At 35.6% G+C, this 72,089-nt stretch overlaps 3 protein-coding genes across 3 annotated transcripts; 2 read left to right on the top strand and 1 right to left on the bottom strand.

The window, feature by feature from the left end:
• The first annotated feature begins 30,097 nt into the window (after positions 1–30,097).
• On the top strand, positions 30,098–30,439 carry LOC133779911 (uncharacterized). The gene has a single exon (XM_062219808.1). The coding sequence runs from the start codon at positions 30,098–30,100 to the stop codon at positions 30,437–30,439; it is 342 nt and encodes a 113-aa protein (XP_062075792.1).
• An 11,826-nt stretch (positions 30,440–42,265) lies between these two features.
• LOC133779910 (secreted RxLR effector protein 161-like) lies at positions 42,266–42,919 on the bottom strand. Its single transcript, XM_062219807.1, has one exon. The coding sequence runs from the start codon at positions 42,917–42,919 to the stop codon at positions 42,266–42,268; it is 654 nt and encodes a 217-aa protein (XP_062075791.1).
• Positions 42,920–54,641: 11,722 nt separating this feature from the next.
• On the top strand, positions 54,642–55,925 carry LOC133778098 (ethylene-responsive transcription factor 1A). The gene has a single exon (XM_062217924.1). It carries the CDS (start codon positions 54,735–54,737, stop codon positions 55,653–55,655), a length of 921 nt encoding a protein of 306 aa, XP_062073908.1. The 5' UTR covers positions 54,642–54,734; the 3' UTR covers positions 55,656–55,925.
• Positions 55,926–72,089: the final 16,164 nt, after the last annotated feature.

Raw genomic sequence — 72,089 nt, 5'->3', positions numbered from 1 at the left:
GGAATAGAAGGAGACAAAGAAAGACCAAGGATTGCATATTGGTTAAGGCATATCACACCATATATTCATATGCATGAGGAATAATGGATCCCAAAGTACAATTAGTTTATTAAATTTAAAGGCAAAATTGAGTACATGATTGATACTACAAGTTGTGGGAAATCATCACTATCCAAAAACCCAAATCCAATAAAGATACAACTCAAACCAACCAAATAAAAAGTAGACATATTACAAATACAAAGAGGAGAGCTTTTATGTGTATATATAATATATAGTGGCTTTACAACTAGATTTAATGGGGTTGAGCCATTAGTCCTATCAAGGACAAGGAATAAAGTTAATCTAATCCATCATATTATTATTATTATTATTTAAAATGATAATAAAAAGGGTTGTGAGTGACTCATCTTCCTTGAAAGGGCACTAAAGTGTTGAGTCTTGAGTGCAAGTTGGGGGAGAGAAAGAGAGCGAGAGGAGATGGTGGTGTGTGTGTGTGTGGGGACATAGGAGCATATAGGTTAATGGAGTAATTGACTTTAAGAAAGACTTATCCAAAATGAAAACAAAGAAAGGAAGGATCAAGTTTTTGTCTAGGACCAATGAATCCCCTATTTATTTTCCTCCTTCCATCCTACTAATCGGTCATTTTCATCGTTTGATCATTTCTTCGCCAATTCATCGTCCATTATATATGTATATATATATATCTTCATTTTAATAGTTTTTAATTATTTTTAATGAAATATTCTTTTATATAATAGGATGTTCTAATATTTAACAGTAGATTATAAACATGATTTAAACTTAAATTAAAATAAATAAATTAATTAATTAAAATAAGATATTTTACAATGACAATTATTTAAAAATAATAAAACTATATGTATTATAACTTAAATAAAATTTAATTAAACTTAAACTTCACATGTTAGAATAATATCATATTAAATATATAACATAATATAATCTACTATTAACTAAAAATATTTTTTTTTTTTAAAATAGCAACAAACTTAAATTTAAAATTCATGTATAATATTAATATGATTAGAGCTATTTTTCTTCATCAAATTCACCAAAAGACATTGCGAGTTACATTAAAAACTAAAAATCGTTGAAGTATGTATACTACTCTACACTATGACTTTTTCTATTATTATTTTATTTTATTATTAATTTCTTTTTAAATATTATTGTAATTTATATATATGTCATGTAGTCATGTAAATATATATCTATGTCAATATTGTGTTTAAATATCATTTAGATATTATTGATATAAATATTATATATACTATAGAACTGTAATTCATTCTATTATATATCTCTTCTATATAACGAGTGTGTAGATAACAAATTTTTTTGGTTTTGACGGTTTTTATTTTTTTCTGTTCACTTTAACAGAATATTCTTATATTTAACGGTAGATTGTAAACATGACTTAAATTTAAATCAAATTAAATAAATTAATAATTAAACAAATTAAAATAGGACATTTTTGATATATTTTACAATGAAAATTATTTTAAAATAATAAAACCATATATTTTATAACTTAAATAAAATTTAATTAAACTTAAACTTAATATTATATTAAATATATAATATATAATCTTTTGTTATCACTGTCAAATTCAAAAACTAGAACAAACATAAACCTTAAGAAAAAATTAATTAAAATATGATATTTTACAGATAGTTTATGATTATTTAAATAATTAAATCATATTTATTTAAAAATAATAAAGACATAATATCAATTTTTTATCTTATAAATTTGTGTGATAGTTTATTTTTTATCAAGTAATTGGAACTCTTTTTCTTCATCGAATTCACTAAAAGACATTGTGAGATACATTTGAAACTAAAAATAATTTATGCAAGTATACTACTGTCTACACTATGACTTTTTCTATTCTTATTTTATTTCTATTATTAATTTCTTTTTAAATATTATTGTATTTTATATATATTATGTAGCTATATAAATATATATATGTCAACATTGTGTTTAGATAACATATATATAGAGATTATTGATATAAATATTTATATATATTATAGAATTATATAATTCATTCTATTATATATATATATAAAAAATAGTGAACCAAAGCAAATATGCATTGCAAATTATTTCTACCTAGTATTTAAATAAATATGTAAGGAAATAAATTTATGTAAATTGCTTATTTGTCAATTTTTCATTGCTTGTACATAGGAAAGACATGTAGCTTAGAGAAAGAATATTATAATTCAATTACAAATTAGAATATATAACATCAATTTAAACATTATTAATATGTAAGGTGATGTTTGGTTGGAGATAATGAAAATGGATTAATAAAAATGAGAATATGAATGAAATTGAATAAAAGTTAATATTAATAAAAAAAATTGATAGAAAATTATTAATTTTTTTTCAATCTTGCATTAGAATGATTTTTCTTCCCATTTTCAAATGAAATATCTATTCCATTAAAATTGTAGAAAAACTATTCAATTGGAATAACATTCTATTATTCTAAAATAGAACAAAACAAAAAAATTGAATAAAAATTGATTCATTTCCATTCCATTCCATTTAATTATCTTCAATCAATTATTGCCTTAAGTGAAAATCTAAACACCACTGTCAAAAGGGAGAGACCACCACCGCTATGAAAGAAAACACACACACATATATATATATATATATATATAATACTAGTGATGTGACACACATATATATATAATACTATAGTGATGTGGCACATGCCTTGTGCTCTATTTTTTATTTTTAAATATAATTTAATTCAATAAATTGTTATAAATTATTGTTTATTTATTATTAATGTTGTTCTATTAAATAAGGTGAGGATATATTCTTTAACTATGTATATTTTTGTGATCACAGAGAATTATCATTAAATAGTAGTACATATATATATTCATTTAAATGACTGTTTTGATATAACATTAATACAAGCATAATAATGAAAGAATTTTTTTTATACATATACGTATAAAAAATACATCTTGTTTTTCACCATTCTTTTAAATTACTAAGTTAATATAAATAAACTTCACAAAAGAAAATAGTCGTGAAATATAAAAATAAGACATCATGTAATTAGCTATGAATAAAAAATTTGAAGCTTAGGAAAGTGTGAAAGTAGGTGAACACCTTAATTTTTTTTTAAGAATAGAGTTGATATATATTTGGTTTTTAAATAGATATTTACTACTAAAATAATCAAATTCTAATAACTTTAATTATAAAACTTGATTTGAAAATACCACTTAACCTAAAGGGCACAATAGTAGTGTTTAATGTTTATAGTCGAATATGTCAAAACAAGTATTTATTTATAACTTCTCCAAAATATATATATATATATATATAAAATTTCAATGTTATTATCCATAGATGATTACCATAAGTCACAAAATAAATTTTTAATGAGGAATGATTATAATAATGATAAAAATAAATAAATAAAATATATAAAATCAATAGTTTTGAATTTTTAAGATTAATTGGGCAATAAACATTAGTTGGAACAATAATTGTCATATTAATTATTCTCATTAATTCCAAAATGAATTTTTTTTCTCATGGAATGAATAAAATGAATGAATCAATAAAGAATAAGGGATGGAGAATGAATATTAAATAATATTTTTTTATTATTTAATTAATAAATATGTGACTGCCATACCACCAGTTCTTCCAAAAATTAAAAAAAAAAGTCAAAATATATTTTTAGAAATATTAATTAACAATTATAATTATAGATCATTGATCTTAATTCAATAATTAATATTAAAGTAATCATCTATGCGTAGTAACCATTAAGAGTGCCTAAAATGTGTATTACACGCTTTTAGTTTTATTTATAAAATTTATTAATTATTTTTATAAAAATTGTATAATTGTCATATAAATTTCAAATGAATAAACAATATTATAGATACAAGAATTACATAAATATATTAAAAGAAAAATTAAACCAAAACATTGTTTATATTTTAAAATATATATAATATGATAACTTTTTAGAACACATACTACCATATTTAAGGTACAAAACATTCATGATATTATTCAAATTACACCTTAAATATTGGAAAATAATCTTGTTTATTCTTGATAGAAGAACAATGTTATTTTAATTGTTTACATAGTTACAAAGTCATACTATTTACATACACACAATACTTATATATAATATTTATTGTTATTTAATATGAATATATATTTATATAAGTTAGATCAAATAAAAATATTATATTTTCTTTTTAAAATTAATATAAATAAAAATTAAGATTATGTATTATATATTATTGTTATAATAATATTTTATACTAAGAATTTTTATTATCTATACATTTTTCATATAGAAGAGATAGTTAATGGATATAAATTAAATGATAAAAATAAAGATTAAAATTATATAAAAATTTATTTATATTTTTAAAATGCGTTTTTTTATTTAATCTATTACAATATAAAAGTTTTTGTACAAATGTATATATATTAAACTTATGCTATATATATAATCTTCTTGACAATAATAATAAAATAAAAAATAAAAAAATAACCAACAATAATAATAAAAATTAAATATGAAAATGCCACCTTATAAAAGAACTTTGTCTTTGTTCAAATCTCTTCAACAAAACAAAGAAGCTGAGCTAAGAAAAAAGACTGATATGGAATTTGATTAAAAGATTATTGAGTAATATGGAAGGTTTAGATTTAGCTAAAAAAAAAAGTAACGTGAATAAACGGTGTGGGTTTTGAGGTAGCAGAAAAAGTGGGCAGAAAAAATATTGTTCGTTTGACTATCTATGCAACTTAATTGAGATGTTCTAAAAAAAAACTCAATCGGATACTTAATATATATATATATATATATATATATATATATATATATATAACTACTCGTGTGTTATACAAGCCATTAGTTTTTGTATAACCAATTAATGGAAAAAGTAACATAAGTTTTACTATTCATTACTGTTAGAATATTTATTTATATGTGTATAGAATTAATTGATTTAAATTTATTTAATATTTTAAAGTCAATATTTTATTTTTGGTAATATTTTTATTAATGATGAATATTATTTATTATTCAATTTTGTATATACTAATTGATTGAGAGAATATGTTAATATGTGACAGAGACTTTATTGGAATGTCTCACCCTATAAATATAGAGTTTCGATCCTCAAGCTCATTGCTCATTTTTTATCTTTCAAAAACTCTATCTAAAAGAGATAGTGAGAGCTTTGAAAACTCATGTACTCGTTCTAATTTTTTTTTTTTTATAGATCTAAAGTTTATAGTTTGAGATTATCAATAACAATAACTGGAGATATATAACAATCTGTTTATTCCGTATTAGAATTATTATGCATCTAAATTAAATTTTAATCTAACATTTAGTATAAATTGTTGATATATGCACATATGATTCGTATATGGTTAGTTTGAGTTATGACTCATTGTTCATTTATTTTATTTTTCTTTGTATTCTGTTTTTATTGCATAATGATTGGATGAGAGAAATGTTTTAGTTTATTTGTTTCTCGAATTTGTGAGCGATGAAAACATATATGTATATGAATATGTTTTTTTTTTAAATAAATAAAAAAAAAATGGTCGTGAGCTTGAACTTTTTAACTCGCTTTCAGACTATAACTATTTAAAAAAAATTATATTATTAGAAACTCTTTTGCTTTATGTTTCTAATGGCTTCTGAATTTATAAAAAAAAAAAAGTTTGTACATGTCTTATAGTTTTTATTGCATGTTCATGTTAGGAATAGATTCCTTCATTTATATCTAACTCTTTAGGGCAATAAAAACTATATAAGCCTAATTTTTTTTTTCAATATCCATTAGAATCCTTCGGATCACGTCCAAGGCAGAATTTAATTAAAAATAATTTAAAAAAATCCAATAAAATAAGTTTCTTCAACATATTTTTGAAATTAAAATTTTTCTTTATTTTAATGCTTATTTAGACAATAAATTTCATTTTTAAAATTTTTGTCAATTTAATTAAAACATATAATTTTGAGAATTTATATGTTATTTGGAAATTAATTGAAATGTGCACGTATTTGATTTTGATATATTTAATGTATGATATATTTATTTTATTTATGCAATATTAATTAATTGTGCTATTTTAAGAATGTAATTACATTTTTGTTTTACAATTAAATCTGTGCAATTATTTTATTAATTCACCAAATCAATAAATGATTTTATTGTCTTATTTAGCATGAATTTTTTCTTTCATTAAGTGTGTATATGGAATTATTGTATTTATTTTCCTATATATTAGTAATTATGCTAATTTGTATGATTATTTTGTTATTATTAATGTAAAATTTATTCTTAGTATAATTTTATATATATGACTTTATAATTTTAAGTACGTTTTATATTCCATAATTGTGCTAGATACATTAAGATTATATTCAAACATTAAGATAGGTTGAATAATATTTAGCACATTCATATTCATAAAATATTCACATTAATATTCATAAAATATTTAGGGTGAATAAAATTATGAATAATACATAAACAATTTTGTGGTTAACATCAGAACGCATGAAACTGAGACAAATGCTTAATGATCTTCGGACGACCACACTAGGAGCACTACTCTCTATGATTGTCTATTGTGTTATAACGAAATTGTTCTTCCTAAAACATAATGTCTAGTGAACCATATAATTTTAAATAACTAGGGAGTAGCCACAACATCTTAATTATATAAAATTTTATATTAATTTGAAAGGAACACACAATAGACATAAATTGTGATTGATTATATAGATATAATAATTTTACCCTACAATGATTTTATTATATTTATATAATTAATTAGGATAATATATTAAATTAATTTTCTTAATTTACCCACAAGAGTTGTGATAATTAATTTAATAGTTTTATCTAAAAGTTTAATTTAGATAGAAATACCAAACCTTAATTTATCTCAAATAATTTGTTTGAATAATCGATCATAATGTACATTCAATTTTATTAAATTAAAAATTTAGTCCACAAACAACTTTTATTTAATAAAATTTCATCTTTCAGCATGCTATACATTGGTAAAATATGACTTCATTAAGCCTCAATCTTTAGAAATGTAAGTTTATAATCCTATTCATGCAGCTTCTTCATCCTCCTCTAGTTTCGCTGAAATCCTTATCGAAATTCCTGAGCTTAGGAGTGATAATTTCAAAATCTGGAAGGAACGAATTCTTCTTCACTTAGGCTGCACCGACATGGACTACGCAATAAGGAAGGACAAACCTGCTGCAATCACTGCGACTGGCACTGCTGCTGAGATCGCACTATATGAAAATGGGGAGTAATCCAATCGCCTTATCATCATGTTTATTATGTCCAAGATCCCTATGAGAATTATGTGTGGATCGTTGGAGCAACCTGAGAAAGTCAAAGACTTGATCCAAATGATTGATGAGCAGTTCGACATTTCCGACAAGCCACTTTACAACAACCTCGTCCACCAGTTCTCATCAACAAAGCTCATTGGTATCAAAGGAGTTAGAGAACATATCTCAAAGATGAGGGACATTTCTGCTCAATTGAAGAAGCTCGATGTAGTCAGTCCTGAAACTTTCTTGGTTCACTACATCCTTAACAATCTTCCACCTCAATATGGGCCTTTTAAAATTTCTTACAACACACATAAGGACAAATGGAGTATCAATGAATTGATAATCATGTGTGCTCAAGAAGAAGCAAGACTCCTACAAGAACAAGGTGAAAGTGCTCACAAGGCCACCCAAGGAAAGAAACGCAAACTATCCAAGAAGGAATAGGGGGAAAATAAAGTGCCTCCCCAAGGCGAAATAAAGAAGGATTTCATCAAGTGTTTTTTCTACAAAAAGAAGGGACATGCGAAAAACAAATGCGCAAAGTTCAAGAAATGGATGGACAACAAAGGTAATCCAATTTCTTTTGTATGTTATGAATCTAATATGGCTAATGTTAATATTAACACATGGTGAATTGATTCTGGATCAACAATTGACATTTCAAATTCCGTGCAGGATTTACAAAACCCAAGGAAGCCAGAGAAAGTGAGCAAAGCATCTTATCCGGAAACAAGATGGGCTCACATGTGGAAGCTATTGGAACATGCCATTTAGTTTTAAGTAGCCGTTTTATTTTAAAGTTAGAAAAGACCTTTTATGTACCAAGTTTCTCTAGAAACTTGATTTCAGTTTCAAGACTTGTACATTTTGGATTTTCCTTTACATTTTCAGACAAATCTTTAAATTTATATAATAAATCTAAATGTGTTGGAAATTGTATTATGTTTGATGGTCTTTACTGCTTTAATTTACAAAACAATACCGCTCTTAATAATGTGCATGTAATGCCCCCAAAATCCCTAATGCGGTTTAATGGTTGGATTAGTAGGCCGGGAGGGCCATAATAGTTTTATTATGTCATTAAACTATTATATGCATATTTATGTGAATTATATTATAATATGATGTTAAATGCATGCATGTGGGTCCACATTTCATCACAAGGGTATTTTGGTAATTTGGCCCGTTGAGGGCGTAATTGTATATTTGTATGCATGTCGGTGATTTATTGTTGAGGCCACATTATAATGTGGATTTGTTCGAGCTATTTGGCATGAGACGATCTTTGAGTATAAATTAACGGTTTAGTCAAAACGGGATTAAGTTCGAGGGTCGGAGTGAGTCTCGGGATATTTTGATGATTAAAGTGTTGCCGTGAATTAAAGGGTAACGTGATATGAATTATTGGTATTTGAGAATATCGAGAATAGTGGGAATTGGAGGGTGTTAATTATGATTAACAAAATAGGCGGGAAAGGACGGTTTTACCCTTGGGAGCCTTTAGAAACCTTTATTTGACCTAGGCATTTTAGTCTTTTCACCCCTAAGATTGATATAAGCCATTGAAGGCTGTAGAACTTGCAAGAAACAGAGTATCAAAACACCTCTCCCGTACACTATTTCTCCTCCTTCTTCCTTTCAATTTTCGAACCCCAATTTAAAGAAACAAGTTAGGAAATCAAAGGTTGGAGCTTAAAAACTTGGTTCATCCATTGAAGCGTACTCAAATCCACCTTGAGGTAAGAATTCATCCATGATACTTTAGCTATACCCTATTTTTCTATTGGTTTTCAGTCAAGAGAATTTGAAGTGGTTAGTTGGGAATCAATGGAAGTTTGTGAGTAAGTTTGCTTGGGTTTTGATAAGGTTGTGATATGAATGAAGTTTAGGGGTTGAATTTTATGTTTGGGTGATGTTTGAGATTGGTTTGGAAGTTTAGTTTTCAGGGGAAGTCGCAAGGAAGGAAACCAGAAAAAATTATGGTTTGCAGATGGCGCCCCAGCGCTAGGCAGGGCAGAGAGCTGGGTCTCTCTAACTTGGGACAGCACCCCAGTGCCACTTAGCAGCACCCCAGCGCTAGTCCATTTTCCAGCAAGCCTATTTTAGGGCTCGGGGTGACTTTTAAGGCTCGGGGATGGGTTCCTTTACCCTGTTTGGGTAGATTGGGAGTCCCGAGAGAGCGGGATTGGTCCCGAGAGTGAGGTTTTAGATTGTGAACCTTTTATTGATTTACTTTATTGATGGATTCCAATTGGTTATGACTAGGTGACCGCTAAGGGACTAAAGGGCAGATCGTTCTCAAGGGTTGTTCTTTTATTATTTCTCGCTCGAACCCGAGGTAAGAAAACTACACCCTATGTATATGACATGCGTGGTTATTAAAGAGGCATGTTGATTGTTAAATGTGGACATTGATTGCATATTAAATGCTTAGCAAATCTTGCTTACTTGTGTATGGCACTGACTAGTCAGAATCGGCATTGGTCGCGTGTTACTGACCTAAGAGTCAGAAATGGCATAAGCGTCTTGAACGCAGAGCTGATAAAAGATTAGATCTAATCAACATCGGCATTGAATGACTCTTATGGAGCATTAATGTTGGACCGACCCTAAGTTCGATGAAAATTATAAGCGTTTGTCTAGTCTATGACTAGTTACTCAGAACCAGGGTCAGAGGCCTAGGTGACTGTTTGTCACATGGCTAAGGGAACGGAATCGCACAATTGTGACCCTATGGTCACTCAGTAGGTTTTTGATGGTGACTATTTCCCCAGATACCTACCTCGTTTAAGCTAGTGAAATGATCACTTATCTGTAAAGGGTACGAAACCCACCTTAGTGACTTTTACAACTGTCAATCCTCTATTTTGGACTAAGAGTCTGGATGATTATTATGATCATCAATTGATATTATATTCTTGTAGTATTGAGTTTTCTTGTTGGGCTTTGCCTCATGGGTGCTATGTGGTGCAGGTAAAGGGAAAGAAAAACTCACCCAGCCTTGAGTGGAGAGCTTAGGTAGCGATGTGTATATATGTGGCTGCTTGACTACCACGGCCAAGGAGTTCTTAGAGGAAATAAGGGGTTTACCCTATTTTTGCCGCTTAGATCGACGTGTTGTAAATTTTATACAATAATGACTGTTTTGCATTGTAAATAACTTGTAAACATTTTTATGGGCCCATGAATAGTTTTATGTTTTAAATAAAATATATCATTTCCTTTTGATTGGTTTTCCAACTTAACCTATTAATAACACTTAGAAGCATGTTTTTAACCAAAGAACTCGGTTAGCGAGTTAAATTCACGGTTCAAAGTTCACCGTAACTGTCTTGGGGTAACCAGGGCGTTACAGTGCATGTTCATGCTGGCAATAAAATATGTGTTATGAATGAGAATTCCTCTACATTATGGCACAAGAGATTGAGACATATCTCCATTCATAGAATTAAAAGGTTAGTGAAAGATGGAGTACACAATACCTTAGATTTTACTGATTTTGATATTTGTGTGGATTGCATTAAGGGAAAGCATACCTCCAAGTCTAAGAAAAGTGGTGTCCGTAGGAGTTCCGAACTATTAGAAATCATACATACTGATATTTGTAGTCCAGACATGGACTCATATGGTCAGAAATACTTCATCTCCTTCATAGAAGATTACTCACACTACATGTATATCTACTTCATAACAAAAGCGAAGCGTTAGATGTCTTTAAGATATTCAAAGCTGAAGTAGAGAAATAATGGGGTGGATAATATTATGGAAGATACACTGAAGATGGACAAGCACCTGACCCTTTTGCAAAGCTTCTTCAAGAAAATGGGATTGTTGCCCAATATAGCATGCCCGGTACACCCGAGCAAAATGGTGTTGCAGAAAGGAGAAACCGAACATTGATGGACATGGTGCGGAGTATGCTTAGCAGCAACCCTAATCTTCTTAAATCCTTGTGGACTGAAGCTCTAAAGACATCTGTGTACATGTTAAACCGAGTTCCAACCAAGGCAGTCTCAAAAACTCCTTTTGAATTATGAAAAGGTTGGAAACCGAGTTTGCAACATGTACGCATTTGGGGATGCCCATCTAAAGTTATGATATACAGCCTACAAGTGAAGAAACTGGACCCAAGGACAGTAAGTGGATACTTTATTCGATATGCAGAAAGGTCTAAAGGTTACAAGTTTTATTGCCCATCTCATAGTACTTGGATTGTGAAATCAAGGAATGCAAAATTTCTTGAAATTTTCTTTTTTAGTGGGAGTGATCAATCAAAGGACTTAGGTTTTGAGAAAGATCCTTCAGAACCCTCCACCTTAAGAGAAAGATTGATTGTGGTTCATAACACCCCTGAAGTCCAAATGGATGTTGAACCACCACAACCAATTGTTGAAGATCCACAAGTCGATGATGAAGTTCAAATGGATCAAATTGTTCAGGAGTTGCCTATAATTGTTGAACAACAAGCTAAACCACTTGCTCCCCAAGATCCTTCTGGTGTAGCCTTAAGAAGATCCACTAGGACAACAAAATCTGTGATACCTAGTGACCATGTTGTGTATTTGCAAGAATCTGACTACAATATTATAGCTGAAAATGATCCACAAATATTTTCACAAGATATGAATAACAAAGAATTGGAACTGTGGTATAATTCCATGAATGAAGAAATGAATTCTATGAAAAGCAACGAAGTCTAGGATCTTGTTGAGTTGCCTAATGGGGAAAGGGCTATTGGGTGTAAATGGGTCTTCAAAACAAAGAAAGACTCATTAGGCAACATTGAGAGACACAAAGCGAGACTAGTTGCTAAAGGAATCACTCAAAAAGAAGGAATTGACTACACGGAGACCTTTTCTCCGGTATCCAAGAAAGATTCCCTCAGAGTTATCCTGGCATTAGTTGCTCATTTCAATTTAGAGCTGCAGCAGATGGATGTGAAAATTTCCTTCCTGAATGGTGACCTAGAGGAGGAGGCATACATGAAACAACCAGAAGGATTATCCTCTAGTAATGGTGAGCATTTTGTGTGCAAGCTTAAGAAGTCAATTTATGGTTTAAAACAAGCGTCCTGCCAATGGTATTTAAAATTCCATGATGTCATCTCTTCTTTTCGATTTGAAGAGAATGTCATGAATCAATGTATATACCAGAAGGTCAGTGGGAGTAAGATTTATTTTCTTGTTTTATATGTGGACGATATTCTTCTTGCAACCAATGATAAAGGCATGCTATATGAGGTGAAACAATTTCTCTCAAAGAACTTTGAGATGAAGGATATGGGTGATGCGTCTTATGTCATTGGCATTAAGATCCATCGAGATAGATTCAAGGGTATCTTAGGTCTATCTCAAGAAGCCTATATTAAAAAAGTTTTAGAGAGATTTCAGATGAAAGATTGTTCACCAAGTGTTGATCCTATTGTTAAGAATGATAAATTAAATTTGATCCAATGTCCAAAGAATGATTTTGAAAAAGGAAGAAATGAAGAACATCCCATATGCTTCTGCTGTTGGAATCTTAATGTATGCTCAGGTGTGCACAAGACTCGACATTGCCTTTGCTGTCGGAATGCTAGGAAGATTTTAGAGTAACCCGGGGTTAGACCACTGGAAAGCTGCAAAGAAAGTTATGAGGCACCTTCAGGGTACTAAGGATTACAAAATCATGTTCAGATGAACCGATAACCTGGAAGTAGTTGGCTACTCAAATTCAGCCTTTGTTGGTTGTATTGATTCACGTAAATCAACCTCTGGTTACGTGTTTATGTTTGTCGGTGGAGCATTATCATGGAGGAGTAACAAACAGACCGTGACTGCTACTATGGAAGCTGAGATCGTTTCATGTTTTGAGGCTACATTGCATGGTGTTTGGCTAAAGAGTTTCATTTCAGGCCTTAGAGTTGTAGATTCCATATCTAGGCCATTGAGAATGTTCTGTGACAATTCAGCTACTGTATTCATGGCTAAGAACAACAAAAGTGGTAGTCGAAGCAAGCATATCGACATAAAGTACTTATCCGTGAGAGAACGTGTTAAAGAAAATAAAGTGGTCATTCAACACATTAGCACTGAATTGATGATTGCTGATCTTATGACGAAAGACTTGCCACCTCATAAATTCAAGGATCATGTAGTGAACATGAGACTTGGTTCCCTTATGTAAATTTATTGTACAAACTAATGTTATTATCAATGAAACTCTTATTTTGATGTTTTCTCATATTTATGCGCATCTTAATTTTATTTGACAAAATTTTATCTTTATAGAACCTGAATAAACATAGGGTTTATTCGTTTAAGTACATAGCCACATAAAGTACATTATTATATAATAAATATATACATGGATGATAATACTTGTCATAAAAGAGGATTTATCGCCATGATTCATGTGTTTATTATCTAACATGGATAATCGTTGAGCTTAAGTAATACATTACTTAAAATGCTAACCAAGTGGGAGAGTGTTAGAATATTTATTTATATGGTATATAGAATCAATTATGTTACAACTAATTGATTTAAATTCATTTAAAGTATCAAAGTCAATATTTTATTTATTGGAAAATATTCTAATTAATGGTCAACATTATTTGTTACCCGATTTTGCATATCCCAACTGATTGAGAGAATATCTCAATCTGTGGCAAAGACTCTGATGGAATGTCTCACCCTATAAATATAAGGTACCGGTCCCCAAGCTCACTGTTCATTCTCTGTTTTTCAGTAACTCCATCTAAAAGAGTTAGTGAGAGCTTGAAAGTTCGTGTACTCGTTCTAATTTCTATTCTTTTCTTTTGTAGATCTAAAGCTTATAGATCGAAATTATCAATAGCAATGGTTGGAGGTACATATATTTGATCCTAAGTATTTATATATAACAGTCTGTTTATTCCGCATTAGAATTGTTATACATCTAGATTAATTTTTAATCTAACAAATGATACTAAATAAAAGAAAAGAAAGAAATATTAATTAAAAAAAGAAAGAAAAATATAACTGTATAAATAAATGAATATTATACATTTAAAAAAATCAATATTTTATATATGGTATAGAGATAAAAATTAATATTTTTATACAATTTTTCTGACTTTTCGGAGGGCCAAAGTTTATTTATGTCGGGTCGACTCATCTCGAATAACGTTATTATTGCTTACGAGGCCATTCACTCTCAGTTAAAAAAGCATAGTGAACAAAGTGGAATTTGTGGCGCTCAAGCTCGATTTGAGCAAAGCTTACGACCGATTCGAATGGGGCTATTTTATTGCAATTCTGGAAAGAATGGGGTTCAACGACGTGTGGATTAAGGTGATTCGAGATTGCTTGGAGACTGCTAACTATTCTTTTATAATTAATGGGCAGGCCCAAGGGAGTGTTCGTCCTCAAAGGGGTATTAGGAAAGGCTATCCTTTATCCTCTTACTTGTTCCTTTTGTGTGCTGATGGGTTGTAACGCCCTACTAATCAGGGACCGTTACGACATGAGTTTAAATTAGTGATGGACTCGCTAAACGATTCATTTGGACTAAAACATGTGATTAAGTAACTAATGGTTCAGGTATTAAAAATATTGGTCAAGGAATAAAAATTTCCATTAAAAACTTTAGTCTTTACATGGGATCCCAAAATAAAAGTTTAAAAATTGTTTACAACTCAGGGATTACAAAATAAGCCGACCTAAGCGGAAAAATAGGGTCCAACCCTAGTTCCTCTGTGATATCTCGGCCATGACGGTCGAGTAGAATTCATTTGTACACACCGCCTCTAACGCTCTCCAACTCATGGCTGGCCAATATTTTCCTTACCCTTACCTGCAACACATAGCACCCGAGAGCCAAGACTCATTAAGAAAACGTATTTAAACAGATTCAGATATTCAACAGAATATAATAGCATGCTTAATAGTAAAAACTGAAACCAAGCAGACACATTGTACAAGTATATGACCCCAAGTCACAAAAGTGCATATAATACTTATATTTATTCAAGTGGCATCTGAGGCAGTCAAGTGCATAATACACTCCCAAGGTGGCCTAGCGTTAACGACCTGTGTTCAGCACGCATAGTGCCGATCACGACTTATAAGCCGAGCATTCCAATCAAGAACAAGCACACATATAATATATTCATTGTATAAACAAATACAACATATTCCATCATCCTTAAATAGATGTTAATTGTCATGATTATAATCATGTTCATTAGCAGGGGCTCGAGCCCTAATCATATTTACATTTCACAGTCGGTCTAAGGCCTAATCACATTTACATTTCACAATCGGGCCAAGCCCTAATCCTATTTACATTTAACAAGTGGGCCAAGCCCTAATCACGTATCTCACACATTGGGTGAAGTTTTCTTACCTCGAGCTTCGTGCGAATAACAAAATTACCCCAAGAGTTATCCCTTATTCGAGCCTGGTGGAAACCCTAGTCACAACACAAGTGTATGTTCATCATGAATTAACCCTAGAACCCGAGTTCCAAACTAAACTGTAACTCTCAAAACCATTGTTCCTAGTTAATGAGGTGCTAAAAATGTCCTCCGAGCCCCCAAACGAGCTCCCAAATCAGATTCCCGAGCCCCTGGGCCTAACCCTTAAAGTTTAGCAAATAAGCATTTTGGGGACCCTGGCGCAGTCGCGCCCCTAGAAAATTTGGGGTTTCCAGGCCATTGGTGCAGTCGCACCCCTGAACTTGAGACCCAAATCAAAGTTCAATTTCCCCCTTTTTGGGACACTAGCGTGATTGCGCCTCACCTAGCGCAGTCGTGCTAGGTCGCCAGAAACCTGAAATCTGCCCAAAACACAAGTGTTCTTCCCCAATTCTCCAAACCTACAATTTCCTACAAAATCAAACTCCAAATTCGACCAACACTCGTGTTTCTAGCAGGATTTCAACCACAAAAATGTATCACTAGGCCTAGGCAACAAAACCCAATACTCAACTCATCCCAAAACACAACATACAACTCAAAATCCCAAAATCAAACTCTAAACTCAAAAACACCATTGAGATGCCAAAGGCAGGGGTCTCACCTCTCGATTTCAAACTCCTTGGGGTGTATGATGACCCTAGCAACCTCTAATTTCAATCCAAAGCTGCTAGTCAACAAGAATTGGCTTCAATGTTCACCAAGAATGCAAGCTTGGCCTAGCTCTGGAGTACCTTAAGGGCTTCTTCCGAAATTCTTCAAAAAAATAAGTAGCAAGTGTATTCAACGTGAATGATTATAAGTGCTCAGCTGGTGGCCAATTGCTAACCCATGTGGTCAAATGACCACAATGCCTCTTGCCCCATTTAACCCTAAAGGTTACTCCTAAGGGCAAAATTGCCTTTTGGCATAATTCCTGCTAATCTCTAATAAGTCTATCAAACCAAATATTCATCAATTAATTCTCGTTACTCAATAATTTATAGTATTTTACCAAATTACTAAAACACCCCTAAGCTCACCCCGAGTCGGGTATTTTATCTCGTTGTGACTTTTCCGCTAACTTTTTCACTAGGATCGCCTCGTGCCGGGTAACTCAAATATATCAATATAATAATGTGGTCATAATTATAAATCACACATATTTACAATTATACCATCAGTGGGTCAAAATTATGAAAATGCCATTCTAATAAGAAACGGGCACGCATTCATATTTAATACACTTAACACATGCAAGCATAATCAAATCATAATAAAATTCACATAATTCACATAATAACATGATCATGATACATAAGCACATAATTAACTCAATTATTGCCTCCTGACCCCCTAATCAAGACACTAAGCCATATTAGGGAAGTTGGGGCATTAGAATTATCCTCTCCTTACAGAAATTTCGTCCTCAAAATTTTACCTAAAGAGCTCGGGATACTAATCCCGTATATTTGACTCCAATTCCCAGGTCGCCTCATCAACCTTACGACTCCATAATACCTTAACCAAGGGTATGGCTTTATTCCCAGGACCTTGTCCTTCCTGTCTAATATCTGGACCGACTGCTCCTCATAGGATAAGTCTGTCTGCAGCACCAGATCTTCATAACTCAATACATGAGCCTCATTGGATACATACTTCTGCAACATCAAAATATGAAATACATTATGCACGATCAACAATGTCGGAGGTAAGTCCATTCTATAGGCCACCTAACCAATCCTCTCTGGGATCTCAAAAGTTCCTACAAATCCAGGGCTCCACTTGCCCTTTTTCCAAAATATTTTCACCCCTTCCAGTGGTGAAATTCTAAGGAAGACATAGTCTCCCACTTGGAACTCCACGTTCCTGCGTCTCAGATATGAATAGATTTTCTATCTACTCTAAGATGTGAGCATCCGAGCTCTAATATTCTCAATAGCCTTATTGATCCTTTGGACTGCCTCAGTACCCAAGTACTTCTGTTCACCAATCTCATCTCAGTGAATGGGTGATCTACATTTCCTACCATGCATCATCTCATAAGGAGCCACTCCAATGGTCGCCTGATAGCTGTTATTGTAGGAAAATTCTTTCAGAGGTAAATACTTACTCCAGGACCCTTTAAAGTCCACTACACATGCTCACAACATGTCTTCCAGTATCTGAATCATCCTCTCAGACTGACCATCTGTCTGAGGATGATAAGTTGTACTAAACATCAGCTATGTACCCGAAGTCTTCTGTAGACTTCCCCAAAACTTGGAAGTAAATGTGGGGTTCTGATCTGAAACGATCGACCTCATTGCCCCATGAAGACGTACTATCTCTCTCACATAGAGATCTGCATATTGGTCAACTGTATAAGTCATCCTCACTGGTAGAAAGTGAGCTAATTTTGTGTATCGGTCTACAATAACCTACACCGAATCGTGTTGACCCACCGTCCTGAGCAACCCAACCACAAAATCCATTGTGATGTCCTCCCACTTCCACTCTGGGATATCCAAGGGTTGTAATAGCCCCGTTGGTCTCTAATGTTCAGCGTTGACCTGCTGACACGTCAGACACTTAGCCACATACTCGGTTACATCCCTTTTTCATCCTAGGCCACCAATATAAAGTCTTCAGATCCTGATATATCTTCGTGGTGCCTTGATGTAAAAAGTACGGGGTAGTGTGAGATTCATCCATAATCTCCCATCTGATGACAGTATCCATCGGAACACACATTCGACCTTTGTATCTTAATAAACCCATATCATATCATCCCTAGCTACTCCAGCTTGGACATCTCCTCTAATCTTCATCAGTTGCGGCTCTTTCAATGGACTCTCATTTATCCTCTCTAGAAGAGTAGACTACAGGGTAAAGTTGGCTAACTGGCCCACCACTAATTCTATCCCCGCTCTAGTCATATTCTCTGCCAATTCCTTGGATATATGCCTCAAACTGTACAATTGTTCCGGACCTTTCCAACTTAAGTCATCTTCCTCCACGTTGGCTTTCCCTAGATGATAAAGGATTGCACAATCATAATCCTTCACCATTTCTAACCAACGCCTCTGCCCATATTCAATTCCTTCTGTGTAAAGAAGTGCTTCAGACTCTTGTTGTAACGACCCGAATTTGCTAATCAGGCTTAGGGGCCTTGATTAGTGTGCCTAGAGGGAAATAAGTGGGTTAATGTGCTTATATGTGAATTTATGTGTATATATGATTATGATGCATTTTTAATTGAGTTAAATGTGCATGTGGGCCCCGTCTGGATATTAGGGCCATAAGTGCGATAAATGTGGTATATATGTGATATGTCTGTACAGCACGATCCAAGACAGTCTTGGGGAGCGGTTAGCCAGAGTTTCACAACGGGGTTGAGATTCGGACTCGGGGCGAGTCGAGGGGTAATTTATGTATTAGATGAGTTATGGGGTTATCGGGACAGGAAAATAAATATTTGGAGATATATTTGAGGATAGAATGTCTAGGCGGGAATATTAGGAAAATTTACCATTTTGCCCTCGGGGACGTTTTGGTACCCCGAGCCTTAAGGTAACCCTTTAGACTTAAGTCAAATAAAACAAAAAAGGGAAGTGTTTAGAAACTTGAGAAACTGACCCATACTTCCCTTTGAACTGAAGATAGCTCTTGTCTCTCTCTTTCACTCTCTAAGGCAAAACTCAAAGGGAAATAAAAGGATTTGGCTAGAAATTAAAGGGATTTCAGCTGGGATACTCTAGGAACTTGAAGCTTAGGATTTTGAGGATCAAACTCAGGGAATAAGCTCTGCAAGGTAAGCTCTAATTACTAAGGTTTAGTTTTAAAAATTTATGTTGGTTATGGGAGATTGCATGTTAGCTAAGCTTGATTATCTTTGGGGGTTCTAGCTGAGTTTTGGTGTATATTTTAATGGGGTCTTGGTGTTGTTTCTGAGTTGGATTAACTGTGCTAGATATCTAGGGATGTTGGCCAAGTTTTAGGATGATTTGGCTTGAGGAAAGGTTTGGAAAATGGTGTAAAAATCTGGGTTCGATGTGGAGCGCTGCGGCCCTAGGAGGGGTGCGCAGCGGCCCGCGTGCGCACGCGGCCATGGGAGGTCGAGAGGTTCGTGCGCGCGCGGCCTGTGTGGGGGACAGTGGGGTGCTAGCCTCTATTTCGAGGCTAGCCGCGACTCTTGTGGGTGGGGCCGCGACTCTTAGTACCAGTTTGAGTTTTTAGGGTATTTTAGACTTGGGAACTCAAGGGGTAAGGCTCGGGATGGATTTTGTCACCCGGATTGATAGAATTCAAGGAATCGGAGGTTAAGGTTATGGCTCGAAGTTATTTATTGGATTAGAATTTGATGGATGGACATTGTTAATGTGCTGTGACTAGGGTTTTGGCGTGGCTCACGTTAGAGGACTGTACTCGGGGCATCGGTGCTCAGAAAGCTCGGAACTCAGGTAAGAAAACCCCTGTTTCCATAGAGCTTGTGTGCAGGGCTGAGCCCAATGTGTTTGAATGGATATGATATGCAGGGCCGAGCCCAATATGCTAGAACTGCAGAGCATAGCTCTTTATCTGTTTATGCTTGAATTTTGTACTTGTTATTATATCGTGTATGATATTATGTGAATGATCGGCAAGAGCCGGGAACGGCGTCAGGCATGTTGAGTGCAAGGCCGAGAACTACAAGGGGCTGGGAGCAGCATTGAGCACGTGGGGTGCGAGTTGCCAGGGTGAGTCCCTAAAAGGATACCTGGGATGTCCTCACGGCATGGTCCGCGAAGCCATTGGTGGCCTGTTTTTATGCCTGACTTATGTGTTGCATATGTTATCTGTTTGTGGGTTTTCTTGCTGGGCTTCGGCTCACAGATGCTCTGTGGTGCAGGTAAGGGTAAGGAGAAGATCAACCAACCATGAGTACAGCAGGCGTGAGGTGGCGTGTACATGTTTGGCTAGCCTGGCTGCCACGGCTAGAGGATTTTGGGAGATGCTTGTAAATGAACTTGAATTTTGTCGTTTAGCTGACTTAGTAAAGTCTTTATGTTGTAAATATTTCTAAATTGTATTTTGGGATCCCAGGTGTCAAAATTTTATGATTTGCTATGAAAGATTACTATTTCTAATGTTTTTCCTCTATTTACGGCTTAATTACACTGTTTGACCTAAAACCTCGATTAGCGAGTTGAAAGCACATTTTAAAACTCACTTAGTAACGACTCTAAGGCAGTAGGGCGTTACACTTGTGGTCAATGTATCTCTCACATTTCTCTCCATAAAGGTAATGCCTCCATACCTTTAATGCAAAGACCACTGTTGTTAAATCCAAATCATGGGTAGAGTACCTCTGGTCATATTCATTCAACTGACATGATGCATAATAAATCACCATCCCTGACTGCATAAGGACACAGCCTAACCCTTGTTTGGAGGAATCACAATAAACCACGAATCTCTCGTAATCTCTCGGAAGATCCAATACTGGAGTGATAATCAAATGCCGCTCCAACTCTTGGAAGCTGTTCTCACATCTATCTGACCATGAAAAATTCTGGCTCTTGTGTGTCAACTCTATCAATTGGGTAGCTATCCTTGAGAGCACTTCCACAACCGCTTGTAATAACCTGCCAATCCAAGAAAGCTTCTAATCTCTGAGGCATTCCTTGGCCTTGGCTAATATTTAACTGCCTTAATCTTAGTTGGGTCCACCTTGATTCCATCTCTGCTAATAATGTGACCCAAGAAAGTCACCTGAACTTCGCAAACAATATGTGCTCTCTCAGCCTCTGTAAGACCAACCTGAGATGTTGATCGTGCTCTTCCTCTTACTGCGAATAAACTAGGATATCTTCAATAAAGACGATCACAAACCAATCCAAATAGTCCTTGAACACCCTGTTCATCAGATCCATGAAAGTTGTCGGGGCATTAGTCAAACCAAATGGCATGACGAGAAACTCGTAATGCCCATATCTAGTGCGAAAAGCTATCTTTGGTATGTCTTCCTCCTTGGTCCTCAACTGGTGATAACAAAATCAAAGATCTATCTTCGGAAATACCATTTTACCCTGCAACTGATCAAACAGGTCATCTATCCTTGGCAGAGGATACTTGTTCTTAATGGTCAACTTATTCAGTCCCCTGTAGTATATGCACATCCTTAGCTAACCATCCTTCTTCTTCAAAAATATGACTGGCGCACCCTATGGCGAAAAACTAGGCCTGATAAAACCCAAGTCTAACAACTCCTATAATTGCATCTTCAGTTCTTTAAACTCTGCTAGGGCCATTCTGTATGGTGCCCTAGACACTAGCTCTGTCCCTGACACCAACTGAATAACAAATTCTATCTCTCTGTATGGAGGCAACCCTAGCAACTCCTCTGGAAACACATCTAGGAATTCAAAGAATAATCTAGTCTCTTTTGGTCCCACTGGCACGACCTGAGTGGTATCCACCACACTGGCTAGGAATCCTATGCAACCCCCTTGCAGTAGGTCTCTAGCCTTCAATGCTGAAATCATAAGTACATGGGGTCCATGCATAGTGCCAACAAATAAGGTTACCTTTTTCTTCTTACAATCTATGGTTGCCCCATATCTAGCTAACCAGTCCATTCCCAGAATCATGTTAAAGTCATTCATGGCTAGCTCAATCAAATCAACTAAAAACTCTCTGCCATCCATTGTCACAGGTAATGATTTGACCCTTCTCCTAGAGACCACCAACTCCCCCGTAGGCAATAAGGTTTCAAACCCAACAGTATAATAATCACATGGCCTACACAATCTATCAATTACCCTACTAGAAATAAAGGAATGTGTAGCTCCAGAATCAATCAGTATAGTATAAGAAGTGCCAGCACTAGAAAGCTAGTCTATCACTATTGAGGGATTAGCATCAGCCTCTGCCTGCATTAGTGCAAACACTCGAGCTGGAGTCAAGCTATTTGCCTTTTTCAGCTCCTATTTCTTCATCCTTGCACAGTCTTTCTTGAGATGCCCCACTATTCCACATAAAAAGCAGGCCTTCGTCCGACACTCTCCCAGATGATGTATTCTACATCTGGCACACTCTGGATACATCCTCCAGATCTCATTGTTGTTATGATGTCCAATCTATACACCTCGTGGCCTCCTATCACGGTCGAAAGCTAAAACAGTATCCGAGGTCTTCCTTTTTTGGTCACTAAGGCCTCCGCCCCTACCAGATTCTGTAAAAGGAGTTCCCATCGTCATAGTATCCTTTATGGCTGCGTTCTCGCACCAGATCATGTTCTTAGCGCCCTCTGCAGTAAGGGCTCTCTCTACTACCTGAGCGTATGTCGTCACTCTAGGCTTTGTAGTAATCCTGACATCCCGAGCTATCATAGAATTCAACCCCCTAAGGAATCTCTCATTCCTGGTCACATCAGTAGGCACCAAGTCTATAACAAACTTGGCTAGTCTATCAAATTTTAGGGCATATTCTGTTACTGACATATTTCCCTGAACCAGACTGTTGAATTCATCTGCCTTCGCAGCTCTCATTGCGTCATTATAATATTTTTCATTAAACACATCTCTGAACTATTCTTAATTCATTGTGGTTACATCCCTAGTCTGGGACACCACCTCCCACCAGATTCAGGCATCCTCCTGAAACATGTACGTGGCACAAGACACCCTTTCACTGCCCACCACCCTTATAAAGTCTAGGATGGATGTGATCATGCTCATCCACTACTCAGTTTTCGAGTGGATCTGCGCTACCCTAAAAAATTAGAGGGTGCAGTTTCCTGAACCGCTCATATAATAGTTCCCAATGGTTCTCTATCTCTGGCGTTGGTGTACGACTAGTACTGTAGCAGCAGATGGTGCCATTGACACAACCTTCCCTGTCGAAACCTACTGCTGTCTCAACTGGCGGATTTCTTCTTCCTACCTCCGTAGCCTAGTTTGCATATCAGCAAACATATGTTGCTAGTTCTCAAGGGCTGGCTAAGGGTTTTGACCCTAATCATTATTTCTGATCTAATTTTCAGCACCTGCTGGCTCATTTTATTACTCTGGAAGCATACTTCCAAGTCTATTTGCAATCAATGACTCGACTTATCATGTAATAATAACAATATTCCATGCCAACCCACGATCCAAAACTGATCAAATAAGCATTCACATGCATCAACAATGCTAATAAGCATTCCAATAACTTCACACATGTACAGTCATGCTAATAAGCATGGCGATTCATATTCAAGTTCAATCAGGGTGCTAATAAGCACGTTCTTAACATCTGCAAGCATCAACATTGCTAATAAGCATGTTCCTGGCATTCATATGCATAACATAATGCTATTAAGCATTTCTAACATTCAAGAGCAATAATGATGTTAAAAATCATTTGTATAACATTTACAAGCAACAATTGTGCTAATAAGCACATCCTTAATATGCATACAACAATCAAGGGCAAGGCCCTATCAAAATAGCTCTACTTCTTAATTAGACAAGCAGGTAAGGCATATATATGTCATTTAAGCAATTGCACACATAACTATATTAATAGTTACAAAACCCTGAGTCAAGCTTGTCTTTAGCAGTGAGTGTACATGCCCAATCCATCATTAGGAACCCTTAAGCCTTGGCAGCTCTGATACCAAGTTATAAAGCCCTACTAATTAGGGACCATTACGGTGTGAGTTTAAATTAGTGTTGGACTCGCTAAACGAGTCATTTGAACTAAAACATATGATTAAGTAACTAATGGTTCAGGTAGTAAAAATCTTGGTCAAGGAATAAACATTTCCATTAAAAACTTTCGTCTTTACATGAGATCCCAAAATAAAAGTTTAAAAATTGTTTACAACTCAGGGATTACAAAATAAGATGACCTAAGCGGCAAAACAGGGTTCAACCCTAGTTCCCTTACGATATCTCAGCCGTGGTGGTCAAGGAGATTGCATATGTACACACCGCCTTTAACACTCTCCAACTCATGGTTGGAAAAGCTTCTCCTTAGCTTACCTGCACCACATAACACCCGTGAACCAAGGCTCATCAAGAAAATGTATTTAAACAGATTTAGATAATCAATAAAATATAACAGCATGCTTAACAGTAATAGCTGAAAACAAGCAAACACATTGTAGAAGTATGCAACCCCAGGGTCACATAAGTGCATATCGCACTTCTATTTATTCAAGTGGCATCTGAGCCAGTCAAGTGCATAATACACTCCCAGGGTGGCCTAGCAATAACGACCTGCGTTCAACATGCATAATGTCGACCACGGCTTATAAGCCGAGCTTTCCAATCAGCAACATGCATACATATAATATAATCATCATATAAAAAAATACAATGCATTCCAGCATACTTAAACAGATGTTCATTGACACGATTATAATTATGTTCATTAACAGGGGCCCGAGCCCTAATAATATTTACATTTCACAATCGGACCAAGCCCTAATCCTATTTACATTTAACAATTGGGCCAAGTCCAAATCACGTATCTCATGCATTGGGTGCAGTTTTCTTACCTCGAGCTTCATGTGAATAAAGAAATGACCCCGAGCGTTATCCCTGACCCAAACCTGGCGGAAACCCTAGTCACAACACAAGTATATGTTCATCAAGAATTAACCCCAGAACCTGATCTCCAAACTTAACTCTAACTCTCAAAACTATTGTTACCAATTAACGGGGCGATAAAAATGTCCACTGAGCCCCCAAACGGGCACCCAAATAGAATTCCCGACCCCCGAGCCTAGCCCTTAAAATTCAGCAAATCAGAATTTCGGGGCCCCTGGCGCGGTCGTGCCTGCCTTTGGCGCGGTCGTGCCCGTAGAAAGTTTGGGGTTTCCAGGCCATTGGCACGGTCACACTAACCCTTGGCACGGTCGTGCCACTGAACTCGAGAACCAAATCAAAGTTCAATTTCCTCATTTATGGGACATTAGCACAGTCGTGCTAGGTCGTCTAAAACCTAAAATCTGCCCAGAACACAAGTGTTCTTCCCCAATTCTCTAAACCTATGATTTCCTACAAAATCAAACTCCAAATTTGACCAACACCAGGGTTTCCAGCAGAATTTCAACCACAAAAATGCATTACTAGGCCTAGGCAACTATAACGCCCTGGTTACTCCAAGACCATTACTGTAAACTTTGAACCGTGCTTAACTCACTAATCGAGTTCTTTGGTTATAAACGTGTATCTAGGTGTTATTAATAGGTTAAGATGAAAAAATAATCAAAAGGAAATGATATATTTTTATTTAAAACATAAAACTATTCATGGGCCCATAAAAGCATTTACAAGTTATTTAAAATTCAAAACGGTCATTATGGTATAAAATTACAACCCGCCAAAAATTACAACCCGCTGACCTAAGCGACAAAAATAGGGTTAACCCCTAGTCCCTCTGAGAAATTCCTTGGTCGTGGTGGTCAAGCAGCCACATATGTACACATCGCCACCTAAGCTTTCAACTCAAGGTAGGGTGAGCTTCTCTTTCCCTTTACCTGCACCACATAGCACCCATGAGCCAAAGCCCAGCAAGAAAAGTCAATACTACATGTATATAATATCAAATGATGATCATGATAATCATCCAGGACTTATAGCCCTAAACTGATGAGTGACAAATGTGTAAGTCACTAAAGTGGGATTCTGCACCCTTCACAAATGAGTGATCGAGTCACTAGCTTAAACCAGATGAGTGACTGATGAGTGAGTCACTAATGTAAACAAAATGAGTGACCATGGAGTCACTAGTGTGGGTTCCGTACCCTTAGCCATGTGATGATACAGTCACCTGGGCCTTCTGGGCCTGGCTCTGAGTGACTAGTCATGGAACTAGGCAAGAGTTTTTAGTTTTTCATCGAACTTGGGGTCGGTCCGGCATTAATGCTCATGACGAGTCATTCAATGCAGATTTCGATTAGATATAATCTTTATCGGATCTGCGTTCATGACGCTTATGCCGCTCCTGACTCATAGGTCAGTAACATACGACCAGTGCTCAGTACCGTTGTCGAACTTGACTAGTAAGTCACAGCTTCACAGACGAATTTGACACCATTGCCAATTTTGACTAGTAAGTCAGTGCCATTCACAAGTAAGCAAGATTTGTTAAGCATTTGATATGCAATCAATGTCCACATTTAAACACTCAACATGCCTCAATAATAACCATGCATGTCACATATGGGGTGTAGTTTTCTTATCTCTGGTTCGAGCGAGAATTAGTAAAAGAACGACCCTTGAGAACGATCTGTCTTTTAGTTCCTTAGCGGTCACCTAGTCATAACCAATTGGAATCCATCAATAAAGTAAATCAATAAAAGGTTCACATTCTAAAACCTCACTCCCAGGATTAATCCTGCGCTCTCGGGACTCCCAATCCACCTAAACGGGGTAGTGGAACCATTCCCCGAGCCCCCAAAGTCATCCCGAGCCCTAAAAATAGGACCTGCTGAGACTGATCTAGCACTAGGGCGCTGCCCCAAGTCAGAGAGACCCACCTCCCTGCTCTGCCTAGCGCTGGGGCGCCAGAAGTGGCGCCACATACAGACCAGATCTTCTCCCCTGGGACTAGGGGTGTTCATATAAATCGCACCGCACCAAACCGCCAAAAACCGTAACCAATGAAACCGTTTTTTGATGGTTTGGTTTAACCGGACCGCTAAACTTTAATGGTTTGGTCACAGTTTCTAATTTATAAAACCAATTAAATCGGACCGGACCGTGATTTTTTCTAAAAAAAATAACTTTTAGAAATGATAGTTCAAAGATTTGAACCCCTACACTTTAATATAAAGTCTACCAAACCATCCAAGCCAAACAATTTAATTGTTTATGATATATTTTTAGTAGTATTTAATACATGCACACGTTTCTAAAACTAAAACAAAAAGAAATGTAAAGTCCCACATTGTTTAGAAAGTAAACATTTCTTTTTCTCACTTCTATAAAATGATTCAAAATACTTAAACTTACAACAACAAAGACAATAAGATTCTTGTAGACTTTTACGGTCTTAAAAGTAAAGCTAAAATTATGATTATTTAAATACAATTATTTAGTTAATTATTTTATGATAAAAAAAGTTTTAAATTTTAATAATTTAGTTATATGGTTAAAACCAAACCAAACCGCACCAAACCTTTTATTTATGGTTTGGTTTGGTTTTTTAATTTTGAAGAAACCGCATGAGCGGTTTGGTTTAAAAATTCTTCTAAACTGCACCAAACCAAACCGTGTACACCCCTACCTGCGATTTCCCCTGAAAACCATGCATCCAAACCAACCTCAAACATCATTCAAACATGCCATTTAACCCAAAAACTTCATCCATACCACAACCTCATCAAAACCCAAGTAAACTTTCGCAATAACTTCCATTGATTCCCAACTAATCTCTTCAAATTTCTCAACTGAAAACTATTAGAAAAATAGATTATAACTAAAGTTTCGTGGCTGAATTCTTACCTCAAGCTTGAATTGAGTCATCTTCAATGGATAAACTAAAGTTCTAAGCTCCAAACTTTGATTCCCTAGCTTGGTTCTTCAAATAGGGTTCAAAAATTGAAAAAGAAAAGGAAGAAGAATGATGAACGAATGAAGAAGGAGAGGTGCTCTGCTTTGGTAAGCTTCTACAGCCTAAATGGTTAATATATATCTTAGGGGTGAAAATATTATTTTGCCCCTAGGTCATTTAAAGTCTTCTAAAGGCTCCCAAGGGTAAAACCGTCATTTCCCGCCTATCTCGTGAATCATAATTAACACTCTCAAATTCCCGTTATTCTTGATATTTTCAAATACCAATAGTTCATATCCCGTTACCATTTAATTCCTGGCAACGCTTTAATCATCAAATTACCCCGAGACTCATCCCGAGCCCCGAACTTAATCTCATTTTGACCAAACTGCTAACCTACACTCAAAGATCGTCTCATGCCGAATGGCTCGAACAAATCCACATTATAATGTGGCCTCATCAATAATTTACCAACATGCATGAAAATACACAATTACGCTCTCAACGGGCCAAATTACCAAAATGCCCCTATGATGAAATATGGACCCACATGCATGTATTTAATATCATATTATAATATAATTCAGATAAACATGCATATAATAATTTAATGGCATAATAAATCAATTATGGCCCTTCCGACCTACTTATCCAACCATTAAACCGCATTAGGGATTTTGGGGCATTACAGTAGCAAAACCCAATACTCAACTTATCCCAAAACACAACATACAACTCAAAATCCCAAAATCAAACTCTAAACTCAAAAACACCATTAAGATGCCAAAGGCATAGGTCTCACCTCTGAATTTTGAAATCCCTGGGGTTGATGATGACCCTAGTATCCTGTAATCCCAATTCAAAGTTGCTACTCCACAATAATTGGCTTCAATCTTCACCAAGAGTCCAAGCTTGGCCTAGCTTTGGAGTACCTTAAGTGCTTCTTCCAAAATGCTTCAAAAAACTCAGTAGCAAGTGTCTTGAACGTGAATGAGCTTAAGCGCTCAGCTGCTGGCCTATTGCTAACCCATGTGGTCAAATGACCACAATGCCCCTTGCCCCATTAAACCCCAAAGGTTACTCTCAAGTGCAAAATCTTCATTTGGCATAATTCCTGCTAATCTCAAATAAGTCTATCAAACCAAATATTAATCAATTAATTTTCGTTACTCAATATTTTCTAGTATTTTACCAAAATACCCCTAAGCTCACCCCGAGCCGGGTATTTTACCTCGTTGTGAATTTTCTGCTAACTTGCTCTCTAGGATTGCCTCGTGCCGGGTAACTCAAATATATCCACATAATAATGTGGTCACAATTATAAATCACACATATTTATAATTATACCCTCAGCGGATCAAAATTACGAAAATGTTCTTATAATAAGAAATTGGCCCACTTGCATATTTAATACACTTAAACATCCAAGCATAATCATATCATAATACAATTCACATAATAACATGCTCATAACACATAAGCACATCATTAGCTCAATTATTGCCTCCCGGACCCCTAATCAAGACACTAAGCCATATTAGGGAAGTTGGGGCGTTACAAGGGTTTCTGCCTTACTACGCCAGGGGGTAACAGATAGATCTATTCAAGGGTATACAAGTTCTCAGTCGAGGCCTATTATTAGCGACCTATTTTTGCGGATGATAGTTTTGTTTTTTGTAAGGCAACACTTGATGAGTGTGGGGCGGTGAGAGAGATGTTGTATCAGTGCGAGAAAGATTCAGAACAAATGATTAACATGGACAAATTGGCCATTACTTATAGTTCTAATGTTTCACCGGAGGTGCGTGAAGATATCCGCACTAGTTTGGGATTGACGACGATGCAAACTCATGACAAATACTTGGGCTTACCCTATTTGGTGGGAAAAAATAAACGCCGGGCCTTGGCATACATCAAAGATCGTGTCTGGCACAAGCTTAAAGGTTGGAAAGGGAAGTTGTTCTTAGCAGGCGGTAAAGAAGTTCTCATCAAAGCGGTAATCCAGGCAACACTGACTTATGTTATTAGTATTTTTAAGCTCCCTATTTCTTTCTGTCGTGAACTAGATCCATTGGAAGAGATGGGAGAAGCTATGTAAATCGAAGAAGGAGGGTGATATGTATTGGTATTAAAAGTGTAAATCAGAGAAACACAGTGGAATGGGATTTTAAGAATTTATTAATACAAGCCAGGATTATACATATATAGATATTTTAAATCACACACAAATAGATTAGAGATTACATCTTGAATCCTATCAAGTATCCACGAATATTTTTGTATAAATCAACAATCTTCCAATCCAGATTCTGAAAGCTAACACCTTGATGTCCCAGACCAATCCTCAAACACACAAAGACGTGTGTGGGCACGTAAGATTCAAAGGGTTGATTTAGGATTCTCTATATGTACTCATCACATGCGATCTAGAGATGTTTGATTGAGAGAAGATGTATTGAATAGTTTTTCAGTTTTAGAAAAACTATCGCTTTCTTTTCAGAGAGAGAGTCTGAGAGTCTATGAAAACCACTTCTTGAAAAGTATCGCTTCTTTTCAGGTTTATAAATATAATTAACTAATTTAATTAATCTTTATTTTATTTAAAATAAAACTAATCAGTCATGATCTATTTAATTAGCTAATTTAAATCATATTTAGAAAATAATAATTAAATATGTATATAAGTAAATAAACAAATTATTTGAAATTCAAAATTCAATTCCCAAGGATAGGAAATCCCTGTGTGTGGCACCACACTCACTGTACAGTGAGTGTGTCGACCACACCATTAGAATTATCCATAATTTTCTTATTTGTTATTTAATTAATATTTAAGACAATATATTTATCCCAAAATAAATATCAGTTAATTCAAAATTAACTTTATCTTAAAATATCAGTTTTAAATAAATAAATATTTTATTATAAAATAGATAATTATTAATCTCTCTTTTTATATTAATCAAAACATGATTAATATTTATTTTAACCTATAGCCTTTTTAAAATAAAAACTATATAGGTAAATAATTAATCAATTGCCCATAACTATTTCCTTGCCCTGAAAAATTAATTCCTTTGCAATTAAGTCTTTCTCTCTACAAATCTTTCTTTTGACATCCTTACCCTTAACAGTGTAGGACAGAGGTGATCTGGGGACCATATACCTATAATACAGAGCTCCAATAAACCAGATTATTAATTAAACTCTTTAATCAAATAATCTTATTTATTAATTCCATGATTACTCCACGATAAATATGGAATTGCACTCTAAGTATTTATAGAATTATATTTACAGAGTTTTCGCTTGTAGTCTATTGATATAATCAATAAATGTAGTTTTTTTCCTCCATTTATTATTTTGTTAATTAGAGTTAGTCAAGATTACCATTTTACCCTTCTAATTACTTCTTGATCCTTAAGTGCCATTAATTCACTAGAGAATAATTAATCTATAATTAAATTATAGATTTGAGCTCAATAACTATTCAGTTCCAGAATTAACCCTTAAGGGAACCAATATTCGATCCGTTAGGAAAGTATGGATTTCATTATTGTAAATCATATTCCTAGCCATTCATGATATTGAATCTCCAAAATAAAAGTCATTATCCTCATTATTCTAAGAAACCTTACGAGTGAATCAAAAGATCCAATTAACACAAACAAGAGTTCTTGAATACTCAGGATTTAGATTGATCTACAAATGATCATCTATCATGATAAGAATTAAATCTTTATGTCAAACGACAAGTTTATAAAGATAATTAATTCTCATCGATCCTGTCATATATAATCTCTATTATATACAACACATTTACTAAGATGTCTATCCACATCAGTTATCCGAATCTAGATCACTTGCATCCTGTAGGCTTAGTAAACCGTACTAGTAACCATTCATTAATGATTCCATACTTTAATATGTTACTGACTATTTTATTCATTATATATGATCTTAATTCTCTCGTACTAATACAAGACCATATTCTTATGAAATGAATAAGGAATTTTCTCGATATTATTATATAATTAATTCAAACAATAATTATAAAATTCAAATATAATAAAATTTTACTTTTATTTAAATCAATAAAATGTATTTACATGCTTTTAGGGTAATAATCCTAACAGTATGGGCTTTCGATATTTGAGTCCTTTTAATCAGGCAATGATGGCTAAGCAATCATGGAGACTAATACATTTCCCTTATTCTCTTATGAGTCGTGTACTAGTTGCCAAATAATATCATGGTCGTAACGTTTTGGATGTTGAGGCAGGTGTTTCGGCTTCCTATGTTTGGTGTAGTATATGTTGGGGCATGGAGTTGGTGCGTTCCGTGACAAGATGGTGAGTTAGGTCTGGTAATAGGATTCATGCTTTTGATGATCGTTGGTTTCCCCGCCCCATAACTTACCGGCTCATCACCATTACTCTTCCTATGAGGTCAATTTGGCTAGTATTTGATTTCATTATCAATAATAGACGGAACTTTCCCTTCCTTTATAAGATTTTTTGGCCTATTGATGTTGAGGTTATCAAGACCATCCCGATTAGCGTATGTGGTCATCCAGACAGATTGATTTGGCATTTTGATAAGGATGGAATCTATAGTGTAAAATCGGGGTACAAATTGACAATATCTTTTTGGAATGAGACCCAAACTTTGACACAAGGCATTGATATACCATGGTGGAGTCGTCTTTGGAAACTCAATATTCCCAATAAGGTAAAGATCTATATATGGCGTGCCTTCGTTGATATTATTCCTACTCGGTGTAATCTCCATAAGAGACATATACCTTGTATTCTTGATTGTCCTTGGTGTGGGAAGGAGAATGAATCATCATTTCATGCGTTATGATCGTGTGGGTTCATTGAAGATACTTGTATGGATAGTTTTCTTTGAACTAAGGTGAAAGGCTTCAAAAGCGTCACTAATGGTGGGCTTTGCCTTTTTGCTCTTAAAGTGTTGAATATTGAAGAGTTGAAGATTTTCTGTTGTGTGTTGTGGAGTATTTGGGGTGCTGGAAACAAGTATGTCTCCGACAATCTTGCATTCACCCCTCGGTCCATCCTCGACTCTTCACATAGAATCTTATTTATTTTTCAGGCCTGCAAAGCGATTCTCTGCCTCCTCTTGGTTTTTTGCCGAAGACAACCACTGGATTCCACCGTAGGAAGGCATCCTTAAGTTAAACTTTGATACCTCTTTCATTCCGTCTTTGTCTGAGGCAAGTTGTGGGGCTATTATTCGCAACTCTCATGGATTAGTAGTGGTGTTCTGTGCTACTAATTTGGGTTCTACTAAATCAGTGCTACATGCAGAACTCTTGCCGCTTCGAGAAGGTTTACGCTTAGCTTTAGCATCGAGGTGCCATTTAGATGCGATTGAGAGTAATTCTGTAGAAGCTATTAACGCTATAAACTCTAGCGCAATCTCAGGTAGTGCTGGAGTTCTTGTTGATAATATTATTTCATTGATCCCATTAGTTGGAGGTGGTATATGTAGTTATGTTCCTAAACTTATGTTATGCAAAAACAACACCAAATTACACAAAACCCAGAAATGCACCAACAAAACACTTACACAAAACCAGAAAACAGAGCAAGAACACACTCTTACGTGGTTCAACTAGAATTGATTAGATTCTAGTCTAGTCCACGGGGATAACAACTCTCACTTATTTTATTACCCTGAAAAAGTTTCTGATTGTTACATCTCAAATAAAGGAACAAGAGACCTATTTATAAGACATAGGTTCAAGCTCACGTGTACAAGAAATTAACTATAGAATTGGTCAAGATAAGAAATTTGACCAAGATAGCAAAACCAATAGGATAAGAGTAAATGTACAGCAAGATTATTAGTCACCATATACAACATATCTCCACCTTGACTAATAATATCACCATAAAAAATTTGCATTGAGAGTGAAATCCACTGATCACTATGTTCATTCATCAATGATCTGTAGCAAATTTAGACAGTGTCCAAATTTTGCTGTTGGAAGCACTTTAGTAAGCATGTCAGCTGGGTTGTCTTCAGTAGATACCTTGCTAAGCTTCACACTTCCTTATGAGATTACATCTCTGATAAAATGAAGCCTCACATCTATGTGTTTAGTTCTTTCATGGAACACCTGATTTTTGCTAAGATGTAGAGCACTTTGACTATCACAAAATATAGTCACTGTTCTCTGATTCAGACAAAGTTCTCTAGTGATTCCTTTAAGCCATAGGGCCTCTTTTACTACTTCAGTACAGGCCATATATTCAGCTTCAGTAGTTGATAAAGCAACAGTAGATTGAAGATTAGCTTTCCAACTTATAGTGCAACCATTTAGTTGAAATACAAAACCAGTTTGAGATCTTTTTGAGTATAAATCCCCTGTATAGTCAGAGTCAACAAAGCCAATCACACTTGATGTATCAGTTTGTGAACCATATACTAAACCTGTAGTAGAAGTACCCTTTAAATATCTCATTAGCCACTTGACAGCCTTAAAGTGCTCAATTCCTGGATTATTCATAAATCTGCTAACAATACTAACCCCATGACACAGGTCTGGCCGAGTACATACCATGAGGTACATGATACTTCCAACCATGATGGTATAAGGTATCATTTTCATATAGTCTATATCAGCTTTAGTGATAGGAACTTGGGAAACAGAAAGTTTAAATTGTTGCCCAATAGGTGTACTTACAGCCTTAACATCAGAAAAACCAAACCTCTTCAGTACCTTTGAGATATACCCTTCTTGAGATAGATTGAGTTTCTTGTGATGCCTATCTCTAATGATTTCTATTCCCAATATTTTCTTAGCTGAACCGAGGTCTTTCATTTCAAATTCCCTATTCAACAACTTCTTTACTTTGTCTATTTCCCCAAGATTCTTGCTGGCAATTAACATATCATCTACATACAAGAGTAGATAAACAACAGCCTTTGAATTCCTCACATATACACAATTGTCATATGAGCTTCTCTTAAAACCAGACTTGGTAACAAACTCATCAAACTTCCTATACCATTGTCTAGGAGACTGTTTTAAACCATACAAGGATCTTTTTAACAAACAACCTTGCTCTTCCTTTCCTTTTACTTCAAAGCCTTTTGGTTGCCTCATTAGGATTTCCTCTTCTAAGTCTCCATGTAGAAAAGATGTTTTTACATCAAGTTGTTCTAATTCCAAGTCTTCTGTAGCTACAAGACTTAAAAGCATTCTAATTGATGTGTGTTTCACAACAGGTGAAAAAATTTCATTGTAATCTGTACCTTCCCTCTGAGTAAAACCTCTAGCTACTAACCTTGCCTTGAACCGAGACTTCTCTACACCAGGAAATCCTTCTTTGAATTTGTATATCCATTTGCAACTCACCACCTTTTTGCCAGCTGGTTTTTCAATGAGTATCCATGTCTTGTTTTTATGTAAGGAGTCTATTTCTTCCTTCATTGCCTTTTCCCATTCCATTTTATCAGCCGAGAGCATTGCTTCCTCATAAGTCAATGGTTCATTACCACTCATTTCAGCTACACTTAAAGCATAGTGAACAACATCAGCAAAACCAAATCTTTCAAGAGCCTTCACTGCTCTTCTTTTCCCGTCTCTGACCAGCTGATAATCTTCATTTTCTTCAAATGTATCTTCATCAAGTTCAACCTGTTCCTGATCTTCTTCTTCTTCAATTTTAACTTATATTTTGATACCTGGTTTGCCTTGAATTTCAGTACTTGTTTCCTCTACCTCCACCTCGAATTGCATACTATCTTCAGCTGCTATTTCAACATCTTTATTCTTAATTTTCAGAGTGTCCTTGTCAGAATATCTTCCTTAAATAATACATCTCGACTGATGAAATACCTTTTATGATCACCAGATTCTATACTCCACATCTTGTACCCTTTTACTCCTTCAGGATAACCAAGGAAAATGCACTTCCTTGCCCTTGGTTCCAACTTATCCTGTCTAACGTGGGCATAAGCAACACACCCGAATACCTTGAGATGTTCATACTTAGCAACTTTTCCAGTCCAGACCTCAATGGGAGTTTTGAAATCAATAGCAGTAGAGGGACATCTATTGATCAAGTAACAAGCTGTAGTAGCAGCTTCTGCCCACTAATTTTTAGGTAATCCTGAGCAAATCAACATGCACTTAACCTTTTTAAGAATAGTTCTATTCATCCTCTCTGCTAAGCCATTTTGTTGAGGAGTCCCTGGTACAGTTAAGTGCAAAATAAAGTAAATTCATCTGCACAAAACTCCAGCCCATTATCTGTCCTTAACTTCTTTATTTTCTTACCCGTTTGATTTTCAAGTAATGTTTTCCACTCTTTAAACTTGTTAAAAACATCATTCTTATTCTTTAAAGTATAAATCCAACATATCTTGAAAAATCATCTACAAAGGTAAGAAAATACCTTGCTCCACCTCTTGAAGTGGTTCGAGATGGCCCCCAAAAATCTGAGTGTATGTAATCTAAGATGCCCTTTAAAGTATGTTGTCCAACACCAAATCTCAGCCTGGTGGATTTTCCAAAAACACACTGCTCACAGAAGTCAATTTCCTGAATCTTGTCCTTGCCAAACACACCTTTCTTTTCAAGAACTTTGAGTCCTCTATTGCTAATGTGTCCAAGCCTTCGATGTCATATAGCTGTTGGATTCTGGTTGTTTTTGACAGCAACACTCACGTATCCTTTGCATGTGTTTCCTTGAAGAATGTATATGCCATTTTTCTTAACTCTCATGACTATTCGAGCACCTTTCATTATTTTCATGATCCCCTTTTCAATCTTCACCAAGTAATCATCCTGATCTAACATTGCCATAGAAATTAAATTTCTCTTTATGTCAGGAACATGTCTTACTCCTTTTAGTTCTGTGACAATACCATCATCCAGTTTAATTTTTACAGTTCCAATCCCTATAATGGAACATGAACGATTATCCCCAAGTTTAAAAGTGCCACCATCAAATCTTGTGTATTCACTAATTGAGTTTTATCTAGACAAATATGAAAAGAACACCCAGAGTCTATTACCCAATCTACATTCAAGTAATCTTTAGAAACAACTAAAACCCCCGCACTTTCATATCCATCATTGTCTTCAACTTCAGTGGTCACATCTGCACTTCCATGTTTTTGATTGTAGCTTTTCAACACTGGCCAATCTTTCTTAAGATGAGAAGTCTTGTTACAAACAATGCACCTTCTCTTGAACTTAGAGCCTGCCTTTCCCTTGTTCTGTCCTTTTTTATCCTTGTTTTCTTTCTCTTTCTTGAATGATTTTCCCCGAACAAACAATCCATCACCATTAGGCTCTTCTTTCAGTTCAGATTTCCTCTTCAATTCTTTTGACATCAATGCATTCTGCACTTCCTCAAGTGTCAAATTTTCTCTACCATACATCATGGTATCCACAAAGTGTTCATAACTTTCGGTGGGAAGAGAATTCAGAACAATGATTGCTTGATCTTCATCATCAATCTTAATATCTATATTTTCCAAATCAAGAATTATCTTATTAAACTCATCTAAGTGGTCTTCAACATTCTTACCTGGTGTCATCTTGAATGAATACAATTTCTGCTTCAAGAACAATCGATTTGCCAAGGATTTGGTCATATACAGACTTTCTAGCTTCAACCATAGCTCAGCTGCAGTCTTCTCTTTCGAGACCTCACACAATACCTTGTCTCCCAAACTCAGAATGATAACACTGTGGGCCTTCTCAGACAACCCAGCTGGAAACTTGGATTCTCCCAATAACGCTGACTGCAGTCCTTGCTGAACCAACAAAGCACGCATCTGGACTCTCCATAATCCAAAATCGTTCTTGCCTGTAAACTTCTCAAGATCAAACTTTGCATACCCCATTTTCTTGGCTGTTCACCGGAATCTTGAATCTGAGATCAACACTCCACCCTTCGAACAACCTGGCTCTTGATACCAGTTGTTATGCAACAACAACACCAGATTACACAAAACCCAGAAATGCACCAACACAGCACTTACACAAAATCAGAAAACAGAACAAGAACACACTCTTACGTGGTTCAACTAGAATTGATTAGATTCTAGTCTAGTCCACGGGGATAATAGCTCTCACTTATTTTATTACTCTGAAAAAGTTTCTGAATGTTACATCTTAAATAAAGGAACAAGAGACCTATTTATAAGACATAGGTTCAAGCTCACGTGTACAAGAAATTAACTATAGAATTGGTCAAGACAAGAAATTTGACCAAGATGGCAAAACCAATAGGATAAGAGTAAACGTACAGCAAGATTATTAGTCATCATATACAACAACTTATGTAGTTATGTTCCTAGACTTATGAATATAACCGCTATGCTCTAACAAAACCAGGGTTGGATTCTAATTTTGATATTAGAGGGAATGTGGATCTTCTACCCAATTGTATTTCCAATGTAATCTCTTTTGAGATTATTTGATATTAAATTCCCTTAGAGGAACTTTTTTTCAAAAAAAAAAAAAAAGAGATAAAAAAAATCTATAACTCACTTAATTTAATAATAACAAAAAAAAAATTATTAACATCATATGCATATACTCTAATAAATGAACATTATATATCTTCAATAGAAGCAAATAAGACAAAAACAGAAAAAACAAAACAGAAAAAGTAAAAGAAAATAACAGTATATATAAATACCTTATATAGAATAATGTAAGGTGGAGATCACTTAACCTTTATATATAATTATTGGTTGAGATTTGAGGGTCGCAGAAAAAATACCGTTCATATGACTCATCCAAACTTATTATATAAGTAATAGATAATAAAAATGATGGAATCCCTATCTTATATAGAATTCAAATGTTTACACTCATAGATATCAACCTTCTTCTTTGTTCTTTTCTCTTCAGAAAATATCGTTCTTGATTTTATTTTTTTCACTTCTTTTCGTACAAGCAAACCAATGATTTGAAGACAAGTAAAGAACGAAACAATGATTTTCTACCGTTATATAATTATGTTTAATTTTCCTTAATGCACTTCTCAAGTGTCATGAAAACAATTTAATACAGTATTTATCCAATATAGGTAATTAGGTTTTAATATATAATTATGCATTAGAAAATTTTAATTTATGTTTTTTTTAACTATTCATTTCAACGTCGAATACCAAAACATATTCAATCGAATCCCAACTTCTCCAATTTAAAATACAATCAATCAATTAGAAAGATTAATAATATAAAACATTGATTATTTTTCTTGACAAAACATTCATTATTGTTTTGCTAATTATTAACTTAGACATTCCGAATAACTTTAGATTTGAAAAGACAAATATTATTGTCAAAAGGTAGGTCTAAAATTTGCAATTTAAAATCACACAAAATTAAATAGAGACATTTCATGAGATTTTGCATTTTAATTCTAAAAATGGAACTACAACTTTTTATTTATAAAATTCCATTGTTTAGTCATCAAAAAGTACATGAATTCAAAATAATGTACATGAAATGAAAACTAAACGGAATCCCAGATTATTTATTTATTTTTTTGGTTTCCAAAAGTAATGATACTTACAATACAAAATACTAATTGATTAATTTTTCATAAAAAGAATTTTTTTTATAAAATTAATGAGTTACAATAAAATATACAAAGTTACCATATAACTTATTATTAAAATATACTTTTAGTATACTATATACCAACTTCTTAACGAAAAGTTTTAATATATTTGTTGGTCATGTAATTTATACGCGAGCAATAATAAATGTTCATTAATCAAATAAAAAAACATAGAAGTTACTTTCGAATTTTTGTTAATCACTTTAAAAAGTATTTTATACTTTATTATAACTCATTAGTTTCAAAAATAGACTTTGAATACAACATAAATGTGTCTTAAAGAATAAGACATCATAATATAATATAAAAACGACTAGTCAGTATTTTAAAATAATAATTTTTCTACAAATAAATTTTGGAGGTAACAAAAAAATACATAAATAATGTGGTCTAAAAATAATTTTTTTTATAAAAAAGTAACAAATAGTTATCTTATCATCATCGTAAGTAACTAAAATGTTATTTTTAAAAACTAAAAAAAAAAGTAAAAATTTTGGAATTCTATGAATTTTTCCATTTTAAATATATTATTTTTAAAATTCAGTATTTTTTGATGATGTGACAAATATTTTTGTAGATAAAAATGTGTAGATGAGTTTTGTAATTATTTTATGTTATAAGTATATATAAAAAAAAATCCCAATTGAATATCACTCAAAAACTTTTACTTATTTAACTTTAAACATTATTAAGTTTTATATTTACTTTTAAATTTGCTACAGACTTTTATAAAGAGTAGATTTGAACATAGTTTAATTGAAATTAAAGGATGACTCTTTTATAAGGTATATACTTTTTTTTGCTTGTGTTGCTCAAATATAAACTTACACACATAATTTCAAATGAGCTAATCCCACATATTTTGAAAAAAGTTTAAAAAGTCCTAAATTTTTGTACAAATAGAAAAAAAATTATAACCATATTATTTCTACTTGAGCTACTCCTATCTAAGCTTGATGATTATATATTGTAATACTGGTATAACATTTCGAAAAAAAAAAACTTAGTTTCATAATACATTATAGAGAAACTTATAAAAAATTAATAATTAACCAAGTATAAAATATAAAGTAACATCTTCCGGATGGTTGTAATTGTTCTATTAGCCTAGGGAACTACCCCAATATGGTAGCTTGCTTTTAGTTTTAATAAAGATTTTTTTTACCACCCTAGTGGTGGGTTCTGGGTGACTACAATCTTATTAACTCCTATCTGAACTATATATATATATATATATATATATATATATATATAATATCTATCTTTGTTGTTTAATCACTTAATATTGATACAATTTTATATGATATGAATTTTTTTTTTCTCAAAATCTTTAAGGGCCATAGCCTTTCTTAAGTGTTAATAGTTTTGCCACTACTCCTCCTGGCAACGTACAACGATAGTCCAAAGAATTCTAAATGTGAGAACTTTTTGTGTGTAGAATACTATAATCTGAATTTAGCCCTAATTAATTCATGAGAATCAAACAATAGAAATATAGATTAGCGGAATCGTACCGGAGTCCATAGAATCGATTTTGAACGGTATGATCTTCCAATCTTTGCATCAAAGTTTTTCTCTGGAACCTGAGTTTCTTGATGATGGGGATTCAAGAATACGATATGTGAAGTGATGCAAAACTGGGGACCTACCTCTTTATTAATAACTGGAAAAACAGTAATTAATAATTTATTTATTATTTCTAATTTGGCCCCTCATCAAATCAGAAATTGTCTCAATGGTATCCACATATAAAAATCATGACAATCATGCCCTTACGTCATAAACTTTATTAAAAAATAGACCACATAAATTTGACTCATTTATATAATGACCCATCACACATTTTTATATTTACAATTGTGACCCCAAATAAATAAATTTTTAACAATCTCCCACTGGGCCACATATGTATATATATAAATGTGTTAACCTTATTGAGCTCATAACTTTGTCATCATAACTGTAGGCATGTGCAATCTCGTCCATTAACTATATCAACATAGGATCAAAGCGATTTTCGTTGTATCAATCACAACTAAACCCATCAATGGTCACATATATCAACATAGCCAAATGACATAGATCAATCATGATAATGTGGTATGAAAATTACATGCATGGTGATCTATTCATGTCAATTTTCAATTGGTCCTGCTTTACTTTATAGAGATCAAAACTTTAGCTTAATGTACAAAGTGAAATAAACTTAATAACATAAAGTCTTATCAGAAAAATATCTTAATACACAAGTTTCATGAAACTAATAAAACACAAAGGATAATAAAGACAAACTCCCACTGAATCTAGATATCCTCATACTCTAAAACACCCATACGAGCAGTGTGCTCATGAAAGACCTTGGGTGGCAAACCCTTAGTAAGGGGGTCTGCAATCATGGAGTTTGTACCTAAGTGTTCTATACAAATCTGTCCACTCTGTACCCTTTCTTTTACAACAAGGAACTTGATGTCAATATGTTTTGACTTCGTCGAGCTCCTGTTGTTGTTGGAATACAATACAGCTGATTTATTGTCACAATACAACTTAAGTGGTCTTTCTATTCCATCCACAATGCGCAGCCCGGTGACAAAGTTTCTCAGCCATATGCCATGGTTGGATGCCTCATAACATGCAACAAACTCTGCTGCCATGGTGGATGAAGCTATGAGTGTTTGTTTTGCACTCCTCCATGATATAGCTCCACCACCTAACAGATATATGTAGCCCGAAGTGGATCTCCTACTATCTTGGCATCCCGCAAAGTCGGAGTCAGAATATCCAATGATCTCAAAGTGATCTGACCTCCTATATGTGAGCATGTAATCTCTTGTTTTCTTCAAATATCTCATAACCTTTTTGGCTGCTTTCCAGTGATCAATTCCTGGATTGCTTAAGTATCTGCCTAACACTCCAACAATGTACGCTATATCCGGACGCGTACAAACTTGAGCATACATTAGACTCCCAACAGCTGAAGCGTAGGGAATCTTTTGCATTTCTTGAATTTCAAGGCTTGCTTTAGGGCATTGCTTAAGACTAAATTTGTCTCCTTTAACGACAGGGGTGTCACCTGGTCTACAATCTTGCATGCCAAACCTTTTTAGTACTTTATCGATATAGCTCTTTTGTGATAATCCAAGAATACCCCGAGGCGTCACCAAGATCTTTCATCTCAAAATTTCTTGACAGAAATCTCTTGGTTTCGTGCAACATGCCTATATCATTTGTGGCAAGCAGTATGTCATCAACATACAAAACCAGGAAAACATGTTTACTCCCACTGAACTTGTGATACACACAATCATCAACAACATTCATCTCAAAACCAAACGAGAGAATCACTTGATGAAATTTGTGGTATCATTGACGGGAAGCTTGTTTGAGCCCATAAATGGATTTGGTCAATTTGCAAACCATCTTCTTTGGGTCTCCTGACACAAAGTTTTCAGGCTGCATCATATATATTGTTTCATCAATGTTTCCATTGAGAAATGCTGTTTTCACATCCATTTGATGAAGCTCTAAATCATAATGTGCAACAAGTGCCATGATTGTCCTAAAAGAGTCCTTTGATGAAACTGGAGAAAAGGTCTCCTTAAAGTCAATCCCTTCCTTTTGAGTATATCCCTTTGCTACAAGACGAGCTTTATACCTTTCCACATTACCTTTTGAATCCCGTTTTGTCTTAAAAATCCATTTGCAACCAATCGGTTTCTTTCCTTCTGGTAATGGGACAAGCTCCCAAACTTTATTGTCTTGCATAGACTTATACTCTTCATTCATTGCTTCAATCCAATTTTGAGAGTTAGAACTTTTCACGGCCTGATGAAAGTTGATTGGGTATCTTCCATCATTCCATTGTCATCCTCATGTTCTTGGAGAAATATAATATAATCATCCGAAATAGCACTTCTCCTTTCTCTCGTGGACCTCCTTAATGACACTGGTTCTTAAGGTTGTTGAGTTTGTTCTTCTGGAACAATTTCCCCATTTGGAATAGGGGTTTGTTCAACATTGTCTTGTTGAGGTTCTGGATTCACTTCTTGATGAATGATAGGTGTAGGAACCTGAATATTGTCAAAAGTGATAGTAGAAATTGGGTTTGAATTCAATTCCTCCTCAAAAGCAATGTCTCTTACCTTATTTCTCCTCCCAAACTCAACATCCTCAAAAAATGTTGCAGTTCCCGTCTCAAAAATATTTTTGAGTGTGGGATCATAAAGCTTATAGCCTCTAGATCGCTCAGAATAACCAATAAAGTAGCTGCTCACTGTTTTAGAGTCCAATTTCTTTTCATGTGGCTTATAAGGCCTTGCTTCAGCTGGACATCCCCAAATGTGAAAGTGTTTTAGACTAGGCTTTCGACCTGTCCAAAGCTCATAAGGTGTTTTTGCAACTGCTTTAGTTGGTACTCGATTTAGAATGTAAGCTGATGTCTTTAAAGCTTCTCCCCAGAGGGACTCAGGTAAGGTAGAATGAACAATCATGCTCCTTACCATATCCTTAAGAGTCCTATTGCGTCTTTCAGCTACACCATTCATGCTAGGTGATCCTGGCATGGTGTACTGTGGGACAATACCGCATTCCTCTAGGAATTTAGCAAACGGTCCTGGACGTTGTTCGCCTGAGCCATCATATCTACCGTAGTACTCACCACCACGATCGGATCTGACGTTTTTAATCATTTTGTTGAGTTGATTCTCAACTTCAGCTTTATAAGCTTTGAACACATCCAGAGACTGTGACTTTTCATGAATAAGATATAGGTACCCATAACGTGAGTAATCGTCTATGAATGATATGAAATATTGTTGACCATTCCATGATGCTGTAGGGAATGGCCCACAAATATCTGTATGAATCAATTCTAAGACATCTGTAGATCTGTTGGCACCTAATCTCTTAGTTTTGGTCTGTTTTCCCTTGATACAATTGACACAAACATCAAAGTTTGTGAAGTCAAGAGACTCTAAAATGCCATCAGCCACAAGACGCTCAACTCTACCTTTTGAGATATGACCTAAGCGCTTATGCCATAATGAGGCTGAATTTTCCTTATTTAATTTGCGTTTAGTACCACGTGATTCCACATGCAAGGTTTCATTATAGGATGCAATTGTTTCTAGCAAATAAAGGTTGTCATAAGCATTCAAGTAACCAGTTCCAACAACATTTGAATGTAAAGACAAACTAAATTGATTGTTTCCAAAAGAACAACAATATCCAAATTTGTCCAATAATGAAACAGAAACTAAATTCCGTCTAAAAGACGGTACAACAAAAGTGTCTTTTAAATCCAAATAAAAACCAGTTCCTAATAACAACCTAAAATGCCCAATAGCTTCAACTTCTACCGATTGTCCATCGCCCACAAAGATGTGTCTTTCACCATCACTTGGCTTTCGGTAGCTCAGGCAACCCTGCATAGAAACACTTATGTGAGTAGTAGCACCAGAATCTATCCACCAAGTGTTTCTAGGTACTAAGGATAAATTAACCTCAGAACATACCAAAGTAAGAAACATACCTTTCTTTGCACGCCATGCGTGATATTTTGTACATTCCTTCTTCACATGTCCAGGCTTGCCACAAAAGAAACAACATGTTGGTTCCTTATGTTGTTTCTTTTGCACTAGACCTTTAGCAGCTTCATTTTCATGCTTTCTTTTCTTGCCCTTATCCTTAGAGGCACTGGCCAAGTGAGCACTTTCAGTTTTATCTTGCTTCAACCGTTCTTCCTCTTGCACACAATGAGAAATGAGCTCGTTTAGAGTCCATTTCTCCCTTTGACAGTTATAACTTACTTTGAACTGATTAAAATGTGCCGGAAGCGATATCAAAACCATAAGAACAAGCAAATCCTCAGAAAGCTCGATCTTAAGTGCCTTAAGTTTTGAAGCAATTTGGTACATTTCCATAATGTACTCCCTAACATTTCCTCGACCCTTATACTTCATGGACATCAAGGAAGCCAGAAGTTAAGTCATTTCAGCCTTATCATTTCTAGCGAAACGTTTTTCAATTGCATCGAGGAAATCCTTGGCCTTAGTGATCTCTTCAGATTCTGTGCCTCCGAAGGCTTCTGGAATGCATTGTTGCATGATCATTAGACTCATGCAATTAGAACGATCCCATCTCTCAAACTCCATCTTTTCATCAGGAGTGCTTTCTGCAGTAAGAGGTGAAGGTTGTTCCTGCCTTAATGCATAGTCTAATTCCATGCAATCAATGTTTACAAGTAATTTTCCTTTCCAAGCCTTGAAATTTGTCCCATTAAGCATGGGAATAGAGTTAATGTTGGCAGTTATTGTGGCAGGAGTAGATGAATTAACTGAATATATAACAAAATAACAAAAAACAAGCTCACATAAGAATCCATATAAAACAATAAAATCAAATAATGGTTAATCCCATCTCAAGATACCAAACACATCATTAATATCAAGTCTTTGGACAATAATATTAATTGTAAGCGGTACTCTTGTTATAGCGATCAAACATTGACAATAAATTATGTCAAATAATATGCAATCTTTGGACTAACATATTATTCACACAAAAATACATTATAATTGTCACACATTTATCACCATATGTATGTATGAAACTCTGTCAAATATTAACTTACCTTTGGGTCAGTTAATAAACACATGAATTACATACACACAATTATCTTAATATTTTTATTAAATTAATCTACACAAAAGAGATCACTTTGGTGATATTTTGTTTCAAATAATTTAACTAAATATTAGATATCCTTAATAAATTTTAAAACCAAAATTTGAATTAAATTGTTACTGTATTATTCCAAAATTAATAAACTTATGCACACATATATAAGTAATTCAAAATAAAAAAAAACTTTATAATACTTGTCAACTTTGCCTGATTTCTTTTATATATATAGATTTATTCATATAAAAACAAAACCAAAAAAAACTAAAAAACTGTAATTCGTTTTCTTTGATTTTGTTTTATTCTATATATATAACGAATTTACCGAACAAAATTTTCTGGCTGAGTCGCGGACAAAGTTGCTTTCTTTAAGATGTTTCGCGGCTCTGCCCTAAGTGTGCACGGCAGTCTATCAACCACGCCGTCCCCAGGATAAAACAGCCCTCTGTACGAATCCTCCCTGCACCGAGAGGATCGTTCTTGTACACCCTTTATAAAATTGCTCTCTGAGAAATTTCGTAGAAGAAAACTCTTTGTATTTTTGTTCATATATTTCCAAAATGGTTCTATCTTATTTATACACAGAGAAATCCCCAAAACGGTCAAAAATGTTTTTTTCTTAATAAATCAGAGGAGGATTAAGGATTAAACGGCTAAAAAACGTTTATCATTAAGTAAAAAAAAAATAAAACCGTTTTTGGTATTATTAAAATGAACGTTTTAAAATTAATTTAATTAATAAAATGATATAAACGTTTAGATACCTTTGTTTAAAAAATAAAACGTTAACACCACACCACCCACCCGCCAGCCAGCTCAGCTCGGCTAGGTCGGACGGACGGCGGCGGCAGCGCGCGCGCGTGTGTGGTGGTCAAGTGTGTGAGTCCTCACCCATTCGCACAAAACTGGGTACCCGTTGGGGCACACCCCAAGTCATTGCACTTGCAATATATATACACTCTATGAAAAGTGTTCCAAATCCATGTGGGACTTTTCCCATATCACACACAAATGTATCAATTTTTAATAATTCATAACAAAAGGTTCCAACAATCCCCCACTTGAATTTTTAAAAATATTTTCTTGAGCAATTTCAGAATCTATAAGATTGTGCATAAACAAATGTATCTTTCGATTTGAACATTTGCGTAGTGAATACGATTTAGATTATACTAGAGTGACACGTAGTCTTGAACTCTATTTCTAACATCGTACCACGCACCAACCTTTCAAGGGTGTAATCAAAACAGCCCGTGTGTTAATGGCCATGCACGTCTATCCCAGTATAGTGAATGCTCTAGAAATTTTGCCCAAATTCCATAGGAAGCGGCCCCACTTCCACATTCACGTAGGTGAGTCTATCAAGAGTACTCCTGTAGCTCGGTACTCCACTCCACATAGAGTATAGATCTCATTAAGAGTTTCTATTAACTCATCCTCTCATCGCTTCAGGAATTCATGCTTCTATTTGCTTTAATGGAAATAGCATGATTCAACTCATATCACTTCACAACTTGTTATTACCCATTGAACCTAGTTCTTGGGATCTCCAGTCTTTAGGTTGGGTTACCATCATGAGTGATTCATCATTCTAAAGGCAATAGTCCCATTCCCTTCGATGTTTTATGGACTTTCTCTCTAGCTAATCCTTTCGTCAAAGGATCTGCTAGGTTATCATCAGTGCGTACATGATCCACTCTAATAGCTCCTGTTGAGAGAAACTCTCTAACAGTACTATGCTTAAGACGTATCTGTCGTCTCTTACCATTGTAATAACGGTTCTGAATTTTTGCAATAGCCGCGGTACTATCGCAGTGGATCAACACAGCTGGTATCGGTTTTTCCCATAAAGGGATCTCAGCTAGCAGGCTTCTCAGCCAACCTGCTTCTTCACTAGCTGTAGCTAGTGCTATCATTTCTGACTCCATGGTGGACTGTGCCAAAATATTCTGTTTCTTTGATTTCCAAGAAACAACTCCACCAGCTATACTAAAGATATAGCCACTTGTTGCTTTGGAGTCATCAGACAGAGAGTTCCAGTCTGCATCACTATAACCTTCGAGAACAGCTGGAAACTTCTGATAATGTAATCCAAGGTTCATGGTTCTCTTTAGGTATCTCATGACCCTTTCAATAGCATGCCAATGCTCTATACTAGGTCTGCTAGTAAACCTGCACAATAATCCCACGACATAGGCAATGTCGGGTCTAGTACAATCAGTGGCATATCGAAGACTGCCAATGATGCTCGCATAGTCAGATTGTCTTACACCGTCACCAGTGTTCTTAAATAACTTTACACTTGGATCATATGGTGTGCAAGCAGGTTTACAATCAAAGTAATTGTATTTCTTTAGAATCTTCTCAATGTAGTGAGATTGATCCAAAGAAATTCCCTTTTCAGACCTAGTAATCTTAATACCAAGGATTACATTCGCTTCTCCGAGGTCCTTCATATCAAAGTTAGCACACAAAAGAGATTTCACAACATTCACAGCATGGATATTCGAACCAAATATGAGCAAGTCATCCACATATAGACATACAATAGTGCAAATGTCATTATCAGATTTGTAATAGATGCATTTGTCACTTTCATTTACTTTAAATCCATGTGAGATAACTAAATTGTCAAATTTCTCATGCCATTGCTTAGGTGCCTGCTTAAGACCATACAGAGATTTATCTAACTTGCAAACCTTATGTTCCTGGCCATGGATCACAAACCCTTCCAGTTGATCCATATAGATTTCTTCTTCTAATTCACCATTCAAAAAAGCAGTCTTAACATCCATTTGGTGAACAACTTGATTGTGAATTGCAGCTAGGGAAATCAAAACTCTAATGGATGTTATTCTCGTTACAGGTGAAAAGGTGTCAAAGAAATCTATGTTTTCTCTCTGCCTAAAACCCTTGGCTACCAAACGAGCCTTGTATTTTTCAACAGTACCATCGGGTTTCAATTTCTTTTTCAAGATCCACTTACAACCTATAGGCTTACAACCAGGAGGTAAATCAACTAAGTGCCACGTTTTGTTAGACTCAAGAGACTCCATCTCATCATTTATTGCTTCTTGCCAAAGGTCAGCATCTAGAGAGCACAAGGCTTCTTGGAGGTTAGCAGGATCCTCTTCTAATGTATAGACACAGAAATCAGAACCATAATCTTTAGCAACTCTAGTTCTCTTACTTCTCCTAGGTTCTGATTCTCTATCCTCAATATGTTCATTATTCCTAATCACAGGAATGTTGCTAGTAGATGCGCCCCCACTATTTCTCAATTTAAAAGGGAATCTATGTTCATAAAAATCAGCATCATTTGATTCCACAATAACATGCGCATTTAAATCATAGAACCTATATGCTTTACTATTAACTGCATATCCGATAAATACACATTCATAGGCTCTACTTGCTAGTTTAATTCTCTTAGGATCAGGAATACGAACATAAGCCAGACAACCCCAAGTTCTAAAATAAGACAGGTTAGGTTGCCTATTTTTCAAGATCTCATAAGGTGAAACTTTACTTTTAGACTTAGGAACTCTATTCAGCACATAACAAACAGTCAAAAGAATTTCACTCCACCAATGAGATGCAGCACCAGAATTCAATAAAATAGCCACAATAGATTCAGTAAAAGTTCGATTCTTCCTTTCAGCTTTACCGTTCATTTCAGGTGAATATGGTGCAGTGGTTTCGTGTACAATGCCATGAGAATTATAAAACTCAATAAACATGTTTGAATCATATTCAGTTCCTCTATCACTACGAAACCTTTTAATTTTCTTATTGAATTGATTCTCAATTTCAGTCACAAATAATTTGAACATGTCAAGCGCATCACTTTTATTTTTCATCAAGTACACATAAGTAAAGTCAGAACAATCATCAATAAAAGTGATAAAATAACGTTTACCATTCCTAGTTAACGTTCCGTCAAGTTCACAAATATCTGAATGAATTAAATCTAGTGGCTCAGATTCTCTAGTAACAGATTTATGAGGAGTCTTAGTTATTTTTGCTTGACTACAAAAATCACATTTTTCAAAATCATTTTCTGACACTTTAGGAATCAGTCCTATGTTACTCATGTTCTTAATAATGCGCTTATTAACATGACAAAGTCTAGCATGCCAACCATTAAAATCACACAACATATAAGCAGAAGGAGAAACTTTATTGGATTCAACATTTAACTTAAACATACCATCAGTAGCATAACCCTTCCCAACAAAAATACCATTCTTAGTGATGGTGTACAAATCAGCCCCAATAGTTTGAGTAAACCCAGCCTTATTAAGCAGAAAACCAGAAACCAGATTCTTTCTCATCTCAGGAGTATGCATTACATCTTTCAGTAATAAAGTCTTTCCTGAGGTAAACTTAAGCTCCACATTTCCCATCCCAGCAACAATAGTGGTGTGGGAATCTCCCAACAGCACTTTCTTATCATCAGCAGCAGTGTATGTTTTAAACATAGCACGGTCATAGCAGACATGGCGAGAAGCGCCAGTGTCTACCCACCACCCATCTGATCCACCAATAAGGTTGATCTCAGAAATCATAGCTATAAAAGCTTCTTCAGTCAAGTTAGCCTGCGGAGCAGTGCTTGGCTTGTTCCTACACTTACGTGCCATATGACCTTGCTTGTTACAAACGTAACAAAGGAATTGTCCAGAGTCATTCTGTTTAGGTGGGGGCTGCTGCCTTCCATGTTGGTTCCTGTTATGGTTCCAATTCTGATTGTTGTTTCGAGGATTGTGCTGGTTGTTGCGGTTGGAATTTGAATTCGCGTTGCGGTTGGAATTTGAATTTGAGTTGCGGTTCTGATTCTTAAAGGTTTTGCCATTTGGCTTCAGAACCGCAGGTGTGGGCTTCTTAGGGATGCTGTTAGAGACAACAAGCACCTCTTCTTTCTGGTCTTGTTTCCTTGCTTCCTCCTCGATACGAAGGCGGGTGATCAAACTTTCTAAGGAAAATTCCTTAGTCTTATGCCTGAGAACATTTTTAAAGTCCTTCCAGGAAGGAGGTAATTTTTCAATTAAAACAGCAACTTGAAACTGTTCATCAAGGGCCATACCTTCCGAGATAATCTCATGAGCAATTTTCTGAATTTCGTGAGATTGGGCCTCCACAGATTTGTCATCAACCATCTGATACTTCAGGTAGCGACTAACATCATATTTTTTTAGTCCCCGCCTCCTCTGTATCGTATTTCTTTTGCAGCACCTCCCAAATCTCCTTTGCTGACTTGTCTGAGTTATAATAGTCATATAGATCATCAGATAAACCGTTAAGAATAAAATTCTTACATAGGAAATCGTTTTCCACCCATGAGTCCAAGTCCTTCTGTTGCTTCTCACGTTCAGTCTCATTGTCCTTGTCGGTCGAGGCTTCAGGGACAACCGGCTTCAGAGCAGTGAGCACAAACGCCACCTTCTTCATGGTCAGATAAAAAAGCATCTTCTGTTTCCAACGCTTAAAGTGCAAACCCTCAAAGCGAAATGGTTGTTAATATCAACAGAGGTAGAACCAGAAAATTCATCGGTTGCAGCCATAGCAGAACAGAACGTCTTAAAATTGATATTCCACAATAGAAAAATAAAATGGAACGAATTTACCGAACAAAATTTTCTGGCTGAGTCGCGGACAAAGTCGCTTTCTTTAAGACGTTTCGCGGCTCTGCCCTAAGTGTGCCCGGCAGTCTATCAACCACGCCGTCCCCAGGATAAAACAGCCCTCTGTACGAATCCTCCCTGCACCGAGAGGATCGTTCTTGTACACCCTTTATAAAATTGCTCTCTGAGAAATTTCGTAGAAGAAAACTCTTTGTATTTTTGTTCATATATTTCCAAAATGGTTCTATCTTATTTATACACAGAGAAATCCCCAAAACGGTCAAAAACGTTTTTTTCTTAATAAATCAGAGGAGGATTAAGGATTAAACGGCTAAAAAACGTTTATCATTAAGTAAAAAAAATAAAACCGTTTTTGGTATTATTAAAATGAACGTTTTAAAATTAATTTAATTAATAAAATGATATAAACGTTTAGATACCTTTGTTTAAAAAATAAAACGTTAACACCACACCACCCACCGACCAGCCCAGCTCAGCTCGGTCGGACGGCGGCGGCGGCGCGCGCGCGCGTGTGGTGGTCAAGTGTGTGAGTCCTCACCCATTCGCACAAAACTGGGTACCCGTTGGGGCACACCCCAAGTCATTGCACTTGCAATATATATACACTCTATGAAAAGTGTTCCAAATCCATGTGGGACTTTTCCCATATCACACACAAATGTATCAATTTTTAATAATTCATAACAAAAGGTTCCAACATATATATATATATATATATAAATACATATAACTATTTTGTACAGATCAGAAAAAAAAAAAACGCAAACTTTTGTTTTATTATGTATATATATATATATAACATATGAAGAAAAACAAAACAATAATGGCAGAAAAGTAATCGCAGAACTGATGGCAACATAAAATTATATAAATCTGAGAACAAAACACAAAGAACCATATATATATATGCCATTGATTTATGAAAACATATATGCCAGAGAACTTAATTGCCAAATTCGTACGTATATATATGAATCTATCATATATATATATGTCACTTATATATGCGTGAGATATATAAGTAATCCAATGAAACCAAACCTAACATTGCCGATTCCAACAATACGACAAAACTCAATTCGTAAAATGACTTGACTTGATTATGTCAAACAACACCAAATCAATCAAATAAATAGATATACGTATGCACAGCGGCAAAAAAAAAAAAAAAATTCATGGAAGACTAATAATACCATAAATTCTCAAGAACTAATTTAGGGATGCTCTGATACCAAATGTTAGAATACTATAATCTGAATTTAGCCCTAATTAATTCATGAGAATCAAACAATAGAAATATAGATTAGCGGAAGCGTACCGGAGTCCATAGAATCGATTTTGAACGGTATGATCTTCCAATCTTTGCATCAAAGTTTTTTTCTGGAACCTGAGTTTCTTGATGATGGGGATTCAAGAATACGATATGTGAAGCGATGCAAAACTGGGGACCTGCCTCTTTATTAATAACTGGAAAAACAGTAATTAATAATTTATTTACTATTTCTAATTTGGCCCCTCATCAAATTAGAAATTGTCTCAATGGTATCCACGTATAAAAATCATGACAATCATGCCCTTAAGTCATAAACTTTATTAAAAAATAGACCACATAAATTTGACTCATTTATATAATGACCCATCACACATTTTTATATTTACAATTGTGACCCTAAATAAATAAATTTTTAACATTGTGCACTAGCCCAATTACTTTTGTCCTCTATTTCAAGATTCTTTTAATACTAAAATAATTGGAACTCTCGTAATAACGCTTAAAGAGAGAGCCAAATGGTAGCCCCTCTCTATTTATGCACAAAACAAACCTCTCTATTTATGCAAAAAACAAATAAAAATAAATAAAGAGTTTTTTTTTCCAGGCAAAAAAAAAAAAAGAAAAAAAAAGTCACCTATAAAGTGGAGCAAGCCAAAAAATTTTGGGAAAATCGGCGACTAAATGTGTCGGGGGAAAATGACGAAAGTGAAAAAAGACAAAAGAGAGAGAGAGAAAACATCCAAAACATTTTTGCTGCGCTCAGATGAATGACGTCATCTCTCTCTCACTCATCCAATTGCAATTCCATCACGTGATAAATAGAAATCTCAAATCCCATCACCATGTGGCCCCCACTTCCCACAATTTGCACGCTCTGAACTTTCACAGAAGCTTGGGAGGAGGAGGAGCACTCATAATTTAGTAATTTTAAATATGTTTCATAATTTCTTTTTCTCCAACTAATAAATTTTAACTTTTTCTTTATAAATAATATAATAATAATTATTATTATTATAAAAAATAAAACCGTTCTGATTCATGAACCTTCGCCACTATATATCCCCTTTCCTTCTTTACTCTCAAAATTCAGATTTCACACTCCTCTTCGCAAAACTCTCTCTCTCTCTCTCTCTCTCTAGTCTTAATATCTTTCTCTCTATTTGCTTTGCCAAACGAAACATGTACGGACAGAATAGTACAGAATCGGATTTTGCATTACTGGACTCGATTCGGAGGCACTTATTAGGCGAATCGGATCTACGACTCGGAGCTCCGATTATGAATATGAACAACAGCAACAACAGCTCGGGTAGTGTTGGTCCGGTTTTCTGTCGGAGCACCAGTTTCAGTAGCCTCTACCCTTGTTTGACTGAGAATTGGGGGGATTTGCCTCTCAAGGAGGACGACTCCGAGGACATGGTCCTCTACGGCGTCCTCCGTGACGCCGTCAGCGTCGGCTGGGTCCCGTCTCTCGGATCGGATTCGAGTGACATCAGTGGCAGTGTGTGCAGCCAGCTCACCACTTGCTCCTCCGTCGGAAATTACGCGATCAAATCGGAGCCCGAGACCCTTCCGGCGGTGAGCGGACCGCTTGACTGTACGGCTTCGACTTTGGATATTCCGATGGAGAAACCTGCGAAGCCCGCGGTTGTTCCGTCGAAGGGGAAGCATTACCGTGGTGTGAGGCAACGGCCGTGGGGGAAGTTTGCGGCTGAGATTAGGGACCCGGCTAAGAACGGGGCCAGAGTTTGGCTCGGGACTTTCGAAACCGCCGAGGACGCTGCCTTGGCATACGACCGCGCTGCTTACCGGATGCGCGGATCGAGGGCTTTGCTCAATTTCCCGCTCCGGATCAATTCGGGCGAACCCGACCCGGTCAGGGTGACTTCGAAGAGGTCCTCGCCTGAGCCATCTTCGAGCTCTTCGTCGGAGAGTATGTCGCCGAAGAGAAAGAAGAGGGTCGCTAAAACATCGCCAGCACCGGAGGTCCGATTAGGGAATGGGAATGGTGTTGGTGTTGGTGTTGGTGTTGAGCAACAAGTGGGTATGCCCCAAGTTGCATCGTGTACACGTGGCGATCAATTATTGGTCTGTCAATAATGTTGGAGAACTGCAACAAATGAATCAATTATGACATTGTAATTATCAGAGACGGGATTTTCCCATAAATTTTTTACTTTTATTCTTTCTTTTTATAATTTTTTCTAGGGAGAAAAGAAAAAATGTAAAGGAAAAAGAATAAAAAGAAAAAGAGAAGTGTTATTATATTATACTACAATAGGATTGAGTCAGTTGGTTACTTGGTTTTGTGAATATATTTCTATACATTTGTTTTGTTGGATCAATAGAAATGAAAAGAGTTTCCCTTAATTTATAATGGTTATGCAATTCTATACAATCATAATCTTATAATTTTGATTAAATATAGTCTTTGATTTTTAAAAAGAGTAACGTTTTGGCCAAAAAGCAGCCTTTTGATTTTTTATTGGCTATCAATATAACTCAAAAATTCCAAATCTAAACAAGCAAATAACCCAAAAATACCATATCAGTCTCGTGATAAATCCAACTCGGAGATGTTTAATTTTGTTTATTGTATGGGCATAATTTTTAAGTTTATTTTATTTTTAAAATATAATTTCTGGATGTGATATGAAACATATAACAAATATACATTAAATATCCTAAAAATAAAAATGAGATATTTAATATTTTTTAAAAGAAATCCTAATAAGAGAAATTCTTATATTAAATTATATATACAAAAAATCGAGTCTATTGCAAATATGCATATACTTCAAAATCAATTTATTCTTTTCTAAAAAAAATTCAATTTATTAATAAGGTGATTTTCCATTTTTTTTTTGAATGGTAAGCAGCAATTTCATTAAATCATATCAAGCAAAATTACATCAATCAAATTATTCAGTGCCGAAGCTAACGAATAACTGCAACCAGCATTTAAGCATGAGGCTCGAGCCAAATGGTGAGCAACACAGTTAGCGGATCGCTTAACAAAACATAAAGATACATTATGTAAACTAGAGACTAGTACCCTGCACTCATCAATACAGAAACCAAACATAGAGTGCATCTTAATCTGACTTCTGCAGGCCTGAACTGTGACTAAACTATCAATCTCGACAATTACATTGGTGAGCTCAGTAGCTTTAATCCAACTCATATCCTCCCTTACAGCGAGAATAGGGTCAATACTTCCTACTTTGCTAGCTGTATGAGCAATAATAAGAGTAGCTGATGCATCCTAAAGGTCATTTTCCAATTGGTTTAGTTTTTTTAATGGTTCTTTACAAAGTTTAAACTTGGAATTATAATAATAGAAATATCTTTATTTAAAATTATTGGTCCTTTCACACCCTTATGCTAGATAATATTTTAAAAATAATTGATGATTTTATTAACAAATTAAAATCTTAATTAATTTTATTTTCGATTCAATAATGGTTCAATATTTTGCAGCATAAATAGTTATTCTTTCTAAAGTGTGTACTTTTCACATATTTTAAACATGTTAATTTTAAACAAATATTGTTGCATGGAAATTACTCAAAGATTTGACAATTTATTAAACATAGGAACTGTACAATGACACTTCTTATCCAGAGATTGCTTTTATTCCCATATGCATGACATAGGGGCCAATGTATCAAATAGTCAAAATAAAGGTAAATAAGTTGATAAGTTGAATTTTAGCCAAGAATTTATTTTAAGAAAGGTATCTATAATAATAATAATCTTAGATATTTGAGTTCACATTCCTACACCTACCTCTCAATCAGAAGAAAAATCACAACACCTTAGACAAACAGTAAGAAAATAACAAAACCTTTTTTCTCCCACTATTTGACTTCTACACATTCTTTGCATAAAAATCTTATACAAATATATATTTAAAAACAATACAAAATTTAGGACAATGTGAACTATGACCGATCATTGCCTTGCTTGCGCGAGCGAACAAAACAAAAGTTGAGAAATTTACATCTATTTCTTCATACCTTCCCACATTCACCTCTATTATTCTTCAGTTTCATACTAACATAACTTAGCTTTACGTCTCTTCAAATCTACCGAACTTAGGGAGAAAATTTATCCCTTTACACAATTGTTTTTTCATTTACTATATTTTTATTAAAAAAAGAATATGAACTTTCTTTTAGGAAGTATAATTCAGAATAATTTCGATAAATTAATGACTTCAATTAAATTATACTTTGTCTCATCCTAACTCAGAGCCAATGTGATAAATTAATATTTCACTAAATTTCTAAATAATAAATTCTTAAAAAAACATATAAGTTTCACTTGAATTATCTCATTGTTGACATCATTTTCATCAACTTAAATATGAAGAACACTAAATAAAGATTTAGGAAATAAAGAAAAAACAGTAGGTTTTTTACGTGATAGTCCACGAGTCAATGTTATTGATTCGTAATACTCTCTCAAAGCTTTAACAAAGTAATTCAGCAAAGTATTCTCAATATAATATTATCTGTCTCTACAAATAAAAATTCATCAGGCTATTTATAGACCTGGTTGACATAATATCTTCCTCTTATTTCGGGAAGTTACAATTCAAATTTGAAATAAATACAAATAAATGCATTAATTACATAATATCTCATAATGATTAGGAATGAATATCAGATAACAACAAATCCCTAAGGAATAGGAATCTCCTAACAGTTGTCGTGTTCAAAATGTGTTGCTGACCTCGAACTCAAGGTTTACACGCTTTTGAGATCGACCAACACTTTGAGCTCATTATTCTAGTCAGCCTCCTCTTTAGCCAGTGATTTTATCGACTCAATCTTCAGAGACCAACATCTTCGAGCTTGCAACTAAGACTCGAATAGCACTCATATGCATTGGAGAAGATTTGTTCTTTCGAGCTTGATGCTTAAGCTCGAGCCTTCTGAACTTGTGCTCGATCGCCAACAAGAGCAAGTCAGGAATCATGCAAATTTATAAAAGTGTTTAGCCACTGCTTGTTATTTTCGAGTTTACACTTTATGAGCCTATTTCGAGGCTCATTTATGACGGTGTCGAAATTTGGGTACAACATTTTGCTCCCTCAAAAATTTTGGTTCGAATCCTATAAGAATGAGACTTTTGAACTCCATTTTTCGAAAAACATGCCACCTACCACACTCGAGTGTGGACACGCGTCACTTGGAGATTGCATACTAGGAGTACTCAAGCCGACATTCAAAGATGCCAAAGCTTCTTCTAGGTTAAAAGGATCCTCCTCTAAAGTGTATGTATAGAAATAAGAAGTATAGTCTTTATAATTTTGAGCTCTTTTACATTTTCTAGGTTCGTTTTCTAACTCATTTTGCTTATTAACCTTAATCACAGGCATGTTACTCATTTTGCATTTAATTAAATCAAATATCAAATAACTTATATCCTTTGCTATTGACGACATGTAACCAATAAACTCATATTCTACTAGCCAACTTATTTCTTTTAGGATCAGAAACTCGAACATTTGCCAAAATATCTTATATTTTAAAATAAGACAAGTTAAGTTGTTCATTTTTTAAAGATCTCATAAGGAAACCTTTTGCTCTATGATTTAGGAACTCTATTAAGCACATACCAAATCAGTATATAAAATTGCCCCCACCAATGAGAAATAGCACCAAAATTAAGCAAAATAGCAACAATAGACTCAATATAAATTCTATTTTTTCTTTTAGCTTTTCCATTCATTTTAGGTGAATATGATACAATTTTCTCATAAATAATACCATGTAAATTATAAAAAAATCAATAGATATCCTAGAATCAAATTCAGTGCTTCTATCACTAAGAAATCTCTTAGTTTTTATATTGAATTGATTTTCAATTTTAGTTACAAACAATTTGTACATAGAATTTTGCACCACATTAATTATTAATTATTTTGAACCAATAAAAACTAAAAAAACCTAGTACTTTATTTTTATTATTATTACATAATTTTGTTACTATTTAAAATCTTATTTAATTTTATTTAGTTTTTTTTTTCTAAAATAATTTATTAGTTTGTTTTGTTTTTCAAGACAATAATTATACTTAGAAAATTACACAACATATTCAACTTATTTTCACATATATAAATTCATTTATTGTACTATAATTAGTAAGTATTCTTGAATTCCAATTAAGTGACTTAGGTTCAATCCTTTGCATAGTTTATATTATTATGATTATTCTATTTTACCGTTGAATCAAAAGTGTTAGGTTTTATTTTCTTTTTCTTATTTTAGTGTAGGTTTTTTTTAATAAAAAAGTGTTGAGATAATGCACTGTGGGTTTTTTTTTTCTGCAATATTGTAAAATTTGTAATTTACACATTTCACCCATTTCATATCCAATATAAGATACAAGAAATAGGCACCAATATGAAGACGACATAGAATATTATTGACTAAATTTGATGCGTGTAAAAACAGAGGCTTAAATGATAAACTAGATTTATAAGAGATGAGTGATGAAGAGTTAAGCAAAACTGGTGATGTTAGAAATAAGCTGTTAGAATATTCTCAAGTTAGTTAAACCGTTGTAACAGTTTTCTAACAGCTCCGTATGAGCTTGGCTAATTTGTTCTGTTTTAACTAACTCTCTTACACTCATTTATATATATATATATTCAGGAGTATCTCACCAAGTTGGTTGAGCTTCTCATTTTCACATTTTCTTCATTGTGTTACAATCATTCTCTCCAAACACTCTCGATCATTTCCTTGCAACCACATTCAGTTAACTTCTGACTTGGTATCCGAGTTCCGCCATGGCGTCCGAGGGATCTCACAACTCTGCGATCCATTCAAATCCACCACGAGCAGCTGCTCCTCCACCGGCGATCGATCCTGTTGGCATTCCTAACAATACATTGCTTCCGCTCAACCTCCGTCTAGATCGGACGAACTTTTCTTACTGGAGAGCCTTGGTTCTCGCTGCTGTGCGCGCGTACAACCTCGAAGGCTACATCCTTGGCACTATACCAACTCCACCACCTATTCTTGCAGGTAACGATCCTAATCCTGCTCATTACAATTGGATCCGTCTCGATCAATTTCTGATGCATTGGCTTATGAACTCTATGACGGAGACGATGCTTGGACACATCATTCACTGTCAGAGCTCTGCTGAGATCTGGAGGACTCTCAATCAGTTGTTCGCAACTCAGTCCAAAGCACGGATCCTTCAAGTGAAAGGATTACTACAGTCCACACGTAAAGGAGCCTTATCTGTTGATGAATATATACTGAAGATGAAGCAGTATGCAGATTCTCTTGCTCATGCAGGTAAACAATTGTCCGATGAGAGCCTTTGTCTGTACATTCTTGGAGGCCTCGGTCCAGAATATGAGGCAACTGTGATCAATTTGATGAACAGATCTGAGACTCTTACCCTCCCCGATCTACATTTTAGTCTGCACAACCAAGAAATGAGGTTACAACAGACCTCCTCTCCCACAGTGGACTCGATTCAAGCCAACTTTGCTGGACTCTCAATGAGAGGTTCTCCTCGTGGTTCATTTCGTGGAAATCGGGGCAATCAGTCGAGAGGCATGCGTAATCACGGCTACGGTCAACGATCGCAAGGACGTGGCCCTAGGGTGATATGTCAATTATGTGGTAGATCTGGTCACATTATCCAAAAGTGTTTCCACCGTTTTGATGTCCACTTCTCTGGTCTCTCAGCTCCGCCAGTACCTCCTTCGGCTCCTTCCAACCCCGGATCTCCTCATGCAAATTTATTTGAGTTGAACACCAATGATGAGTCATCTGATGCCTGGTTCCTTGGCTCCGGAGCCACAAATCACATGACAAACAACTCTCAACTCCTACACAACAAGACAGATTACAAAGGGAAATCGAAGGTCATTGTAGGTAATGGTGCATCGATTCCTATTTTGCATGTTGGCTCAAATGCTCTTGATTCCATGCACTCTAATCATTCACTATTACTTAAAGATATCCTTCATGTGCCTCACTTAACTAAGAACTTGCTGAGCATTTCACAATTTACTAATGATAATAACGTTGTGTTGGAGTTTGATTCCTCTTGCTGCCTTGTTAAGGACAAGATAACGAGGCGTGTTCTTCTTCGGGGTTCACTCAGTGATGGACTGTACAAAATTGATGTTTCCTCAGTACTTCATGATGGCCAGCCTTTCATTTTTACGCGGCCTACTCCTTCAAATAATGCAATGGCGTTCAATTGCACCACTACTTCGAATCCAGTCCGAGACAAGTCTAAGTTGCTCTCAACGTGGCATTCCCGTTTAGGCCACCCTTCCTCCTCTGTTTTTACTAAAGTCATGAATGTAATAAGTCCTTCAATAAAGGCAACTAATGTACCGTTTTGTGATGCATGTCAGTTGGGAAAAATGCACCAATTTACGTTCAAGAACTCTACAAATAAAACTACTCATGCTTTTCAGTTGATACACTCTGATGTCTGGGGGCCTTCCATCTATACCTCAAGTGAAGGTTTCAAATATTATTGTAGTTTTGTTGATGACTATACTAGATTTTGTTGGATTTTTCCTATGCAGACTAAAAGCCAAGTCCCTTCGATCTTTAAACAATTCAATACATATGTGGAGCGTGTATTTGAGTCTAAAATCAAGAGCATTCAATTGGATCTTGGCACAGAATACAAACCACTATACAAACTCTTTCAAGATCTTGGCATTGAACGTCGGAATTCATGTCCCCACACCCATCAACAACAAGGAAGGGTGGAGAGAAAGCATCGTCATGTGGTGGACCTCGGCTTAACATTGTTGGCTCAAGCAAACATGCCCCTCACCTTTTGGTGGGAAGCATTCGTCTCTGCTTCATTCCTCATCAATAGATTGCCTACTCCAACGTTAAATTTCATATCACCTTATGAGAAGTTATTTTCTCAGCAACCAGACTACAACCTCTTGAAGATATTTGGGTGTGCCTGCTTCCCTTTACTTCGACCGTATCAATCTAATAAGGTTAGTTTTCGGTCTTCAAAATGTGTGTTTATTGGATATAGCCTAACACAAAAAGGATATAGATGCTTGCACCCTTTTAGCCATGTATATACAGCTCGTAGTGTTGTTTTTAATGAGGAAGAATATCCATATTCCAGTCTTTTTGATTCGCGTAATACAACTTCTATACCTACTCAACCCATCTATATACAGAGTCATCAAATACCTTCACCAGTCAACTTACCACCACCCTCACCCTCTCCACCTACTACACCTATTCATCAAAATGACTTGTCTACATCACCTACCCCAGTACTGTCTCACTCGAACTCTTCTCAGTCTATCGACTCAAACCTCACTTCTTCACCACAGTCTATGATTCCCATTGATGATCTTGTCATGGATTTTCCCATACCACCCCAGGTCCAAAATAATCACCCTATGCTTACGCGGTCAAAAACTGGAATTTTTCAACCTCGACTGTTGTTATCTCAAACAACTTCAGCTGCTGAGCCAGTCTCTGTGAAGTCATCTTTATCCAATCCCGAGTGGCACAGTGCCATGCAAGCCGAGTTTCATGCACTTCAAAAGAACCACACGTGGTCTCTAGTGCCTTACTCACCTGACATGAAACTTGTTCAATGCAAATGGGTATTTCGAGTGAAGCATCACCCTGATGGCACCGTGGACAAGTACAAGGCCCGTTTAGTGGCCAAGGGGTTCCAACAAGTACCTGGGTTGGATTTCTTTGAGACGTTTAGCCCAGTAGTGAAGCCTTGCACAATTCGTATCATATTTGCCATTGCAGCTACCTTTCATTGGGACATCCAACAAGTTGATGTCAACAATGCTTTTTTGAACGGAGATCTTCAAGAAGTGGTGTGCATGCATCAACCGCCTGGATTCGTTGATCAACATTGCCCTACTCATGTGTGTAAGCTGCATAAGGCATTGTATGGTCTTCGTCAGGCTCCACGGGCTTGGTTCGAGAAGTTGAAACAGTCTCTTATTCACTGGGGTTTCTCTCACTCGAAGTCTGATTCGAGTTTATTTTTCTCCAACAAGCATGGCAAACGTATCTTCTTACTCATATACGTCGATGATATCTTGATTACAGGAGACGACTCCGCACTGATTCATCGCCTCATTGTTGATTTAAACCTCCAGTTTGCCTTGAAGGTAATGGGGTCTGTTAAATATTTTCTTGGCTTCGAGGTATCTCGGGATTCCTCTGGCATCTACTTGGATCAAAAGAAGTACGTTCAGGATCTACTTCTCAAAACCAACATGTCAGCGGCCAAACCCCAGCCTACGCCCCTGTCTCCTAATATAAAACTTAGCTCATCCACGGGGTCTCCACTAGCCGATCCAACAATCTATCGTCAAGTAATTGGTGCTTTGTAGTATTTGACGATGACAAGGCCCGATATCTCCTTTGCCGTGAACCGTCTCAGTCAATACCTCCAGGCTCCTACCACGACGCATTGGATGGCTTGCAAACGTATCCTTCGTTATCTCCTTGGCACACCTACGCTTGGCCTTCATTTCAAGGCTTCATTTTAGTTGGATCTTCAATGCTTCACTGATGCGGATTGGGCAAGTAATGTTGATGATCGTCGATCTACGTCCGGCTATTGCATTTTTCTGGGAGGCAACCTCATTAGCTGGAGCTCCAAGAAGCAACAAGTCATTGCTCGGTCGAGTACCGAGTTTGAGTATCGCGCTTTAGCCTTGGCTACTGCTGAACTAATGTGGATTGAATCACTTCTTACTGAGCTCAAGCTTCCTGTTGCTCATTGTCCGATTCTTTGGTGCGACAACTTAGGTGCTGCCTCTCTTGCATCGAACCCTGTCTTCCACGCCCGTACGAAGCATATCGAGATTGATATTCACTTCGTTCGTGATCGAGTGATAGCCAAGCAGCTAGATATTCGATACGTGGACTCTTCGAATCAAACTGCAGACATTCTGACCAAAGCTCTTCCAAACTCCTCCTTCACTTTTCTGTGTAACAAGTTGTCACTTAGGAGCTCCCCGTGCAACTTGAGGGGGATGTTAGAAATAAGCTGTTAGAATATTCTCAAGTTAGTTAAACCGTTGTAACAGTTTTCTAACAGCTTCGTATGAGCTTGGCTAATTTGTTCTGTTGTAACTAACTCTCTTACACTCATTTATATATATATATATATATTCATGAGTATCTCACCAAGTTGGTTGAGCTCCTCATTTTCACATTTTCTTCATTGTGTTACAATCATTCTCTCCAAACACTCTCGATCATTTCCTTGCAACCACATTCAGTTAACTTCTGACTGATGATATAGTCAAATAGTGAAGAAAAGAACAAAAGAGTTCTCAGGACGAATGGAGAGAATTTTTTTTTTGTATTCAATTCAGTGTGTTTGATACAATTTTCATGAACCCCTTCCTAAGGGCATTATATGTCCCTTTTATCGGGGTGTTTATACTCAATTTTGGTAAGATGATGAGGCAAAAAATATTAATGGTGTGGATTGTTAGAGACATCTGTTCGCGCAGATGTTGTTCACATGAATGTAGCTGTTTGCATGTCAAGTCTCTATTCTCATATGACTAGCTGATGTTCGCCCAGACTACTTTTTGTTGTTGTTGTTGCTGGAATTAGCCCCTTAAAAGAGAGGGGCCAACTTCATTGATAAAACAGAACATACAAAGTTTAACAACAATACAAACCCAGAGCCGAAACTCCAAAGCGCCAGCCTAAACTAAAGGCTAAAACAACACTAGGATACCTAGCATACCTACCAGGTGACTATTATGGGCAAACTTGGCCACATTATGCGCTACAAAGTTCACCTCTCTCGAAATTTTCAGAACCTCCCAAGACATGAATTGTTTACCGTAGGAATTGAACTCCTCCCTGCAAGTTTCCAATGCCAAAGCTTGGCATGGACCTATTGACTTTAGAGAATTCACATCCCATACACTGTCACTTTGGAATATATTGTACTCGCTACTAAGCTCCGCCAATTTTGATGCCACTAAAACTAGAGCTTTCGCCTCCACAAGTTTCGGGTTTGTTTGAGGCACTCGAGCTGTTACAATTGATATAACCTTACCTTCATGATTCCTCCCAATCACAGCTAGAGTCGCGTCCATATTGCTAATTGCGACATTGGTTGTGAAACAAATCCATCACGGAGGAGGTGGATACCATTGTGACTGAGTTGGCTTTTCCTCATTCCTCATTCTTAAAAGTCGACCATTCTTTGATTTTGGTTCTAAACCTGTTGCGTAACGATTGAAATTGCTGCGGATCGGAACCATGAAGAATCACATTCCTTTCTTTCCACACCATATCCACTAGGATCGAAGCATTGAGTAAGAATTCATTGAAAGTTAGGCCGTGTGGTCTACATGAGTCATCTTTGAAATAACAGAACCACTCTTCCTGATTTCCCACTCTCACCGCCTTTGTTTTCAGACCCCATACATTTATAAACCACAAATGTGAAGCAAATGGACACATCCAGAAAAATGCATGGAAGATTCCATTGAACCTGAGCACAAGATACAATTAGCATTGCTTATGTCCATAGCAGATGCCAAATTTTCCCTTGTTGGCAGAGCTTCACTATCTGCCACCATAGCAACTTGTTTCTTGTGTGTATCTTTCTTTTCCAAATCCAAGTCCAAATTGGCTTTTGAGGGACCTAAATAAAAGGGATAGAAATTGCAGAATTGATACTAAATTTCTCTGTAGTGTCGAGATCCCATTTCCAAGAGTCCTCCTCGTCATATCTAAGAAGATCAATATTAATAATTCTTTGCACGACCTCCTCTTGGAACTATTGCTTTATTGAGAAACTTGTATATTTATTTATTTTCATTTAAATCTAATATTAAACATATTTATATAAGATAACCTAGAATATGTTTCTAAAATTAAATTCAAAGAGAAATAATGATAAGAACACTTACATTACACGCATCGCAATGAATGAGTCATTCCTTTAGTTTCTCTAATCCTTGTATCTTTCTATCGCAGAGTATTACCAAGAAACTGAACCGATATTCAATTTTCTTCACAGCCTCACCTAGACTAGAGTGGGCAATTCTCAACACATAAGATATGAAATTTCGTATTTTAATATTACTGAGTGGTTTAAAATAAATAACTTAATTAAATGCAGAATACTGATTAACTTGTTTAGACAGATTTCAGTTTTGTTCACACTACTTATGCAACTGTTTAAACAGAAACAGAAAAACAGGTAAAAATTCAACGCACGAGAATTTTTACGTGGTTCAGAAATCTTGTCAGATAACCTACATCCATGGGGCCACTCCAAGAGAATAAACCAATTAGTAAAGAAACAATGTGTACAAAAGCATTGACTTAAACAATGTAAGACTACCTCTTAAACTATTGTCGCAATCTTGTTGTACTCTTCTCTGCGAATCTAGTTTTGATGAAACGCTGATTCTCTTGAATTCCCTTCAAAGAATAGCGAGTGCTTACTTCCTCCCGAAGTGAGACTTAGATAGAATCCTCTCCCGAAGATCCTTATGAACACGTTCACAATAGACACTATCTGTTTACAATGGACTAGATAGATATCCACAAGTACACGCAGCACTCTCACAAAGATTAAGGTGAACAAACTTAATCTCTACCAATACAAATACTCTTCAAAATAACATAATGTTTACAAATATTCAAAATGGAAGAGATAAAAATTCCAAAGGCCTCGGCAAGATATTTATATGCAAGGAAGTTGTCCAAGGCCATCATTTTCTGATATCTTTGAAATCAATTTGCAAATTCCTATGATTCAGGAAATCAGTCAGCCAGATGAATTTTGTGTTGACAGAAAAGGAAACTGATAAGTCAGCAATGTAATCAGTTTTATCTGGTAGAACGAACATGGTCATTTCTTTTGACCATGTTCATTTTTGACACCTTCTTTATTCCAGAATAAACATAATCCCTGAAAATAATCTCAAGATAATTGAAATACATATTTTTACCAAATAATGTTGATATGTGATAAATAAGGTAAAAAATGTATTCACACTTAAAGGATATTTTCACACTAGAAAATCAGCTGAATCATTTTGATAATTAAATCATGAATCAATATGGATATGCTACTGATTTTCCTAAATAACTTTAAAATATTTTTTCTAAATTAAAGTTAGCCAATAAAGGATTTTACAATCTCCCCCTTTGGCAACTTGATAGACAAAAATATTTTAAGAGTTTATTTTGAAAGATCCTGCAAAGACAAACCAGGTTAGAGCAAATAGTAATGTAATTACTCCCCCTATGAAATACATCTCAATTGTAACAAATATCACAAACATGAAAAAAGCAAGACAAAATAAATCAACATAAATAAACCTTCTTACTCCCCCTTGTTGTCTAGCAATAAGCCAAAGGAGTAACAACACAAACAAAATAAACCAAATGAAAAGACACTAAAAAGCGTTCTTTTACAATTTATTTAACCCAAAAAAAGAGGAAATCAAAACAAAGGAAGGAACAAATGGCCTTATTTGGAAGGACCCGCAGCAAATGGAGACATCATGGTCGAGAGACAATTCTTGAGACTGAGAACTTCTGATTGAACAGATTCCAGAGTGGCCTTGACACCAGCGAGTTCAGAAATGACAGAATCAGCATCGCCAGTCTTGAGAGCAATCCCTTTAGTTGTCTTGACAGATGAGGATTCCTTCTTGAGTTTGTAATCTACACCGGCAGTGGGAGTTGTCACGATTTCATATTCCAACCAGAGAGACTTTTGAGAATCAAGCAACTTGTAGATCAAATGAGGAAACACCAAATATTGGCTTTTCTTTTTGGCTTTTCCTAAGGCAGTGATCTGATAAAAAATGAGAGTAGCAAGGTCAACTTGAAGACCAGTCCCGACTTTGTAGAGAAAGAAGGTCGTGTCAAAGGTAATGGTAGAGGTATGAGCAGTGGGAATCCAGTTGTTGATGGAAAATTTGTAAGATCGGTCACCTTAAGAACTGAGTGTTATTCCCAAACCATATTCTGTCCCACCAACTCAAATAAAACCTTATCTTTGTTGAACTCCACAACATCATTGATAACAACAGGAGGCAAATTGAGAACCTTGGCAATTTCAGCAGCACTAAACAAATACCAATGGCCCCGAACATAAACTTGACCAAACATAAAAGACTTCTATCAAACAGATCATCATTAAGATTAGCATAGAATTCTTGAACAACCCGAGGAACAAAATCAACAAACCTAGTTAAAGAACCTAACCACCCTCGATCCTCAATATTCATAATGACCCCAAACACTCTATGGGCAGAGAAGGAAATTTTTTTCTCACAGATAAAATCACGATGTACATAATCCTTCATATTTTTCTCATTGTCATTGAAATAGAAATTCAAAGAGTGAGCTTTAAAAGATGAACCTGATGTGGCTTTAGGAACCATTGGAGACTTTGTGCGAATCTCAGGAATTTTCATAGCTTTCTTGCCCTTTGGAGAAACATGAGGGTCCTCTGATGGGTCAGATTCGGCTTCAGATGCAACATCATCATCAATAGAGGCATCATCTTCAAGGGGATCATCATCAAAGGGAACAAATGCTTCAGATGGGTTAGTTTCAGAAGAGGAACACAGTGGATGAATCTTCTTCACCTTCGTTCGAAACTTGGAAAGTGGAGTGGTACCCACAGTATAAGAGGCCTTTGGAGTGGAATCCAAAGGATTAGTACCTTTGGACTGAGGGGATTTTCCAGAGGAGGAAACTTGGAACCACACTTTGCTTTTTTTTCTTGGGTGCAAGAACATCAGGGGATTCAGAGGAGTCAAAATGGGTTTTGGCTGAATCACCGTCATGATTAGAGACATCATCTGAGAGGGATGCTCTGACCTTTTTGGAAGACCCAGGAATAGAGGCGAGCAGAGCCGCCGTTGAAGGAGGTCCAGATGGTGCTTTGGTGGCTTCGAGATCAAGAATGACCATGGCTTTTCTCGTGGTGGTGGTTGCGTCACTGAGGCTAGGTCGAGACAAGATGCTCTTTCGAGCCTTTTTCTTGGTGAGAGATGGAGATGTAGACAACGAGCCAGCCTTCAAAACCTTGACAGACCGAGAGCCACTTCCTCTAGTTTTCACCATGTTTGCACGAAAAAAAACTATCACAAGGAAAAAGAGAAACCAAAAAAGAAAAGAAGAGGAAGATGGAGACTGTTGAGATAATGGGGCCAAGGATGTCTGAATATAAAGAAACAGATAGATAGGGATTTGATCTTTTATTCCTTTTTTGAGAATTAAATGGAATATACAATTTTTGGAAAGTACACAATAATATCCCCCCAAAAAAAATAACAACCAACAATTGAGCACGACACAAAATTAGGAACCAAGCCAAAATAGGAAACTTTTGATCTTAAAAAAATATAAGATAAAGACAAAAATAAAATTGATACAACATGCCCTTTTTAACACACACATATTCGATTCTCCTTTAAAAGAATATATATATTTATTATTATTATTAATTTTTTTTATTTAATTATAAATGTATAATCAAATGTACCAAAAATATCCCATTGTGATTTGTGCCCAAAGTCTTCATGTCCTTGTCTGTGGAGAGAGAAACAATCATTAATTCAAAACAAATTTTTACTATAAGGTTAGAAAATAAATTTAATATACATCATGCTTTTATTTTCAAAATAAAATATCACAAAATATTTTGTAACGCCCTGGGTAGACAAGACCGTTACACTGTGTATTTATAAAGGTGCAGGACTTGCTAATCAAGTCTTTTAGTTGAAAGCGTGTCACTAAAACCATTAATGAACTAGGGTTAAAAAAGTTTTGGTTATAAAAGATACATTTCATATAATTAAGCGTTTTGTACAAGGGATTCCAAAAGAAACAACATTTGAAAGTCAGTTTACAAAATTTCAAGGTATTTGGGTTTTTTTAATTCGTTCAACAAAGATTGAAAAAACTTAAAAAATGGTCAGTTTTTTGCCTGTGGCCGTGGCCAGAGACATTAGTGGCCGCGACCACTAGCCTCTGTCCCACAGGCCGCGGCCACCAACATTCAGTGGCCTCGGCCACCGACCATTTTCAGCAATAAAAAATGTGCTTTTTTTCCAAACGGTTCCAAACCCTCCCAAATGATTTTGTAACTCCCAAAACACATTATTGTGGTTAAAATCATATCTCTAACAGCCATATAACATATGGCTTTATGAAATTCATCTCAATATTGTGTAACAACAAATTTACACAATAAAGGGTAATATTTGGAAGTTACAAATTTGTAACACCAAATATTTTACATTATTTGGATATATCTCATATATCTAAATATTGTAATTCTCTATTATATGTTACAATATGTGATACACTTTGTCACATTTATTTAATCTAAAATATTATAATATAATATTACATTATATTATAAAATAATATAACACCCGTTTCTTCACTGTTGGGCATCCTTCTTGAGGTGCCCCACTGCTCCGCACACATAGCAGGCCTTGGCTCGACACTCGCCCTGATGGCGTCTTCTGCACCTCGGGCACTTCGGATAACTTCTCCATGCCTCACCGCCACCCTGAGCAACCTCACTCCTTCTATCAGGACCAACAGTGATTGAAGTGTCAGGAGTCTTCATCTTCACGTCATTGGGGCCTCCGCCCCTACTAGACCTAGAATATGGAGGCACCACTCTGCAACCCTCTCGCCTTGCAGCATTTTCCTTCCAAATCTTGTTCTTTGCTTCCTCAACGGTAAGAGCCTTCTCAACAGCCTGGGCATAGGTCGTCCCCTCAAGTATTGTTGTAGTCCTCACATCCCGGGATATCATAGAATTAAGCCCTCTAATAAATCTGTCTTGCCTAGTAGCATCTGTAGGCACAAGATCTGGTGCAAATTTTGCAAGTCTATCGAACTTTAGGGCATACTTAGTAACTGTCATGTTGCCCTGCACCAACCCCACAAACTCATTAAGCTTCGCTGCCCTGATGGCAACATTGTAGTATTTATGGCTGAACAAATCCTTAAATCCATCCCAACTCAAAGTAGTGACATCCCTGGTCTGTGATGCCATTTCCCACCAGATGCGGGCATCCTCTCTCAGCATATATGTGGCACATGCCACTCTATCATATCCTTCTATCCTCATGAAGTCCAGTATAATAGTAGTCATAGTCATCCACTGTTCTGCCTTCAGTGGATCAGGTCCTCCCTCAAAAGTTGGGGGATGCTGCTTCTGGAACCGCTCATACAATGGCTCCCACCTGTTCCCAATTTCTACTGGCTAAATAACTGGTACCACTATAGGTGGCACAATAGGTGCAGCACTCCCTGACGGAGCCTGCTGTCGTAGAAGAGGAATCTGTTCATCTTGGCTCTGAAGCCGCGCTTGCATCTCTGCCATAATCTACTGCTAGTTTTCAGGGACTGGCGAAGGAATCTGGCCCTGGTCATCACCTCCGGTCCCAGACCTAGTGCCGGCTAGTCGCGTAGATTTCCTTGGACGCATAGTTATCCAAGTTAATTT

The sequence above is a fragment of the Humulus lupulus genome, chromosome 5 (assembly GCF_963169125.1).
Source record: "Humulus lupulus chromosome 5, drHumLupu1.1, whole genome shotgun sequence".
Lineage (NCBI taxonomy): Eukaryota > Viridiplantae > Streptophyta > Magnoliopsida > Rosales > Cannabaceae > Humulus > Humulus lupulus.
The sequence above is the reverse complement of the archived record's forward strand: the minus strand, read 5'-3'. Positions and strand labels throughout refer to the sequence as shown.

Bases quoted from the DNA above. Each gene is read 5' to 3' on its own strand.
- LOC133779911 (XM_062219808.1), top strand. From the start codon at position 30,098: ATGGACAAATTGGCCATTACTTATAGTTCTAATGTTTCACCGGAGGTG.
- LOC133779910 (XM_062219807.1), bottom strand. From the start codon at position 42,919: ATGTATGCTCAAGTTTGTACGCGTCCGGATATAGCGTACATTGTTGGA.
- LOC133778098 (XM_062217924.1), top strand. From the start codon at position 54,735: ATGTACGGACAGAATAGTACAGAATCGGATTTTGCATTACTGGACTCG.